Here is a 72,089-nt window from a genome sequence, read left to right on the forward strand (position 1 = left end):
TGATATAGACTTCTAACTAGTATCTGAGCTTCCAGCTACTTTCAGGTTAAACAAAGACATGTCATTATCTCATATGATAATAAAAACAGCTAACATTTTCGAGTTTTTACTATTAACTGGGAAATGTTTAGAGCTTTACATGGATTAGTTAGTTCTTTAAATTACCACACCCAGCACCTGAAGAGGTACTTATATTATTTCCCTTTTGTAGATAGGAAAATTCAGCACAGAGTACTTAGGGGACTTGTCCAGGGCCACACAGCCATAATGGCCCAGGTAGGACCTGAACACAGGCTCTCTGTCCAGGCACTTCACCGTATATTCTCCCCTATGCAGTTGCACCCCAAAGGAGGCACGCAATCCCCAGAGTGTGTCACTGATGAAAATTTTAGAACTTCTATTTACTTTCATTTTAAACTAAAATTATGAAATCCATTAAGGTTGATTAATGTAAAATATATGGATTAACATTGGCAGCCTCACTTGGCCTGTCAGATGGTCCTCACTGCACGCAGTACCTGAGGCACCTATAAGGGAAGAGGGAATTTGACAAGTTGAGAGGTTGACAGTGACATTTTCACACAAGTTTGCTGCCATTGACTCATTACATGTAGTTCACGTGCTATGAGGGGGTCATCAGGGCAGGCACATGCTTACAAAGTTGACTTCTAAAAAGTACTATATTACAGTACTTTTTTTTTTTTTTAAACTTTTTTTTCAATGTTTATTTATTTTTGGGATAGAGAGAGACAGAGCATGAACGGGGGAGGGGCAGAGAGAGAGGGAGACACAGAATGGGAAACAGGCTCCAGGCTCTGAGCCATCAGCCCAGAGCCCGACGCGGGGCTCGAACTCAGGGACCGCGAGATCGTGACCTGAGCTGAAGTCGGACGCTTAGCCGACTGCGCCACCCAGGCGCCCCTATATTACAGTACTTTTAATGAAATGAGAAGTGGATGTGAAATACTGATCCTGAATGGAGGTTTACTCAAGGCAAAGTGTTGTCAAACCTATAGATGAATGTATTAAAAATGTCTGACCTTTTCTATCTGGTAAGTGACTATTAGTTGTAAGCTGTTAGAAAATAATCCTGAGAAATTAAGAATATCCTAATATGCACCTTCAAAGTAAAATGGACAATCTAATAATGAGGGAAAGAATAACTGATTTTCAAAAGGAAGTCACGTTGTGGAGACAGCACGTTAAAAACAGATCTTTGGGGATATTTACAGTGCTGCAATTTTCTCTTTTCTTTTTCTCTCCCTCCTTCCCTCCTATCAGCCGAAAATGATAGGTGTTAAATATAGAACCTGCATTCTTTGAAAATATAGAAAAATAATTTTCTCTTCTGCCCCTATTTTTCAAATGAAAAATTTCAACAGGCTTTGAACCCATGTGGTAAAAGTATAAAGTACAACTTCTGGTTAATTTCTAATAACAGGCAATCAACATTAGGGAAGGCTGATCCTTACCAGCCAAATTTCAATAAAAGGTTTGCCTCAGTGATAGCATTTAAAAATGAGTACCAAGAGTATCAGAATCCTCATTTGGACCTACATACCCTATAAGACAAATATTTTGTGTATGACATTGAAATCATAAAATCATTAAAATCAAGTATCAAAATAAGACCTTCAAATCACTGTCATGAAATGCTAAACTGAAGTTTCAAAAGTAATTGGGATTATTCAATCAATCATAAGACATGTTACTTATAAAACATTTTTACTGTAGATAAATAAAATATTTTAAATTACTAAAGTATTTCAAAATCTTTTGCTTTTAAATGTCATAATGTTTCCAACAAATTAATATGAAGCCAAGTATATAAAACTAATCAATACAATAATATCAATATATTAGCGCTGTATAAAATGTTTTGACAAAAAGTGTGGAGATTACTGCTCAATATTAATATAACTATGTTTATGATTGCTGTCTACCATTTAGAATACTTTATTTGCAAAGTGCTTATTCCTACCACTTTTCTGGAGTAAAAATTATTGCTATAATTAAATGTTTAGGGTCATCTGGATGGCTCAATTGGTTGGGCGTCCGACTTCAGCTCAGTTCATGATCTCATGGCTCATAAGATTGAGCCCTGCGTCAGGCTCTGTGCTGGCAGCTCCGAGCCTGGAGCCTGCTTCAGTGTCTGTGTCTGTCTCTGCCCTTCCCCCACAATGCTTTCTCTCTTTCTCTCAAATATAAATAAACATTAAAAAAAATAATTAAATGTTAAGTTCATGTTTTTTACTTCTTTTGCTCACATGTGTGTGTGTGTGTGTGTGTGTGTGCGCGCGTGTATGTGTATGAAAATATGTACCTTGTTTCTAACTGGCCACATTTTTTTCTCCTTCAACTTTTCAATCCTTGTTTATTCTTTAGATTGATCTGACTGAATTTCCTTGCTTTGCCTCTCTGACTCACCTCCACGTCCCCCCTTTCTTGTCTGGTCTCACTGGGTTTCTGGTTTCAGGCTCTCTCCTTTTCTCTTCTTCTCTCGTCTCCCTCCATTATTCCATCCTCTCTGGAACCCAATCAGTACTCTAGGAAGTATGGTGGTGATAGACAATCACAGACAAGTAAGTAGGGAGTTCACTGGCTTCCACTTCCATTGCGGAGGACAAATGAACTGGCCATCAGCATTCCCCAGGATAACTTAAGGGCAGGACTGTGGAAGGTTGGGTGGCTGAGCAGAGGTAAGAGGTGGGTGCCCCACATGTGATGCATCTGGATCTTGCTGCCCTGAGTTCAGTGCTCTCTCTCATCTTCTACTGAGAGCTGGAGGGTAACAGCAGGTGACATTGGAGAAAAACTAAAAATCATTAGTTGTGTGTGGGAGGACCCATAGCTGATTTGGGAAAGGCAGAAAATGGTGGGCATGTGGACCTTCCAGTAAGGGGCCAGAGCTTTGCATGTCTCAGAGGAGTTGTGCCCCCAGTGGATTAAGATGGAACTATAAAGGCACCTAGTTACAACACTATTTGTTATAGGGCAGAAATCAGTGTAAGTCCTGCCGGCCCTGGCTCTTTTCCAAAGGATTTTATTTCCTGAATCACCAAAACCATTTCCCTTTGCAGGCTGCCCCACAGCCCCCATGCTCAGCACGGAATTGCAAACAGTGAGGCTCCAAGGCCACTGACTGCCCTTCTGGCCATACCTGCTGGCGTGGACTTTGTCCCAGTTAGGGGCTTCCTGTACCTTTGCTGCACATCAACCCTAACTGTCCTTCCTTCGTCAGCAGCAGCCTTGAGGTGCTGCTGCCTCAGCGAATGTCCAGCCCCCGGCTGAGGGGGCCTGCAGTCACGTCCCAGGATAGCTGGCTGTGTGCTCGTGGTGCGAGGGCCCGCGGCCATCCAGAGCGGAGGCTGGATCCATGGGGACACTGGGAGAAGACAGGGTGCACCGGAGCCACATTAGGTGGTGTGACCTCTGGGGATGTCCGTCCTGCATCCTCAGGACCGCTCACCATCTGATTCCTTGGCCGGCTGCACCCCCCCACCCCCCAGTCAGTAATCTGAGTCCCCACGGGGCTGGTAGCTGCAGCCACTAAGCCAGGGCTGCTCTGTTTTTTCTCAACGGTGAACACGTCCCAGCTCTTCTTCAATGTCAAAGTGTTTTCCCATGAACGCCAGGGGTAGCATTTCCCAGCCTTATCAGCCCTAGCAACCAGAAGCCCGGTTTCCAGGAAAGCAGCCACTCGATCCAACCTGGTGAAACCCACTCCCCAGCTCAGCAACTGACATGGCATTTATGCCCCAGCACTCAACAGCCCAGTGTTTTTTTAGCTGTGGCCACATGACATCATTTCCAATTGGCCAGCCTTTCTCCTCCTCCTCCCCCATACAGCCTCACCCCACCCCACCCCCTTCTCCTCCCTGCGGCTCAGGGTGGTATTTTGTGGAGTAGTGGGAAAGCTTTGGGCTTTTTTGGGGGGCTCATTCCCTTTGTTTCTCAAAATATCCCTGGCCCTGGCTGCTCTAATCTCTTCCCTGAGTAGAGACAGCGAGGCTCCTGCTCCAGGAACACAGCCTGCTCCCTGAGACAGCATTCTGGCTCAGCCCTGGGGGGCCCGGCCTGGGTGGCCCTCAGGAAGACCTTCTCCTTCAGTGGGGGTGCCTCCCTCCCTGGTGTGAAATGGAACACTGTTTCTCAGAACCCCGCATCCTGTGAAGCCCTTGGGAAAAAATAACCTCGATGCCCACAGGCGATTGTTCAGTACTTCCCACGCCTGACACTTGTCTTTGAGTAAGTCTGGTGGCGCTCTGGCCGGCCCCGCAACAGCGGGACTGTGTCTTGTGATATGAAGAGGTTCTTTTCCTAACCATATATGTCTCCCCAAGAGCACCAATAAATAATGTGGTTGCTCGGCCTGGGTTGTCTTTCCCTAGCTGGCCCAGGAGCCCTCTGGCCCCTGCTCGCGGCTTCTCCTGTTTCAATTTCCATGTCCTCTCCGATTTGTAACTCAAGGAGCTCCCAGGCTTAGGAACAGATGACGAGCTGGCCACTCCTGGCTGTGGCACCTGGGGAAGGGGCGATGGGCAATGACTTGCAGGCACACTCCCGGCTCCCTGGCCCCGGCTGCCGTGACACACTGCAAGGTGAGCAAGGATGTGTGCTGGGGGGTGGGGTTCTTGGGTGCCAAACCCAGAGGATGTGGCAAGGTCAAGCGAGTGAGTAATGAGATGGGGAGATGTGGAAGAGTATTTCTCACAGCAGAATCTTCCAGACAGTCCTCCCAACACACCCTCATATTCCACCTGCGTCTCCTGCCAGAAGGGGGTCCGCTGAGTGAATACTAGAGTTTGAAGACCTTTCAAACCCATCACGTACCAGCTCTTTATTTCACACATGGAGAAACTAAAGCCCAGAGGAGAAAGAACTTGTCCCAAGTCAGGGTAGAGCTGGGGTTTGACCCAGCTTCCTCCCAGAGCTGTTATTCCGCACATGTAAGAGCTCAGGGGCTGCCCCTCTGCCCCCCCCCCCCCCCCCCCCCCCGGCCCCCCCCGTGTGTGTCCGTACCGCGCCCAGGAAGGGGAGTGCACACTGAGACGGGGTGAGGGCGAGCTACAAGATTAAAGGCCGTGGAAATCATGGATTTCGTCCTTCAAGCCTGGTCCCTGTACCCCCAGCTCTAATGACCCATTCCAAAGTGATGGATTTTTCCTTCTGGTTCAAATTAAATCCCCACCCTCTTAGACCTGGGGGAGAGCACAGGCAGAGCTCCAGGTTCGGGCAACTGGGGAGAACACTGTGGGCTCTTCATTGCCTCCAGCTGTTCTTTTATCATTGAGTGCCTGGAGTGGAGGGAGCCAAAAGGGCCATGAGGGCGAAACATGCCATTTGGGAAGTGGCTGGCAATGCTGTTGTTGGTGGCCAAGCGGTTACAGTGACAGCCAGGACATCCCTAGGCTCTGATTTATCCTATCCCTGAGCACCGGAGTGCAAATTTCTGAGAAGGCCCCTAAAGGTGACAAAAGCTGAGAGCAGCTTTGGGCTTTGAGGGGCATCTTCCCTCAGAGCTCTGGAATGCAGCGTATTTGTTTATCTCCTGCACAGTTCGTGCCTGCCCACCCTATCCACCTCTGCTTTCTCCTGAGCTCAGCATGCCATTGGCATTTAATAAATGTGAAAAAATAGCAACATGGGAGCCACTGACCTTCACATAAAGGCCTTTGAGACCATTGCCAGAACGGTTCCTCCTTCACGAGGCCAGACAACGATAGCCTGGAAGAGGAAAAGAGAAACACGCCCCCAGCACTGGGGCCACGGACGCCGGGGTCCGGGAGTGGTGTGGAGTTTGCAGCCAGGGCTTAGAGGCCACAATATGTGGAATGGGGCCAAATGCTCTCACAGAGATGCCTGGGCTCTCTGCCCTTTGCAAAGCAAGGACGGTGGCTTCGCTCCACCTCACCCTACCCCTCCAGACGTTTCTATGCTCTGCAGGCCAATGGGAGTCACGCATGCGTGGTGATCCAACATTTCAGATCCAAGCACTGGATCAAAGCTGGGGCACTTCTCTCCCCCTCTCTACTGTGCCTGTCTGTCCTTCACAAAATCCCTTCCACCATCATTAGGCTGAGACTTCCTTGTCTGGTGGTAAAGGCAGGGGGTACTGGGGTTTTCCAGCCAGTCTGAGTCAGGTTTCAATCTCTTCCTTTTTTTAAAAAAATTATACAACCTTTTCTTTACCCACAAGTCCTGGTCAGTGGAGTCTAGGCAAAGTATTCTTTTTCCACCTGCTCTCTCCCTTCCTCTTTTTCTTCTTCCCTAAAGACTGGAAAAGGTGAATATTGTAGAGGGAGGGATCTGTGTCTTCTGAGGGCCTGGAATTAGAAGGCCAGCTTTATGTAATTTATTTAACCTTGCTTTCTAATCGAATTGACAGGCAAGGCCATTGAGATTTGGGGAGAGTAAGTGGGCAGCCAGGGTCAGCAGCTGGCTGGGGGACAAGGTTGCATCCTGGCCAATCATATGGGGGCTCACAATGTCACAGGCGTGACTCGCTAGATCCCTTTTCTTCTCAATGACAGTGTTGTAAGAAGGGTGGCCGTGGTTAGCCCTGTTTTACAGGTGAGGCAACTGAGGCTCAGCAAAGTTAACTACCTTCCTAAAATTGTCACTTCAGTTTCTGAGCCACTGTCACAGCAGCAATGGCTATTTTCCGGGAACCCTGGACATTATGGATGGCTGGACTGTTGGTGTGACCAGCCACCCCTGTTTGCCCAGGACACTCCCAGTCTCAGCAGTGAAAGTGCCATGTCCTGGAAAACCCCTCAGTTTTGGCAGGCCGGACAGGGAGGTCCTCTCACTGACAGCTCTTCCATCGTTTACTCTGTCTTCTTGCCTCCCCACGGTGCATCATCTGTCTCTCTTGATCTTCACAGCAACACACTGTTAACTTCCCTTGTTGTCTTGGGAAAGGCAGAGGGGGCTCTGGAGGTGGAGAGCAGGTGCTAGTTCATGGGTTTTTTTCCAGGATTACAGGGAGAAATGTAGCACAGTGCTGGGAAGGCAATGAATGCCCATGACATGGCCACTCCTGGTACTAGCTTAATGTGGTGCAGACGATGGAAGGATGGAAGGGGCAACCAAGAGTGACAGCAAAACTGGGGGCTCTGGTGCGGTGCAAGGGAGCTCTGAGTGAGCCGCCTCTGTTTGCTGAGTTCCTCCTCAGGAAATGCCGGGCACTTCCTCCATCACCGGGTCCTTGAGGCTGTGACTAGGTCCAAGAGGCAGGCTGTAGGACACGGGTTGCAGTGAGGAAACCCAGGCACAGGGAGGCCAGCAATTGCCTAAGCAAGGATGTGGGGAGCGAGGAGTTGAATCCAAAGCTATGCTCTTAATTGTGGGATGGGGCTGCCTCTTAGCGGGGGAAAAAGGATGGGGAGGAAAGTGCTTGAGAGGGACCTTGAAAAAAGCACATGCAGGAAGAAGCAGAGAAAACTGAATCTCTGTGGGAGCCGGGAGTATGAAGAGGGCTCTCTGTGCCATGAGCATTCCCACCTGCCAGGCATTGCTCTGTGCCTTCCCATATATTAACCCCATTTCAAACCTCCCCAGTTCCTGTGAGGTTGCTATCATCATCATCACCATCATCATTTCTAGTTTACAAATGAGAAGGATGAGGCACAGAGGGGTAAAGTCACTTGCCCAAGGTCACATCTCTAGTAAATGACTTAGCTAGGATTCAAACTTGTCTGATGGTGAAGGACTAGTGGAGTTTTTTCCCCTCCTCCTCCTCCTAATTTTTTTTAAGTTTATTTATTTATTTTGAAAGAGACAGAGACAGCATGAGCAGGGGAGGGGCAGAGACAGAGGGAGAGATAGAAAATCCTAAGCAGGCTCTGCACTGCCAGCGTAGAGCCCGATGCAGGGCTCAAACTCACAAACTGTGAGATTATGACCTGAGCTGAAATCCAGAGTCAGATGCTTAACCGAGTGAGCCACCCAGGCGCTCCTCCTCCTCTTCTTCTTTAAAAATTACACAACATTTTATTATTTACTGGCAAGGTCAGTGGAGTTCAGGCAAAATCTTCTTTTTCAGACAGCTCTCTCTCTTCCTTTTTTAGGTTCTTTTCTAAAGGCTGAGAAAGGGTGAATATTTCAGCCCCTCTTCTGTGCTGCCTTTTTTCTGGCTCAGGCCCACCATGGAGCAGGGCTTGCATGTGGGGGTGGGAAGTTGGTGACTGGTAATCCCGTGTGTGTGAGTGAATGTGTGTGCGTTCAGATCAAAGTTGCTCCAGGAAAACATTTGGATCCTGGAGCTGGAAGGTCAACCCTGCCTCGCCTCGCTCCTTTGTCGTTCATCTCTAAACCTTCATCAAGCCTTCATGGTTAGTCTGTTTGCAGGAGCACAGGGAAAGTGCCAAACCCTGAGATCACCTGTTGGCTTTGTCCCAACTCGCTGCTCAGGAAAGTAGCCTTTGTGCATCCCCTGCACCTGTGTCTGATGGGAAATGAGGGGTGGGAGGAACACATCAGGAAAGAGCCTGTGCTGGTTGTGGGTTCCATGCCCTAGGGGAAGCTCTTGCTCTGCCCCACCCTTCTGGACAAAGGGGAGCCCTGCCTCACCTCTTCTCAATGTTACCCTTGCAACCACCTCTTCACTCTGGCCCATTACTCCCCTGCCTCCACCTGTTCCCCCTCCCTAAGTCTGCACAGGGCTCGTCCTGGAACCAGTGGAACCAGCCCCGCTGTGAACAGCATAACCATGAATGAACCACACATCAACAGGTTGAAATGGATGAACGACAAAAGCCTGATACCAGCCACAGTTGATGGTCTACCTTGTAATGAAATACAGAATCACCTTCTGCATAGCGGGGAGTCCTGTTTCAAGTAGCTTTCACCCTGGAAGCTCTCTTCCTGCCAGTAAGTTAGGTAATTAGATCTATACCAGAGCGATGGAGAGAAGCCATTTCCAGGTAGAATGCATTTTGCAGAGCAACCAGTAAAGAAGAAGAAACTGCCTAAACTGGAGCATTGCATGGGTATCTAGTGATTATGCTTCATAACAATACAGAGAATTAATCTTTACAGCTCATAGTAAGTACCCCATAGAAAGCTTTGAATAAATGAGTAGAAACTCTGTTTTTATATCTGAAGTTGGAGCAAGTAGACTGAGAAACAGAATTCTATGTGATCAGAATATCAATGCTGTTACAAAATTGTGATTATTCTAATCTAGACTGACTTGAAAGGTAGAGCAGTTTGTGATACCTAGAAATAGATTATTCTAGATATCTAGAAATAGATCATGAAACCAAGGTAATGAAAGAAAAGAATCAGCCATTGATATACATCGCTTTGCGGGAATTGGCTAAAAGCAGGTGCTGTGGATTAGTGCACAGGTTATGTACTGCCCAACGTCAGAATGTACTCTTCACGGTGACTACAATACGCAGGGTGTTTTGCAAGGTTATGGCTCTGGATAAGTGTTTTCCCAATCTCTTAGTGAAGGATATTTAGAAAATGAGTAGCAGAACAAAACAGTGCATGTTATTTGGTTTGTCTACACATATATTTATGTTTGTCTTAATAGTTTAACAAATTGTGTATAATTCACTCATGTGGATTCGATCATTAAAATTTTTTTTGGTTATGAAATAATTATGGATAGATTTACAGGAAGTTGCAAAACAATGTATAAGGAGGTCCCATGTACCTCCAGTTTTGCCCAGTGGTAACATCTTGCAGAACTAGACATAATATCAAAATCAGGAAACTGACAATTGTGCAATCCACCAAATGTATTCAGATTTCAGAGGTTTTACATGTAGTCATATACGTGAGTGTGTGTGTGTGCTTGTGTGTGTGATAAGATGTATGTATACTTGTGTGATACACACACACACGCACACATCTTATACACACATCTAATGTCTTATCGCATTAAACAGGTGGTAGATTTTTGTAATCACTACCACAATTAAAGTACAGAACTGGTCCATCCTCAAGGATCTCTCCCATCCCGCTATACCTTCCTCCATCCCTAACACCTAGTAACCACTAATCTGTTCTCCAACTGTATAATTTTGTTATTTCTTTTTTTTTAAGTGTTTATTTATTTTTCAAGAGAGAGACAGAGACAGCGCATGAGCAAGGGAGGGGCAGAGTGAAAGGGAAACACAGAATCTGAAGCAGGCTCTAGACTCCAAGCTGTCAACACAGAGCCCAATGCCAGGCTTGAACTCACAGACCGTGAGATCATGACCTGATCCTAAGTCGGATGCTTAACCAACTGAGCCACCCAGGTGCCCCAGTTATTTCAAGAATGTTATATAAATCAATTTTTTTTAATGTCTATTATTTTAAAACCAATTCTTTTGCAACAGCGTTCTGGCGTAGGGATTTCTACACAAGTGTTTCTAAGGAAAAGTGGTTGAACTTGAGAGACTCAACTGATAGAGAAGTCAAGAATATGGTAGTTGGAGATACAGGACAGGAAACCAAGAGAGCACTTTTATTTATTAAGCACTTACTGTGTGCCAGATGCTGTTCTAAGGTTTTGTGTGGGCTGCCTGCAGAATGGTACCTGGAGGGGCTGCCTTCTCTTTGGGGTCCTTGCCCTCCCCTCACCCAACATACACTCATAGGTCCTTTGTGTACGCACTTCATATTGGGTCACCATCCCCCAGAGAGTAGGAGTGTCTCTTCCTACTCTGAGAGCTAGGCATCAACCATAGGGTCTCTGGCCACTGAGTTGTTCAGGTTTGAGTTTCCCTCCCCTTGGGTTCTGAGCAAGCTCTGACTGCCCAGGGAGCTGCATGCCATTCCTCTGTTTATGGTCCTTGGATTGTCCTTGCTTCTACCTCCCAGCTGCTAGAACCAAATGCTATCTGGCAGCTGGACGCAGGTGGCCTTCACTATTGGCATCATGTCCTGTAGCCACTTGGCTGCCTCAAGGTTCTCACCTCTGAAGACCTAGAGAGAAACACACAACCATTCTTGACACCCTCAGCATTTACAGGAATGAAAGATTAATGGAGAGGAACTCATTGTTCTAAATCCCCAGCTGGATATGAGATTTAGGAAATTCCCTTCTTGAGGTTATTAAGTCTCAGTGGTTTGGTGAGTCTAAGTTTCTAGTGACATAACATAATTGGCCTATTATCCAGGAACTTGGGGCTGAATTAGCACAAACTGACATTGAGGGACTTTAGACCCAGGATGGATTATTGGCATGGGTGGTTCTTATGTTGGGAGATCTTTGAAAACAGAAGTGAACGAGGTGGGCCTGAACGGTTGGGTGCCATCTTGTCTGAAGTAAAGGCATAAAGTAAATATTACCTGAGAGCCTTTGTTGCACTTTGATTTTGCAAAATACCTATTATATGTAAGTGGACCTATGGCCTGAGGCAGAGAAGATACAATCTTGGTGTTACAACTTTGCCTGGACACCAGTGAATATACTACAGCTATTCTGTAGGCCGGATCCTCTGGTATTATACTTCAATGGAGATCTGAGTACTAGATTGGATATTGACAACCATTTTGGAGTCAGGACACTTGTCACTGTTTGATTAGCCCTGTGGATAAGTACCTCATGTTGGCTAGCATTAATATTTTATTTATTAAGGCAAATAATACTTGATTGTGTTGTGAATTACAACAGGAGATAGTCTGCATTTAACCATCCTTTCTGTTAGAATCTGAGGCCATGAAGCTGGAAGTCACAAAGACTGGTATTTGAGTTCACAACTCATATACGGAGAGGAATGGATCATTGTGTTATTGCCACTGGGCACATTAAAAACCATGTGATCACTTTCACACCAAATGGTAGGCACTTTGGTGACTTCGGACATTTACTGGTGACTCATTAAACTATTGGTCTTCAATTCTTTGCCTTGGAAACCCCCTCTTTCTCGGGCCCCTCCTTATTGTAGTTAAAATAGCTTAAAGTCCTTGTGAATCCTTCAAGGGCAAAAATGGATGGATTCCCTCTAGAGTAGATTCCAAATCAAAGCAAACAACATTAAAGCAAAGTCCAAAGCATTTTGATCAGAAATGAAATGTTGAGGAATATTTTGTTTATAAATAAAAGCTCTGTGATGCATTGGCAGTGTGGTTTATCTGTAAAGAGAAGTCTTTGGATTTATAACTCAGACTCACTGTGCACCCCTTTTATTTCATGGCAAGTGTCTTTCTGGCAAGAAGTACATTAAAGACTCCCATCTCTTATTTACAATCCTAAGATCCAGAAAGCTATGAAAACCAAACGCATTTTGTATACCTAATACCACTTGCCAACAAAATCTGACCTGAACTGACTTGAAACTATTAATAGGCTTTATTTATCTCCCTTATCATGAATCTTCATGTTTCATTGCAGAAATATTGTTTGCATATGGGGCAGTGCTCCTCTGTGAGTGTTGTTATACAATATGGGGTATATACACCCCATTATCTTTCTAAGAATCGGAAAAATTCTGAATTCTGTAACACAGCTGCCCCAGCGGTTTTAGATAAGGGATTGTGGACTTGCAGCACAATCATTTTTTTTTTGTCCATGCTACGCAAATATCAGATCCTGTTTTTGATAGGTGATGGGACCCAACCAGATGGCCGAGCTTGTCAGGCTTCTAGTTCCCTGTCACTGACAAAGTCTAAGGCAACATGATCCCATGTTAAACCCCAGGGCTCCAGCGCTTCCTGTGCCTTCCTCTGCCCTGCCCAGAGTTCGAGTACTGGCAGCATTGCCTTTAGGCTGGCAGGACACAGAGGTGGCTGCAGCACTGTGAGCCTGCATTTCCAGGGGGCCTTTTCCAGCCCCTCCCACAGCTTCTCCATCTGGAGGCAGGGAGTAGGTGGCGAGTGCCAGGCTCACTGCTGCCAAGGCTTTCCCTGGAGCGCATGAGACCTTAACGGTAAACCCACAGAGCCACTCATTCATTGATTTGTCAATGCATTCATTAACTCAGTTAACATTGTGCACCTTTTGTGAGCTAGGTGTATTTTATTGAGATCCTTGTACAAAGTGAGAGAGAGAGAAAGAGAGAGAGTGAAGCTTGGACTCAATTAAGATTTTCCTAGGCAATGTTTCATAGAATTCAAGAGGTTCTATTAAATCTTTATTAAATCTGTTAATGGGTTTTAGAGGAAAAAGATTTCCATGACCAAGTAAGTCTAGAAAGTGATGAACTAAGCAGAGTTAAACAGGTTTCTGTAAAGTAATGTGTGTGCTAAACATCCCAAAGGGGGCATTAGCATTGACCAAGGAATGCTATGTATTTCCCAGCTCACGTTATTTTTGCATTCCATGGAGGTGTAGGAGAAATTCTGTAGGTGACAGAGCCGAATGACTCCATGAAGCAATGTGAAAAGTTTCCACCATGCTCTGTCTCTGCCATTGTGCCTCTTCCAACTACTCTGAAACAATAAAAAAGTGCAGGTGGCCACCTGGGCTAGCGTTGCAAAGGAATGCTCTTCTGGGATCGTATGATCTTGAAAAGTAATAGTCCTTTGAGAGCAACTTCCAACTGAATCTCTTTGAACTTTTTAAAATTCCCTGGACAGCTTGCCTTCCATGGTATTGAACAACACAGCACAAAAAACCATTATTGCTCCCTGACCTGTTAGCATTTTAGGAACCAAGATTTCTCATGATCCAAGGCTAAATGGAGGAGGACAGAAGGAGTCCTGTGTTCATGAATGGTCTTAACAGTTAACATCTATCTTAGGAAAATCGACAAACAAGCACCAGTGTAATATTTTAGGAGATTCTCCAGAGTTAAAATGTGAGTTTTACTGATGGAGTTAAAACAAAAATTTCTGATAATGCATGGGACAACGTTTTGTCAGAGATAAGGTGTATGTAGTCTTGAGTAGGATGGGAGTAGATTAGATTCTTTAGTGTTTTCTTTCTTTCTTTCTTTCTTTCTTTCTTTCTTTCTTTCTTTCTTTCTTTCCTTCTTTCTAAATATTTATTTATTTTGAGAAAGAGTGAATGGAAGAGGGGCAGAGAGAGAACCCTAAGCATACTCCATGCTCTCAGCATGGAGCCTGATGCAGGGCTCAAACTCATGAACTATGAGATCATGACCTGAGCCAAAATCAAGAGTCAGATGCTTAACCCACCGAGCCACCCAGGCATCCCAGCATTTATTTCTGAATTGAACTTGGGTTCTTTTACCATGTTTGTGATTGTAGCTGTTGTTATACTTATTTCTGCCACTGACTTGCTCTCTGATGGGAATTATGTCACTTTATTTCTCTTTGATTTTATGGTGCCTTAGTTTCTCCAGAGGCAAATGAGGATTTGTGAGTATTTATGGAGAAATCCCTGTGAAATTGGGAATACTCATAGAGTGGAAAATTGTAGCTAGTATGAAATGACTTTTTTTTTTTGTTTTCAGGGATCACTGTGTAGTAGAGCACTCAATAAAAAATGTGGCAGGAATGTAAGAATGCTGGTCCACTAGGGCCAGCCTCTTCTGTCTCCTCACCTAGTGAATCTCTCAGTGGTCAATGGAGATTTGTAGCACTTGTTGAGTACATAAATAATTGCTTAATGACCCTCAGAAGGAAGGAAGGAAGGAAGGAAGGAAGGAAGGAAGGAAGGAAGGAAAGAGGAGAGGAAAGAGGAGAGGAAAGAGGAGAGGAAGGAAGGAACAATGGAGCAAACCATCTTCTGAGCTAGCAGGTAACAGAGTGTCACCGTTATTCTTTTCTCGTCATGGAATTCAGGAGACGCGTGAACTTTTTCCTTCACAATTCTTTCCAAATATTATGAAATATATTTCAATATTAGGAAATATTATTTGATCATGACTTTCATTGGTTCACTACATTTTATAAGAATATACATTTCCCATTTTTATTCTTTGTGTCCCCGAAAACCTGTGTCCTTTAGTAGTGAGGTCAGCCCCCATTTGGCCTGTGGGTTAACTGACTTGATCTGCATACTACTAATATTTAAATCACTTGATCCTTTCGAAATAGTCTATGCAAACCCAAGTGACCTCAGCGCAACAGACATTTTTCTTCTCTAATTGTAGGAGAGCCAAGTTCACTCTGTTCCTGGACCCTCCGCCTCACATTGCCCCGCATTTCCTTCTCCTTGAGGGGCCATGGCATGGAAGTCAAGGATTTGTGGTCCACAAAAAAGAACACCACACCTAGACCCAGGAGACAAGAGGTCGAATGCCACCCTAGCTACTCACTCATCCTTCATGGGGTCTTGGGCAAATCTCTCTGCTTTTCTAGCCTTACATTACCCCACAGGACTGTCCTGGAACGCAATAAGCTCAGTGTGGCATGCTTTGCTTTTCCCTGGTAGAATGCCACAGAAAGCCCAGGGCAGGGGCAAGTGGTGCTAAGTCTACACTGTGGCCACACACACCCCCATGTCTAGGAGTTCCCAACCCTCTGGAGCTGAGGATGCATCTCTGAGCAGCCTGAGCTGACTAGAGCCCACATCTTTTGCCACAACCCCCGCTTTAACAGAGGGGGAAAAAAGTATTGCCACCTACGTGTCTTTTGATTCTGGGAGCCGCGAGATCTAGGGTTCTGGACTGGAGTCTGAAGTATGTTAGTCCCAGTTCTCTGCATTTCATTTTCTCTATCTGTAACCTCAGGAAAGTGGACCTAGTCATCTTTAACACTGAGTTCTTCCACATCTCCTAAGCACTGTTTTTAATACTTATTGTGTAATAACAGTACACAGGTACAATTTGCAATGCCCATTTTCCAGAATAAGAAACTGAGTCTCCGACTGGTTCACAGAGGCAATAAGCAGCAGATCCCATTTTTAGCCAGGAAGTCAGACTTGAGGCTGCTGAGTACCGACTTCACTGCCTCCTTTAATTAAGTGATTTTGGGGGCAAATTTACCCCCCCTCCCCCCATCAGGGACTCCTCACCCCTGGGCTTTTGGGATATAAAAATAATGAACCCACTTCTCAGGGAACTTCCTGAGAAGTTTTCTGAGAATTGTTGTTTTCTGCATTTACTTAATTAATCAGGTGCCCCAGGCCTCATGATGGGATGTGCCTGGTCCTTTTCTGGTCTTCGCCAGTTAGCTCTAAAAGTCCTCGAACACATATTGGTATAAAAAGGCAACCTTTTATCTTCGGTTTGTTGTGCTTTTCCTTTAATTTCTGAGCATAACAATGAGTGTACTTAAAGACAAAGATACTGGTTTTATAAACCACCAGCTTATGAGCCATTCTGCTGTGGTCCTGTTGCATCTGATAAAGACTTCATCATTTGAACAACCAAATCTGGGCATTTCAAGAGACAGACGTACCAGACAGCTATTCAGAGCTGAGTTGTTTTGCAAGGAGAGGCTGGATCCTTTGAAGCCAGAGTGCCCAATTCTGCTTTCTGAGGTGTGTGCACGGTTCCTCTAAATGCCAGCTTTGTGTGCATATCTGAGGGCTGGGAAGAAGATGTGACGCTGGTGATGAGGGCGTGCCTTGTGCACCCAAAGCTGAGCTATTTTCCTGTCCCTGCCCACACCAGGTCCTTTCCTCCTCTGCGGGATCCCCCCTGTGCTCACCTAGAGATAAGGCAGCACAGACGTTTGCCCGGAGGCTAAAAGACCACCTTGTCTGTACTCCTGGCAGCCTGCAGGCTCGTGACTGGACCTGCTTGGCCACCAGTCCCACCCCGGGTGCCCAGCTTCTCCTATTTCAAAAGAAACCCCTGCTTGAATAAAGCCCAGGAGGAAATGAGTTCAGAGGGAGGGAGGTGTCTCATTTCCAGAAAAGGCTTCAGATTCAGACTCTGACCTCACCTGTCCGTCCACCTGCAAAGGGCCCATTGAAATCAAGGCATCCTAGACCTTGGCCCAGCCTCTGAGTCACTAGGAAACTCTTTCCTTGTCTTCACTCCTGGCCCTGGGTACTTTTTGTAGAGAGAGCTTTCTCTTGCTGTTTCCAAGCTAAAGCATCTTTTTCTTATACTCTCTGCCTTTCTGTAGCAGGAAAAGACTCCAGATCGCAATGACATGATTTATATTGGTTCCCAGTCAGGCATCAGGAACTTCTGAGTGGAAGGTGGAAATCCAAAGGGAGGTTGAGTGCCTAGCCCCTAAGTGTCCCTGATTGAGAACCACTGCCCCCAGAGCCGCGTTCAGCCATTGTGAAAGTGTCTCTCTCACAGAGGTTGGGTACTATAAAATGAGACCTCAAATCTCTGACTTACTCCCTTCAGGCTGTGTTGTATCAGGGTTGCAATGCCCCCACATCTGTATCCAGCTGAGCTGGGAGTCCTTATTCTGACAGCCTCAGGTGAATGCTTTCCCGGGGAGAAGTCGGTGCATGGCCTGCAGAGCAGAGCCCGTCAGGGTGCAGATCTGGATCACAGCCCTCACTTTTAGGCTCTTGGTTTCCTTAGATGCACAGGGAGTTCATATACATGATAAGATAAAGACTAGGGGTGCCTGCGTGGTTCAGTCAGTTAAGCGTCTGATGCTTGATTTTGGCTCAGGTCATGATCTCACAGTTTGTGGGTTTGAGCCGCATATCTGGCTCCGTATTGAAGGCAAAGAGCCTGCTTGGGATTCTCTCTCTCCCTTTCTCTCTCTGCCCGTCCCCTGCTTGTGCTCACTCACTCTTTCTCCTCTCTCTCAAAACAAATAAATATTTTTTTAAAAAGATAAAGATGAAAACTGGTAATAGCGAATATTTGCTGAGTATCAGGCATTTGACCCATTGCTTCATGTTCATTTTCTTCTTTAACGTGCACAACTCCATGAAGCAAGCACCTCTTCTGTGCCCATTTTATGGATGAGGAAGTGAGGTGTATACATAAGTTATGTGTCAGCCTCACACAACTGGGAATTTGTCAAATTTAGATCCAAAACATGATCTTTTTTGACTCCTTGTGATAACCTCACTCTATTATTTTTGGAATCAACCAAAGGTCTATCTATCTATCTATCTATCATCTATCATCGATGTATCTATGTATCAAGCATCTATCATTTATTTGGAGAAGGATCTACTTTTCACTTCCTTGAATCCTTGAGATCACCTGATGATAGAGGGGTTATTTCTAGAGCTGGCAGGGTAGAGGGGTGGTGGGCAGCCTGATCCCAGATCCTCTCCTTGCCAGAAATCCTTGCACGACTTAATCTGGGGTGAGACTATCCTGTTGCCGATCTACCAGTTAAGGCCCTGAGATCGACCAATACAGCCACATCTGCCCAGTTGGGGAGGAGTAACATTTTTTTGCTCAGGGGACTCCTCCCATCCCCTCAGTCTTTACACCAGCTCTAGCCCCCCACCCCCTACCCCTGCAACTTGAGTGTCTCCCTTCCTCCAACACCTCTTGGCTCTCACCTGACCTCACATGGGGCCACATCTGGATGATCTTCCAGGGTCATCCATCAACACGGAGAGATTAGAGTTCTCTGATGGTGCTTTCTTGTCATCAGTCTGTGTGTGTGTGTGTGTGTGTGTGTGCGTGCATGAAATAGCTTTACCAAGATAATTTACGTACCACAAAATTCACCTATTTAAAGCCCACAAATCAATGGTTTTTAGTATATTCAGAGGTGTTCAACCATTGCTACAGTCCATTTTAGAACATGTTCAACATTTAAGAAGAAACCCCTTTAAGTATTCCCTTTACCTGTCCCATTCCTGTCCTGGGGCAGCAATGAGCTGCCAATCTACTTTCTCCCTCTTTTTCTTTCTTTCTGTTTTAATTTTCTAAGCAGACAGGGAGAGGAGTGAAGTGAAGGCCTCTTCTCTTGCCATAGAAGCTATGATCATTTGCATGAGAATGTGGACTTGCCCCTGGTATAACAATCCCTCTCCAAGAGGGGGCTCAGCAAGGTGGGAGGTCAGAGGTCACGTGGCCATTCACCACCCAAGACTAAAGCTCCTGCTGTCTTCCTCTGCCCATTGGACTGGAGGATTCCAGGAGACACCTCTTCCCCAGGGGTGTTGCCAAAAAGCCAATGGGAGTGCAGACACTGGGGCCTCCAGGCAGCATTAGAAGTGAAGGTGGATGGTGCCAAGGCTGGAAGGAAACTAAGAAGTCCTTAGGGCCCATTTATGGCCCATTTCTGGATCTGGGAACTGAGGCTCAGAGAGCTTAAGATGGGACTGGCATCCAGGTGTCTGGAAATCCTGGGCTTGGCTTTCTTGCAGCAGAATAGGCAAACAGCTGGCCAAACCCGGTCAGGAGAGGTTTTTTTTAGTTTATTTTATTTTTTTTATTTGCAGGGCCAGCGGGGCAGAGGGAGAGAGAGAATCTTAAGAAGGTTCCATGCTCAATGCAAAGCCCAAGGCTGGGCTCAATCCCATAACCCTGGGATCATGACCTGAGCTGAAATCAAGAGTTGAATGCTCAACCTACTGAGCCACCCAGACACGCCTGGGCTGCGAGAGTTTAAAAGGAATCTTCCGGGGGTGTGAACCGAACATGGGGAGAAAGGCACCAGTGCCTTGTGATTGGAAAGCAAAGCACTGTCTGGGAGGGTCTCCCCACAAAACTCTATTGGCTACTTACTGACTGAAAGCAGGGAATGATTTTATGAGGGAAAAACCCAGCCACCCAGCTGGCCAGCAGACCAAGAGTGCAATACCGCAGGTGGGACATGTGGGCCCAGGGTGCCCCAGAGGTGCTCCAGGACAGCTGGTGTCACTTCCGAGGCTGGCTGGGGAGGAAAGATTGGGCTGACCCTGCTGGGGCTCAACTAAAGAATGAAAGGTCATGCTCTTGAGATTGTAGGGGACAGGAGAGGCAAAAAAAGAAAAAAAAAAAGGCTGTGTGGTTTCTGTATTGATGGAGTCTATATACAAGGCATGATCTTGGATTGGGTTGTGAACCAGAAAGGGAAAGGTAACATGGTGGGAACCAGTGGTGGAAACTGAATGGGGTTTCTGGTTTGGAAGCCAGTACCATTATCAAAGTCCATTTCCTGCTGTAAATGACTGTACTGTGGTTATGCAGGAGAGTGTCTTTGCTTTTGGGAAATACACACAGGAGTATGTAGGAGGGATGGGGCATCAGGTTTACAGCTTGCTTCCAAATAGTTCAGAAAGGGAACCAATGGAGATGGGGCGGGGGGAGGAGAGAGGGAGGAAGGGAGAAAGAGAAAGAGAGAGAGGGGGCAAATGGGGTAATCTGGGTGAAGGGGATATGGTAGTTCTTTGTACTACTCTTACAACTTTTCTGTAATGTGGAATTATTTCAAAATAAGAAAAAAAAAAAAAAAGGAAACCAGAGAGTCCCCTCCCAAAACCCCAGTCCAAACCAAACCAAGAAAGCACAATAAAAATCCTCAGGAGACCATTTAGTGCCCTCATCCTTGTCATTAGAAAGATTTCTAGGGAGGGATTTTAAAAATATTTATAAAAATATTTTTTATTTATATTACTTAAAAGTTCTTATTATTTCAAAATGTTTCTTAATTTAATGATTTTTTTAACGTTTATTTATTTTTGAGACAGAGAGAGACAGAGCATGAATGGGGGAGGGTCAGAGAGAGGGAGACACAGAATCTGAAACAGGCTCCAGGCTCTGAGCTGTCAGCACAGAGCCCGACGCAGGGCTCGAACTCACGGACTGCGAGATCATGACCTGAGCCGAAGTCGGCCACTTAACCAACTGAGCCACCCAGGTGCCCCAAAATGTATCTTAATTTAAAGTCTCCAGAGGAGAAATTTCTCTTGGATGTTTTCAGGTTCAAAGGTGTACTGGGAGGAGGGGTGCCTGGGTGACTCAGTGGGTTAAGCATTTGACTTCCACTCAGGTCATGATCTCATGGTTGAAAGTTCCAGTCCCACTTTGGGATTACACTGCTGTTATCCCAAAGCCTGCTTCGCTTTGGATCCTCTGTTCCCCTCTCTTTCTGTCCCTTCCCTGCTTGTGCAGGGGTATATTCCCTTGAATATACCATTATTCAGGGGATAATGGTATCCCCTGAATGGTATTCAGGGCATAACTTGTTTTTAATAGTAAAAGTGCTCTGGGAACTGGGAGTGACGAATTGTGTGTTCACTCCTCGTGAGCATAGGGAACCCTCATGCTTCCTCCACTTGAGCTATTGGAAGGCCCAGAAAGGACCAGCTGGCCCATGGGAGTTGGGTTAATGAGTAGTGATTTCCAGACTGAGGCAACACATCTCCCTGGGTGGTTAGGATGCTATTATTTAGCCCAACGACATAACTGAAGCAGTTGTTTTGAGACATGCCTAGACTGAACCAGGAGCATGTAAATTTAATAATAATCCCTTGCTTCTCAGACACAGGTGTGTGTGTGTGTGTGTGTGCACTCACCTTTACCTATACTGGTGTACACATGTGTGCACACACATTCTCATCTGTTGCACAGAACCTGGAGACCCCCACACTATGGTTGTGCCCAGGACCTGTCCCACTTCTCTCTGTTCCTACCCCTTTGTGCTCCCTTCTGTAGTGCAGAAGCTGAAGTTTGCAAATTACATTGTCCAGATTCTCTTGTCATTTCGGGTCCTGTCAGTGTCTGCATGGCAAGTGCTGTCCTGTGATTGGAAGGAGACAAGACTTTTTGTCTTGTTGCCTCTGGAAGTGGCAGTGGCAGCAAAATTGGGGCTTTTTGGTTCCTGCCCAGGCAGTGCACTTTCAACAACTGTGGCAGCCTCAGGAGGAGAGCTTGGGGTCTGAGCTCCCACTACATCAGCTGAGTGTGGGGTCCTGGCCTGCTGCAGTGGTGGGTGGTGAGAGGCAGGCACTCCAGCAGCTACTGGGGGCAGCCCTGTGGGCTCTGGTGATCCTACTTTTAATCTTTGACTTCAGCCCTAGACTTGGTAGCAGATTCCTAATGTTATTTATCTCTGGATAACCTTACCTTTTCTCCTCATTTTCTCAGCTCTTCCAATATTTTGTTGATCACTCCCTATATTAAATTCCTTCTGTTGGAAACACCTGGAGTGGTTTCTGATCCTGCAGGTTTTGAGGACTAGATGGAAAATTTTTGTCTTGACACCTTGATGATTACCAAATGGTTAGTAGCTATGGAGCAAGACAGTTTGGGTGAGGAATGTCTTGTTTTTGTGCTTATTTCTGATGCTAATAATTTAATGGGGTAGAGCAGGTCTGCTGTATTTATCTCTGATTTTTTTATTGTCCTTGTGACATTTGATGCAATTAAATACTTTTTATTTACACTGTCACCCAAGTACCTGTTTCCAGCCAGGCTCACAGCAGTGTTTCTTACCTTCCACAATGTTAATAGAACCTCCATCACACTTCAAAGCCTCCTCTTGGCTTATAATTTGGATTTCAATTCTTTATCTCTCCTTGACTTTATTCCTCCATTGATTTACTCATCCTTTTGTAATTAACTATCTCATTCAACCAACAAAAATTTCAACTCTAAATAGATGTTACTGTGAGCATCTAGTATGTATGATTCAACATAGTAGACTAGTATGAACCCCCAGTATGAATCTGGAAACACAGGGAGCTATATGAACACACTTACTGTCCTCATGAGCCTACTGGTTGGTGTAGCTGATGGGCCAGGCAATTTCTAGGTGGTGTGAGGAGGCCTTCAATATGGGGCACACTAAGCTTTCACCCACTTTTTCATTAAAAGGCATATCCTTGTTGGGGCATCTGGGTGGCTCAGCTGGTTGAGCTTCCCACTTTGGCTCAGGTCATAATCTCACAGTTCATGGGTTTCAGCCCCCTGTTGGGCTTGCTGCTGTCCGTGCAGAGCCTTCTTTGGATCCTCTGTCCCCCTCTCTCTACTCCTCCCCACTCTCACTCACTCTGTCTCTCGAAAATAAATAAACATTTTTTAAAAAGGCATATCCTTGGTATTCCCCCACGAAATGCACATGAGTCTCCATGATCCACTGTACCTCACACACAAGAAAGCACTGGTCTGGTCTGATGTAGAACATAATTCAACAAATGATTAATGTAGTTAAAATAAAAATAAATAAAATCTGGAGGCAATAGTTTTCCAAATAGGGTATGAGAGTCTGAGACTAACAGGCAACCCAAGAGTAGAAGAGTTGTCAGTGGCCTTCCAGCTGCCCTGATGGTCTGCAGACCAAGACAGTCCACCCTCCTGCCCTGAACTGAGGGGCAGGAGTTGACATGTCCCATTTTCCTCTAGTGCCCAGAATTCCTGGAACTACTGAAATCATATCTATCTCTTTTTCAAACACTCTTTATGGCTCAGCCCAGTTAGATAACTCAACTGTGCATTGACGTAAGTCCACCTAATGTATTTGGTGATATTATTTTCTCTTTCTTACTGTTTCTTGTATTGTGTTTTTTTTTTTTTTTTACCTTACTGAAAACTACCTTTACTTTTGAGCCGACTGCTCTTCTTCCCCCCCATACTCCTTTTCCCCAAAGAAGGAGACAAGAGTGAAAGTGGCACAGGAGACTGGATGTGCCCACTTTGTTGAATATGGGCTAGAGGTTGTCCCTCTACTGTGTCCAGCCCTTTGTCTAAGGAGAGGCATTGGTGAGAAAGCAGGCTTCCCTGGTCAGTGTGATAACCTGGGAGGAGGTGGGTGCTCTGAACTCTGTCTTGGAAGCTCTAGAGGCTCAAGGGAGGCAGCTGATTTCTAAATGGAGATGGAGTGTAAGAAAAGAGGGCATGCGAGTGCATTCCAGCTGAGTAAAGTGTGAAGTATAAGGACCCCAGGTCAGAGAGCCCAGGACATTTGCCAAAGTCCTACAATAAATCTTGGTCCCTGGGGAGGGGAAGGTGGGAGTTGGGGTTGGAACAAGTGGTGAGGGTCTTATATGATATGCTAAGGAATTTGGATACCATCAACAGATTTTTCAGGAGGGGTCTTCCCCAGTGAAATTTGTATTGTAGAGCAAACACATCACACCAGCCAACTATCCCAGGTAGAAAATGGGGAGTAACCTTGTCAGGCAGGACACAAACTCAGAATCCTCCATCTGAGAGATGACAGATGACAGTGGCTCAGGACAGAGGTAGTGGAACTGTGTGTGGGCTTTTCTTTCAGAGATTTTCTGAATTTTGGTCAGTTTTGATGTTTTTAGTCTTGGAAAGATCTTTTAATTTTCCTTGGACACTCAGATAAGCTTGCAAAACACTTTCAGTGCCAAGGACTCAGAGGCATGTGGGTCATTTCATCCCCCCCCCCCCCCAAAGAAATGGGTTTAGAGTCTTTTGGTGAACTGGTGTTTGGCAGCAAACAATACCCAGAAAAATTATTTTGCGAGGAGTAGGTTGTTGGTGCTTTGACCCTTGACATCTATTCTAAAAAATTAAGATTAGAAAACAGCCTTGGGTTCAACCTCCACGGGAAACGAAGCAGAAAGAGTACTTGGTGAATAACTATCAGGACCCCAGCAAAATCTTTGTGAGGAGGAGAGCATGGAAATAAGAGGCAACAAGGCTTGATTCTTGTCCCATGTGATTTACCATAAGGTGGGACAATGAAACATCACACGTTATGTTATGTAATTAAGTGGTAGAGATTTTGTGGCCAGGATGGAGCTAAGTGACTGGAAGCTGCTGCGTGAAGGAGGGCTTGCAGGAGCCCTCAGGGGCTGCAGAGAGAGACAGGAGAAGGTGTGCAGACAATGAGAAAGTGACGCACAGGGGCTGGGCAGGAAGACACCTGCCCCAGGGGCTCTGGGCTGGGCCAGTGTCAGCTCCAAATAGAGCTGCTGCGCACAAAGCTTTCACAAAGATCACGCGCTCAAAAGAAGCTGGCATCTTACTGTTTTGAGTGATGATTCCACGTCCTTCTCAAAGTGTTAAATAGTCCTGGGCCAAGAATTTGGATAGGAAATGCAACCCTGATGTTGGCGTGGCTTTACAAGAAAGGGCGGGCTTGTGCTGGGGCTGCTTGGCTCCCCATGGAGGCAGATTCTCTCTTCTCATCCTCAGATACGTCCATAGTCCCTGGAAAGGGAATCTGTGGACCCTTTTTCTGGGAGTTGTGCTGGTTCCAGATAGGTTGAGGGGTTTTAAGGAGGAATGGATCTAAGGGGTGCCTGGGTGGCTCAGTCGGTTAAGTGTCTGACTTCGGCTCAGGTCATGATCTAACGGTTTGTAAGTTTGAGCCCCACATCAGGCTCTGTGCTGACAGCTCAGAGCCTGGAGCCTGCTTTAGATTCTGTGTCTCCCCCTCTCTCTGTCCCTCCCCTGCTCATGTTCTATCTCTCCGTGTCTCTCAATAATAAATAAACATTAAAAAAAATTAAGGAGGAATGGATCCATTTCTCCCTTTTCCAGCTCTCTCCACCCAGGGGGCAGAATGGCCCGGGAGCTGATGGGGTTCCGAGGGGAGGGCTTCTTCATGGAATTGGAGAACACGAGACATATTCATTGCCCTTGTTGGGCCACTTGTCTCTTCTCAAGGATAAAACTATAAATTCCTCGCAAGGTACAAAAACAGTTTTTAAAAACCCATTCTGGGCAATCAGAAGGTCTAACCCCGACCATCGGTTACGGCAGGGAAGCCGTTGCATTTGACGGTAGAAACCCGGAAATGGCTCTGTGTGGTGCAGGCCTGTCAGCGCTGAGATGGAAGCACGTCCTTGGCTTTCATCTCCAGGGTTTTCCAGAACTCTCTCTGCAAATGCTTCAACTAACAGACACAACCTCCTGAGGATCTCAGAGTTGTCAGAATTTGAGAAGATCTTTGACATTTTAATAATACTGGCTTTGATTTGTCCCCTCTGAAAACAAATCCAAATGAGCCCAAATCTCTGGATGCGACCTGCCCCTTTAATGTGTGTATTAGTCAGGTTGGGCTGGGTTATGGTGCAGTGAACAAGCATCCCCCAATCTCAGTGGCTTAAAATCTGAAAGGTTTATTTCTCTTTCTCATTACATGTCCATTGTGAGCAGGCTGGGGCCCTGCTCCATACCTGGGCCTTCAGAGTAAGCACCTTCCCTGGGTCTACTGGTCCCCAGGCCAGATGTAAAAACAATGCACCTGGGTGGCTCAGTCACTTAAGAGTCAGACTTTGACTCAGGTCATGAGCAAGTGGTTTGTGAGTTCGAGCCCCGTGTCAGCCTCTGTGCTGACAGCTCAGAGCCTGGGGCCTGCTTCGGAGTCTGTGTCTCCCTGTCTCTCTGCCCCTCCCCCGCTCATGCTGTGTCTCCCTCTCTCTCAAAAATAAATAAACATTAAAAAAAAATGCCTGGTGAATCATCGCTGCTTTCTAGAGCTTCTTTCTGCATACAGACCACCTCTGCAGGCATTGCTTTGGCCTCAGTCAGACACGAGGCCACTTCTAACTTCAAGAGGGAAGGAAAGGCAATCCATGGTGTGCCTGGAAGGAGAACAGGAGATTTGCCGACTCCCCAGCTGTGTGACCTCTGAAGGGTAGGGATGAAATGGTGTTGCAGTCTGGTTTAATGGCCTGCAAGCCAGATTTTCTCTTATTAGTTCTCACCATTAGGCAAATCATATACTTCTAAGAGGTACCATTCCCTTATTTCCTTATCCTTTTAAGAGGGAGTTGGGTGGGAAAGGTGGCGAATGGAAAGGAATAATTATACCTGTTCCATTTGCCTCATAGGAGTGCTGTGTGGATCAAAATAAGTCAACGCCAGTGATAGTGAAATATGAAGAGAGAGGGACACAAATATTTTAATGATGGGCTATGCACTGCTCCAGGGAATTGGAACTCAGAAGTGGTTGTCGCGAGCAGCTGCATTTATTAGGGGAAGGTCGCAAGTGACCAAAAACAAAACAAACAAAAAAAAAAAACACCAAAATAGTTGTAGCTTAAATACGGTAGATCTTTGTTTGTCAGATAAAAACTGAGAGTGTGCAGCCAGGATGGGGATGACGGTCTCACAATCCTCAGGGCTTTGGATCCCTCCACGTTGCTTCTTTACCATCCCCCATGTGTCTCCCTAGTTTAGCCCAGGTTCCCCAGAAACCAGAGCTTGAGGCAAAAGCAAAGGCACTCACACTTTATTGGAGAGTACAGCCCCAGGAAGCAAGATGGAGGGGGAAGGAGAGTGAGGCAGAGGTGGACAGGGTGAACTACAAAGGACTGCATCACTAAGTTCATCACAGCTTTTGGCAAATGCAGCCAACTGTTGGGTCTTGTGGGATGTTTCCAGAAAGGTCGATCGGGGCTTGGATCAGGAAATGTGGGAGGAGGAAGGGAGAAGAATTTGTCTGACTGGTCCTCTCTCCCTTTGGTCAAAGTTGACTTTCGCAGGGTCCCTGGACTTCGAGGTGCTACTGTCCGGCATCTCCTTCAAGGGAAAGCCAGATCTCCAAACAGCGGCAGAACCAGGCATGTAGAGCCCAGTGAGTGACTAGGAGTCAGTGGGGCTCTCTACCTGCCCATCTCATCCAGGGCACAATAGGGCCTGGCCTGGAGGACAGTGTCCCCGCTCAGGTAAGCAGGTCCTCTGGTGTCTTGCTCCTCAGCAGCAACAGGGAAGCCTTGGGGCAGGAGGTGAAAGGGATGTGACGGGAGGCATGAAGTAATGTGCTGCTGGGCTGTACCTGCAGGCAACATGAGGAATCGGGAACATCCACAACAATGGGCCCGGCCCCGCCAAGCAGGTGAAATGTCACGGCACCCTCACCTCTGCCACAAGATGGCATGGAATTCAACTGGCCTCCCTTTAGAAAATCCAAACCTTCTCCGACTTACAAGAATGTGGTTGAGGTCAGGTGATCCTCTCAGAGGATTATTAGTGGCGTCGAGCAGAGAAAGTTTGTTTGAGCAGATCCGGAAGATACATAAACTGGCTGTGATGTATTCCACAGGCCATCGTGATGCATGAGTTCCAGCCATCGTGTCCCTATACCTAACAAGGAAGATGAAAGGAAACTTCGCACATGACACCCTTGCTGACCTCCCTTCAGCCAGAACTCAGTCCTAGCAGCACACATAGATACAAAGTGTCATCTTTATTCTTGGTGGTCTTGTGACCATTTAAAAACTGGCTAAAAGAGGGGCCCCCTGGGTGGCTCAGTCGGTTATGAGTCCGACTTTGGCTTAGGTCGTGACCTCATGGTTCATGGGTTTGAGCCCTGTGTTGGGCTCTGTGCTGACAGCTCAGAGCCTGGAGCCTGCTTCTGATTCTGTGTCTCCCTCTCTCTCTCTGCCCCTCCCCCACTCGCACTCAGTCTCTCTCTGTCTCTGGAAAATAAATATACAGTGAAAAAGTTTTCTAAAAATTAGCTAAAAGAACAGACTACTAGGGCCAATTGGCAGTTTGTGCCACAGCGGCCAAGGTTGAGAGGCCCTGAGTTAGCACAGCAGTGTCCCCGAAGTGGGTCCTCATTTTAAACAGACATGAGCTGGGATGTGAGAGAGGTAGGGATAGGTGAATGCAGGTGGGGAGCATTCCAGGGGAACACAGAGATGTGGAGGAAGGAAAAAGGGGGGAGCAGGGCAATGGGAGAGATGAGAGGGTGAACGGAGAAAGAGAAAGAGGGGCAGGAGGATCCCCACCCCTCAGACTAGGCTCTTTTAGTTTCTATGGATACCACAGGCTCTTTAATAGCAGCAGACGAAGATGAGCAAGAAGGTGGGTTCCTGTTGACAGCAGGACGTCCATCCAGCCAGGGCTGCACACACCTCATGCTGACCTTGGCCTGCACCTCATCATCCCCTGCCCCTTGTCCTAGAAACCTGGCCAGCTAGCCTGCTTCGGATTCTGTGTCTCATTCTCTTTCTGTCCTTCCCCGACTTACACTCTGTCTCTCTCTGTCTCTCAAAAATAAATAAATGTAAAAAAAAAAAAAAATTTAAAACAAAAACCTGGCCAGCTAGATACTCCATGCTTAGTCTGCCTCCTTCTCCTCCCACATTCTTAGATAGGAAATCAGATGAGTTCCTTCTAGGTTCGCGTGCTCCAGATTTACTCCGTCAGTCTGGCATCAACCTCGGGACCTTCTGTGGCTCCCCTGCACTCTGAAATGGCCCTTCTTGTGTCTGAGAGGCTTCCAGGGAGACACAAAAAGGATCCAGTTTGCAGGACATTAAAGGTCAAACCAAGAGCCTCCCCTCCCCCTCTGCCAGGGGGCACTTGGTCTCCTAGGAGAACAGACCCTTCAGAGACATTTGATCAGGATGGGCTGGTTTGGCCTCCCCTACGTGCATTCGCATTGTGCATCGTGCATCGGGACTGAGCCAGACTATGGAGGGAGGCTCCCTCCCCACCTGGCTGGTCCTGAACTGAAACTAGTTGGTGCCTCCCCAAACCTGTGTGAACTGAAACCACCCAGTTTCCTCAGACAGCCCAGCCTTGTGCGTCATCTTGCTGCATTTTCTCCTGCCCTGAAGGAGGAGCCTGGCTCCACTGTGTGTCTCAGCACTGTGAGACAGTTGGTTCTGGCCTTGGCCTCGATGCTGTCACCAGGGAAGCCTCCACGCAACCTTGGGACATGTCCTGGGCGTGTCCTGGGTGTGTTGGGCACCAGGAAAAGATTCTGCACTCTCTTCGTTTCCCTTGCCCGAGTCCGGGTGGGAATAGTGAAGGAGCTGTGAACCAGGGGTGGCTCTGGCCTTCCTTCCCACCTTCTTCCCACACAGTTCTAGAAGCTGCCTGCTGAGCCCTCTGGAGGGCAGCACGGGTGATGCAAAGAGAAGGGGTTCAAATCTCAGCTGCCCCAGGTACTGTGCAAGGTTGGCATGAGGCTCTCAGAGCCTCAGTTTCCCTGTCTGTAAAATGAGGGTATTACTTAGACCTGATCAGGTTGTAGTGAAAGGCCCTGGCATATCCTGAGTCACTGTTCTTCCCAGCCCCCTCTGCCCCAGTTCCTGGGACCAGAGCAGCTCGCTTTGCCTCCTGTATGAGGACCAGCACTTGCGTGCTAATTTGACACCAGCAATGCCCAGTACGTGCTTCCTCTGAGCTACATTCCAATGAAGGATGTTTGTGCATCCTGGCCGGACCGTGGGGCATCTGCAGTCTCAGTGGAGAGACCATGGGGGTTTGCGGTTTCTTTTTTGTGTATCGGTGTTTGCCGCAGTCCCAGGAGCCAGGTGGGTGGGTGCTGTACTGGACATGAGAAAGTGTGAAAGCATCAGGCCTGGTGCACAATGGTCTCCATTGTCAGCCACCACACTCACCTTCAGGGCAAGCCTCGCCTCGCCCTTCAGTTCCCAAGGGGATCCCTGCACTGATGCTGTGGGAGGCAGCCCCCCATCCCCAGGGCTGGCCTGGTTTTCCAGGTGCCACTCTATAGCCTCAGAACGGCTGTCTCCAAGCAGGCCCTTCTCCACTGCCCTCTCTGAATAGCACCTTGGCTAAAACTTCCCCCATAACCTCATTTCCACCTCCTTCCCCTCCCACCCCATCACCGTCCCTTGGTATTCCCTCAAATCTTTTCCCTTTAAATTTTATGTTGAAGAAGGGCACCTGGGTGGCACAGTTGGTTAATTGTCTGACTCTTGATCTCAGTTCAGGTCATGATCTCATGGTTGGTGAGTTTGAGCCCTGCATTGGGCTCTGCGCTGATGGTGTGGAGCCTGCTTGGGATTCTGTCTCTCCCTCTCTCTGCCCCTCCCCTGCTTGTGTTCTGTCTCTCAAAACAAAACAATAAACTTAAAAATAAATTAAAGAAAAAAAGTTTATATTGAAGAATAATATCTTTTGACTTTTTTCCCCCCCAACAAAGAACACGGTCATAGCTAAGGATTAAGAGGACATCTTGAGCATGCAGGCGGTGATGACCACTCTGTCACAAGCTTCCGGTAACCCTGAGGAACCCCAGCAGCCTCTTGGTGTGGGTTCTGTATTGATTCCAGGAGCTGTCAGGGTGACATGCTCTCCAGGAGAGGTGGCAGTGAAGGGGCCCAGCATCCATGTGGATTAAACAGTGACTCCGGGTGGGAAAGAAAGGTTGGAGGTGGTGAGTTTCTGCAATTCCCCCTGCAGGCATAGGCGGAACTGAGCCACGAGTCTACAGGGGCTGGTCTGAGCACAGACGCAGACGTGGTTACAGACGTGGTTACAGAAGGGAGGGATTTCGGTGAAAAGAGGTAGTGAGGTCATCGCTCTCCCAGGTGTGTTTTGGGAGAAGAATGTCAGGTGGGAGTTGGAGGATTAGGCTGCACTGAGTCAGTCTGCTTCGGAGAAGAGGTGGCCAGCCGGGAGTAAGGGGGTGATGAGAAGTGAGGTGGCCAGAAGGGCTCTGAGACGTTGGCACTGGCTTTGCGCCGGCAGCTCTGTCTGCGCATGCGCAGCTGCCCACCTGAGCCCGTCCCCTCCCTCCACTCGCTCCGCCTTCCCACCCCCAGGCTGCGGAGTTTTCGGCTGGATGAAGTGAAGCAGGCGTCGCTCCAGACTGAAGGGAGGGGAAGGCAGCCGGGGCCTTGTCACTACTTGGTTAGTCCTTCATTCATGCCCAGATTCAGCTCTCCTCAGCCCCCGTGGTTCCCTGATCCGTGGTGGCGCTTCTTTCTAGGTCCTTCCCTAACCTTTTCCCCTTTCCTCCCTGGAGCCTGGGCTCTTGGCGCCCCCTCTCCCCAGCCCCACACTTCAACCACACACTAACGCCTTTTGTCCAGTTTATATTCTTCTTTTTCTTTTTTTTTCTTCGCTACCCCTCGGCAGGTCCTGGGTCGGGAGGAGCAGGGCTGTTCTGCAGAGCGAGGAGAGGGGCATCCAATCCCCCCTTTCCCTTTTGTCGTCCCGGAGATCAGGGAATTCCCACATGTAACTGAGCGCAGCCCAGCTGTCCAAACTGCAGGACGGGGCTGCTGGCAGCAGGGCGCTGCGGGATCAGGGTGGGGGACAGGCAGCCCGGAGCATGCTGTGGCAGGCCCCAGCTTCTAGCCAAGCCCCAGGGCCCGCGCTCTGCCGCTTAGGCAGGGAAGTGGTGCCTCCCTTCCAGTCTCTTGTCTCTATTCCAGTAGTTGAATCTTGAGGCCTGAGAGTGCTGTAAAATTTGACATGGTCAATTCTGCTTTTAAAATGGAAACCCAGGCTCAGTTGGTTAATCATCCCACTTCGGCTTAGGTCATGATCCCCTGGTTCTTGAGTTCCAGCGGGTGTTGGACTCTGTGCTGACAGCTTCAGAGTCTGGAGCCTGCTTCAGATTCTGTGTCTCCCCTCTCTCTGCCCTCCCCCCCCTTCAAAAATAAATAAAGATATTTAAAAAATTAAAAAAAAAATAGAACCCCAAACAAAACCCACTGTCCATTGAACTCCCAATCAGAGAGCAGAGCACTCTGTGGGGTCAGGGGCCTGGCCCAAGTCCTGGCCCTGCCACCAGCTGGCTGAGTGACCATGGGCAGGTCACCTTATCTCTCATGGCCTCGATTTCCACAGTTGTAAATTGGCAGGGGTGGATAATATTTCTCTAAGGCTTTTCTGGTTTTCACTATTACGGCGCTGAGTCCCATTATTGTGAGCAAATAATATGGTCATAAAGTGAGTTACAAAAATAAACATAAAAATAAAAAGTGCTACTCTAATTTTTTAGAATGTGAGTGTTATTTTCAAAGGTGACTTGGAAAATGCAGCTGTCCCAGAGAGGAGGAATATTTTCCTGTGCCATAAAAGGGGTCAGAACTGGTGTGGCTTAAGCTCAGTATTTATGTTTCAGATAGAATTGGAAACTCGCTTCTCCCCTTTAAGCACTGGAGGGAATTAGTCACACCTCCCTGTGGAAGTGGAGAAGAGATTCTCTGGGCTGCTCAAAAGGCTCTTTCAAAAAGTTCTGGGGACAAGCAATGCTGTGTGTGTGTGTGTGTGTGTGTGTGTGTGTGTGTGTGTGAGAGAGAGAGAGAGACAGAGACAGAGAGAGAAAGGGAGAGACAGAGACAGGGAGACAGAGACAGACAGATGGAGAGGCAGAGAAAGGCAGAGAGAAAGATTGGAGAGGAAAAAGGTACACAGAGGGAAGGAAATGATTAAGATAACAATCAATGACCCGAAAGGTTTGCTGTCCAACAGAAAAAACTAAAATGATAACAAATAGAACAATATACAGAGTATAATACGGCTATAAACAAAGGCTTCTGGGGAAAGTGATGGAAAGGGTGGTTGATTCAGGCTGGAAGGATGCCTGCAAGACTTTCTGGAGGAGGTGACATTTGGCACAGAGTTTTCCCTTAGGGAGTGAACTGAATGTCTGGGGGGTGAAGAAACTGGGGAGGGCATCTAAGCAGGGGAAACAGCAACTGTGAAGGTAGGCCCTCTGGCAGCTCTCTCTCTCTCTCTAAGCCTTGGGGCTCTTGGCCCAGACCTTCTTCTTAGACATTTCTCCCCTGGGTGGGGCAAGATGCATAGCAGGTCAGCGTCCTGGTGCTCAGCTAGGGTTCCTCCTCTTCTCCTGAGGTGCCATAGGGGAAGTTGCTGGCAGTCTGCAGGCAGCCATGGGAGGACTTCCACTTTGCTTAGTGAAATCTTTCCTTAGAACCACAGTTGGTTCTTGCAAAATTTTCCGGTCACATAAAAGCCAAGAAGTCAGTGTTTGAAATGCTTTACCCAGCAGGAAAGGAATACCCAAGGAAGAATGTTGTGTCATTGATGAGACTCGTTCCATCTCTATGTTCCTTTACAGTCAAAATGGGGAGGGAGAGGTGAGGATCAGAACACAGACCATCTGTGAGCAAAGTCCTTGAGTGGACAAAAAGTTCTCACCAGTGCGGAACACTCTACCATCCCTCCATGCCTCATTAGTTCATCGGACTTCCAGTAGCTTCTTTGGCCAGCTGCAATGTTGAGTTTTGAAGGAGAGGGTGAGGATCCCAAGGATGAATAAAGCGAATGGTCTTCCTTGTGAAGTTGAGAATGAAGGATCACACAGTGAGCCAGGTGGCTACAAGATACAGTGAGGAGTGGCTGTGTCCTGGGGGCTCAAGGAGGCATTCTTTGTGCGTGGTGTGGAGGGAGAGTGGTTTACCCACAGAGACAGACAAGAAGGATGTCCGAGAAACAGCTGAGTAGCAGAAGCTCCGAGTCCAGTGGGTTGCTGCCACTAAGTGTCAACCCACTTCCCAGTGCCTCCACTCAGTGGTAATAATTGTTTACGAAGTGCTGTGTCACCTTTTGGGGAGAGGGGGAACTCTGCAAGAGAAATCTCTCATCATCTTACCAAGCACCACGTCAGCTGGTTTCCCTGGGGCCTCAGCACACAGCAGAAACCTAATCAGTGCTTATTGTCATGGAAGCAAAGAGACGTCATCCTGTGACCCATGTCCCGGAGATGTGCTTTGTCAAGTAGGAAAGTGCACCTTCTGTTACCTTGACCATATTCAGAATGGAATCCTCTAAATCTATTGCTACTGTGTTGGTGAGGTTTTAGTTTTCTAATTAAAGACAGTGTGTTAAATATATCTTAGCGATAATGTATGTGAACTTTAAATGTATGGAATTGAACACACCTTTTATTTTATTATTACTATTTTTTAATGTTTATTTTTGAGACAGGGAGAGAGAGCAAGGGAGGGGCAGAAGGAGAGGGAGACAGAGGATCCGAAGCGGGCTTGATGCTGACAGCTGAGAGCCAGATGCAGGGCTCAAACCCACAAACCACAAGATCATGACCTGAGCCGAAGTCGGACGCTCAACCGACAGCCACTCAGGCGCCCCCTGAACACATCTTTTAAAATCAGGCAGTTACCATGATTTTAGTGGCTGTTTATTGAGTAGGGATATGGGGTTTTGCACTTTTTTTTCTAACTGTTGTCAGTTATTTTGATTTTTCTTCTCAACCTCCCTGTGTCACCTTTAGAGCATGTCCATGGGGCAACACATGGACTTGATACAAGCATCTACAAGAGCAGGCTTGAGGGAGGAGGAGGAGGAGGCTGTAGGACTGTGTACAGCAGTGAGAAAGAAAGTAGGGAGCCCAGGGTCCCAAAGGAGAAGAGGTGGGAGGCGACGAACTTGGCGGGGCTGGGGGCTGAGCAGGGAGGAAGCCAGGGTTCACAGAGGGGTGCAGCACGGACGCCGTGAGGAGGGTTTGAGGTGTGGACGAGGTGCCTGTGGCGTTTCAGGCTAGTTCACCATCTCCCCTGGAGTGAGCCCCAAAGTGAAGACTGTGGGCCCTTTCAGACCCGATTGTCCTCAAGTGATGGCATCTGGAGGGACCTTCTGTTACTAGTGATAAACCAGGTGGAGCCTACCTGCTTGGGAGAAAATCCCACCGTTCCACTTGATGACCGTGTAACATGGGCAATTGACTTAACTTCTCAGCACTTTCGTTTTCTTGCTTGTAAACGGCTCAGAAAGACCACCTGTCTCCCAGGGATGCTGTGAGGTCCACGGGAGATTAGGCCTGTATGAAGTTTAGAGTAGTGGCTGATGCAGAGCTACAGGGCTCAAAGGACTACCGATGTTCTTCTTCTCCCTCATCTTTCTTCCTGTGGACATCCTGAAACACCTTCTGTGCCCTCAGCCTGATTTCTGGGTATGAAAGACCTGGGTAAGATCACTTCTTGTGTTTGTGTTAGCTAGGATGCCTTTAGCAGCAAAGTAATAAAAAGTGACTTCTTTCATGAAGATGTTTATTTTTATGTAACAGGAAGTTCAGCAGTAGATGGTTCATCCAGATATTTCCACATCTCCCAATCTTTTGCCTGATTTTGAGCAACTTAGGTGGTCATTAGTCAGTCCATCAAGGTTGAGCAAAGGACAGAGAGATGGTCAAAACCAAACAGGTCCATTTATGAGGTGTGGCCTCAAAGGAGAGGAGCTGTATTTAAAAACAAAAACAAAAACAAAAACAAAAAATAAAAACAAAAACAAAAACATGCCAAGATGTATGTTTCCACCTGAGCATTGTCCTTTGAGGTGGTCACTTTGGAAAGCATGGCACTTCTTCCCATGTGCTGTGCTGCTCAAATGTTTTTAACTCTTTTACTGGAACCTTCCCCAGAGGCAAATTATGAATCACATAGAAAGGTTAATATTAATTTTATAGTGATATCCCTTGTTGGACCCTAAATAGGCCTCCTTTTTGATGTATTCATTCATGAGGTTCTCAGTTGGACAAATCTTTTATGACTGTCCACTGTATTCAAGCAAGAAAAAAATTACCATTTTTATTAATCAATGATTACAGCCTGGGGACTTTAATGGGTGATCTCACTTACCACACAATGACTGAGCAGTTGGCAGTATCCTCTCCAGTTTAAAGATGAGTGAATGGAGGTTCATACTAGTCAAGTGGCATTTTTAAAATCACACAGAACAGAGCCACACTTTGAATCCTGTGTGCTGTGACTCCACCTTCCCCACACTTGCTCCATAGGCTTGGTAGTTGTTCTCAAGGGTTTACAATTAGTAGGGTATATAGGAAATGCACAAATATCACATGGTGGCACAGATTGTAACAAGTGTCCTAAGAATGTATAAATATTTTAATAAAGGGATGCAGAGTCAGGAAAGATTCAGTTTAGCCCAGAGTATCAGAGGACTTCATGGAGGTAGGCTGGAAAGTAGGGTGGGGCAGTGGGAAGGGGCAAGGGTAAGAAAGATAAGAAGGAGCCTTGTCTGGAACACATGACAGGTGTGGATGAGGGCATCGGGAAAGGGCTGGGAACTCAGGTTGGAACTAGTTTCTAGAGGTCAAGGACTTTCTATTTTATTTCATAATCCTTGAAAAGCCCTTGAAGACTTCAGCAAGGAAACATATTCAAAAACATTTTAGGGAGATTAACTTGACGGTGATGGCCAAGGTAGGCGGGAAAGAGATCTTGAAAGCAGAGACACCATGTAGGAAGCTATTCAAATAGTCAAGACACAGTATAATGTTTCTAAGACATTCAGATTTCACGAGCCAGCCATGTTTACCCCCAAATTTAAGGGACTGAGATAGGCATCCCAACATTTTATTTTTCTAAATAACGGCACAAACAGCCACAACAACCATCTAAGCCACTACCGTTTCATAAGTGCAAAGACATGTCAACCTCTATAAGCAGAAAGGACATTATCTCTGTGTAAAGGACCGTGTTTTCCAAAAAGGACATCTGAAACCTTATATAATATATGATCCCTCTTCCCAACATGTGCTCACGTGCATGCACACACACACACACACACACACACACGTTACTTTTCTCATTTCATAACAGACCAGTAAAAAATTGGTTCTGGATATGCCACTAGTTTGTAACCCACACACAATTGTTACTTTTAGCATTTCATAATTTCATAACAGACAGGTAAAAACTTGGTTGGGACATGCCACTAGTTTGTAACCCAGCTTCCGGGAACCACTGTGGTAGAATTTTGTGGGGTACATTTCAAACAACCCCTTTGTCTGGGGATGGTCCTCATCAATAGACACTGCTGAAGGAGCACACCTAGAGACCTGTGTTAACACCCATAATTCTACCTGGACTAATTCAGATGCTGTAATCAAAGCTGGATTTGTGGCAAGTCTAGAGGTTAAATCTCCTGGCTGGCTGGTTTAGTGGTCCATCAAACCTCTCTTTAGAGTTTGAACCAAATGACAGAGCCTGAATTTAGTCTCCAGAGTACATGAGGGGTTGGGACAATCATTTGGGGACATAAACAATCTAGGTAAAGACAAGCTGGACAATGGCACAAGTCTACAGAAAGGAATCCACAGAAGCACCAAATGGCCCGAGAGGGAAAAAGGAACTGGAAGCAGCAACAACCTTATCCCCGAAGCCTTCCAAGTCTAACTCCGTGTCCAGCTGCACTTCCATTTTTGTGTCTGTGAGATCCTCTTGTGCCTTTTAATAATCCCCTCGGGTTGACTGGTCATATCTTTCTGGCAACCAAAGAACCTTGGCTAGGATTGAAGTCAAGACAAAAAACAAAGCTCATGATGTAAAAGAAAAGGACACACAGAGAGAAACAGGAAAGGAGAAGTGAGTAAAAATCGGTAAAGGATGGAATGTGGGGCCAAGAGGGAATGTCAAAGATCACTCCAAGGTCTTGAACCAGGGAAACCAGGGGTGTCAGAAACACAGGTGAGGAGTGCATTGAGTTTTGGCATGTTGGGTTGGAGGTGCTGGTGTGGGGTGGTTGGTTGGTGTAGAGGTCTTGGACCAGGAGAGAGACTTAGGAGTCAGCCACAGCAAGGAGACATTTGGAACTTTGCGATCAGATTGGCCACAGAGGAAAGCATGTAGATGAGAAGGGAGGGGGAGTGAAGAAAAATGAGGGTGGGGCTTGGGTCTGGGTTGGATAACTCAAGAAGAGCATAAGGGATTGTGGGATTCTCCCGAGGACAGTCATGAAATGGTGAAGGTAAATGGAGGCAAGAGAAGCAGAAGAGGGTCTTGGAGAACAGAAAGGATTGAGACACCACTGGTTTCCTTGCCCCTGGAAATGAGACACCACTGGTTTCCTTGCCCCTGGAAAATGCTCTGTAGATGTATGTGAGCTTACCTGAGGAAGAGTGTGTGTGCTTCATAGAGACTTCTGAAAGCATACATTCTGGTGTGCTAAAATAACTCTCAGAGTTCTCACTACATCTTAGTAATTCTGGTTTAGGATTTGGAGATGGAAGAGGTGCATGGGTATGAGGGAAGGCAGGGATGAAGGAGAGAGTTGATAGACGAAATTAGAACACGAAGGAAGGAGAAAGGGGATGAGTTAAGATCATTGCCAAAAATGGAAGTTTTTGGATAATCTGTGGGTTTCAGTGATTTGTAATTGTTTTTCAAAGGGTCTGATGACCTTCTACCGAATGCCATGTGGGTTTATTTCGAAAGGAGATTCTTGGGCCCAGGCCCAGACTTCCTGAATCAAAGCTCTAGAGTGGAGGCCCAGAATCAGCATTTCATTTACTTTTTATTATTTTACTTTATTTTATTTTATGCCTTTTACCTTTTTTATTAAGTTTCTAATTTTAATTCCAAATAGTTAACATACAGTGTTTCAGGTGTACAATATAGTGATTCAATGATTCTATACGTTACTCAGTGCTCATCATGACAAATGTACTCCTTAATCCCCTTCACCTATTTTATCTATCCCCCACCCACCCACCTTCTGATAACCATCAGTTTGTTCTCTGTCATTAAAAGTCTGTTTCTTGGTTTGCCTCTCTCTCTCTCATATGAAATTATATGATAGTTGTCTTTCTCTGACTGACTTATTTCATTTAGCATTATAGTCTCTAGTTCCAACCATGTCATTGCAAATGGCAAGATTTTGTTCATTGTGGCTGAATAATATTCCACTGTATATACATACACCTCTTCTTTATGCATTCATCTGTTGATGAACACTTAGGCTGCTTCCATATCTTGGCTATTGTGAATAATGCTGCTATTAACAGAGGGGTGCTTGTATCCCTTTGAATTAGTGTTCTTGTATTGTTTGGGTAAAAACGCAGTAGTGCGACTGGATCATAGGGTAGTTCTATTTTTAACTTTTTGAGGAAACTCCATACTGTCTTCCACAGTGGCTGCACAAGTTTGTATTCCTACCAACAGTGGTTCTTTTTTTTTTTTTTTTCACATCCTCACCAACACTTGTTTCTTGTGTTGTTGATTTTAGCCATCCTGACAGGTGTGAGGTGATATCTCATTGTGGTTTTTGATTTGCATTTCCCTGATGAAGAGTGATGTTGAGCATCTTTTCATGGGTCTGTTGGCCATCTGCATGTCGTTTTTGGAGAAATGTCTGTTCATGTCTTCTGCCCATTTTTAAATTGGATTATTTGTTTTTTTGCGTGTCAATTTGTAGAAGTTCTTTATATGTTTTGGATATTAACCCTTCATTGGATATATCATTTGCTAATATCTTTTCCCATTCAGTGGTTGTCTTTTAGTTTTGTTGATTGTTTCCTGTGCTGTGCAGAAGATTTTTATTTTTACATGGTCCCAACAGTTTGTTTTTGCTTTTGTTTCCCTTTCTTCAGGAGACATATCCAGAAAGATGTTGCTTTGGCTGATGTCCAAGAAATTACTGCCTATGCTCTTTCCTAGGATTTTTATGTTTTAATGTCTCAAATTTAGGTCTTTATTTCAAACTTATTTTGATGGGGCAATGAACAAATAAATGGTGGTGATTCATGCTGTGAAATATTATACAGCTGTTAAAAGGGGTGAATTAATGCTATACTAATTGACGTGAAGTGTTAAATAAGCAGGAAGAAGAGATGTGTGTATATAACATGGTCACATATTTATATAAAAATAATGACAAAAATAATCCTGTCTTTGTTCCAGTGTTTTTATGTGTAGTTCCATCAACAAGTGGAAAGTCTGGAGGGACACATACCAGAATGTTAACACTGATTTTCTGGGGAAGGAAAGGCAAAATAAATAAATAAGAATTTTTTTTTTTTATAAAAAAATGGGCATCTAGGATAATAACCATTTTTGCTGACTTTTTGTAAATTAATGCTTGTGGGTGCATATAAATGCTCAGAAAGGCAAACAGAGGGACAGACACCAACATTATCATGGTGAATTTTCTCAGAGTAGGGGGATTTCTGGTGATTTTAATTGTCTTTCTTTTTGCTTTTCAGCACGCTTAAATTTTTGCAGTGATCAACGTTATTTTCTTCACTGTGGGGGAGAAAAGTTGTGTGTGGGGGTCAGAAGTGGCATTTTAAACACACTTTCTATGTCACTCTTGTGCCCACTGACATTTGAGAACTTGTCTCCATTATTCTTAGAGGGTTGGCTGTGTTGTTTCACGTTAACTCCTCCTCTGAAAGACATAGGTGCCTTCTATTATCCACCTATTATGAAGGAAATCGACAATTCCAAAGCCTGCTGCAAAATTCTAGAGCCTTCTATGGTACTACTTATTCTATCTTATAAAGATGGAATGCAGGCAACATCTCTCTATAAACACAGGCCAAGATGTCACCTGGCAGGGTTTCTGGCTCTCCTCAAAAGAGACCCACCAGTGAGTCCCACCTCTGTAGTGTCTGTTGTCATTGTGGCAGGTAGGAGATATGTTCCTCTTTTTCCACATAGCCTGGAACGCCTCTCTAGAAGACATCTCCCAGCGTCATAGGAGCCATGTAACTCATAATTGTAGAATGTAGTGTAGCATCAGGTCTGTTGGCCTTAGGAAGAAGGCAAGTGACATTGACCCTGTGGTCTATCAAAATGTGCAGTATCTGGGCTGTGAATGTGAGGCATGATTATGTCAGTTCTTTTGATGGTACAAGTTTTTTGATTCCACTCACAGACCTAATAGTTGTCATTGCAAGAATGCCCCCAAGTACCAATGTAGAGTTGAGTTTTGAACAAAAAGACACCCACACTCACTCAGACAGTATGAAACAGACAAAACTTACTCTCTTATCTCTATTAATGGCATACACATTGCATCATTTAGGATTGTTTTGGCTGCAAGTGACAGAAAATCCAATAATAGCTTAGACCATTAGAAGGGGCCCAGGGACAGTTTTGTGACTCACTGATCTCATTGAGGGTCTGGCTTTTTCTGTCTTGCTCCTTTCCCATCTTCAGTGTGTCAGCAACATCCCACCTTCCAATCAGAGATGGCTGCCTCAGCTGGAGGTTGTATTGCCTCACACACCTGGGAATCCTGGGCAGGAAGCAAGGAGGGCCTTAGCAAAAGGCCTCCTCTTCCTGCAGCTCTCTCATCAGGGAGAGAGATCTTTCCTGGAGGTAGACTCTGGACACATGTATATTCCTGGACCAATGATGGCAAAGAGGAGGAAGCCATTGACGAGGAGTCACTACCATATTAAGGGCTCTGTTAGCAATGAAGAAGGACTGCTCACTGAAAGGCCATCAAAAAACGTGTCCCACGTTGGTTAATACATATTAACAAATACCAGTTTCAAAGGATTTTGTTTTCTCCAACCAGACCATTGTGTCTCGTGTGGGCAGCCAGAGAGCAGCAAGAAGGTGACATCAGAACCCTTCCTTGGAGCATTTCTCCAAGTGTGAGTAGGTGAAGGCAAGACTGACTGACCCTGTGACATAACTACAAGAGCCTCTTCTCCATACCAACCGTGGTGCTTCAATCCTACCATCTTCATGTTATCTGTGGTATGTCAATCCTGCCATCACTGTGTTAGAAAAGCACCGCTGTTGTTGAAAAAAAAATTAAAAAAAAAAAAAAGAAAAGCACCGCTGGGCCTCAGTTTCCTGCTGTGAAGCCATTCGTGGAACATCAGCAGCAGAACTGTTCTAATGGACCTTCCCCACTAAAGGGTTAGCCCCACTTGCTCCACAACCTCACAGAAGAGACTCCAAAGTGCAGAGGGCAGACAACTTGATATTTAGGCTGGGGGAGAAGCTTTAGGGATGGAGGACGAGTCTGAGAAGCTCCACATACAAAAAGGATTAACATGGCATAGGAGGCTGCCTGCAAGGGTAGGCAGGGGCTGCAGGGAGGTAGACTGAAGGCTGTAGGAGGTAGGCTGGGGGCCCGCAGGGAGGTAGGTGGGGGCTGCAGGGAAGGTAAGCTGGAAAAATCAGGGGATTGAGACTGACTGCAAGGTCAAGGTCAAGGTGAAACCTTGAGAACCAGATCAAAAGGCCCTTGGATTTGTCCTATTACATCACATCAAGGAGAGAGGCAGAAAGTAACACTAGCAGTGTTGTGATAGAACACTTCCACAGATTTTTACCCAGCACTTGACATTAGCCAGACTCTGTTAGATGCTGACGTTTCAAGAGAAGCTGTAAAAGACAGAACTCAATCAAGTATAAAGATACTTTTAGCGACTTTAACATTCTTGCTCCCTCTCTTTATGTCTCTGGGTATCCCCCCTTCTCATTAGCTAAGGACTCATCCTGTGTCACATGTTTTATACACATCGTGTCATTCAAATATCTCCACCACTCTCTGAGATAGAGACTCTTTTTGCTTTTCAGATGAGAGAATTGAGGCCCAGTGACAAGATTACCTAGGTTCCCACAGGCAGATTAAAAAATCAAAGCTGGTACATTTTTCTTCTCCTTTATGCCTACTTTCTTTTCTTTTCTCTCTCTCTCTTTTTTTATTGGTCTTTTTTAACATTTCGCAATATTTTATTTTTTTTTATTTCTAATCAAGTAATAGAAACAAATATTTAAAAACTCTAATCATTCTAAGCTTGATCATGAAAAACAGTGTTTTCTTGTACACCTTCTCTCAATCGCTTTCCTGCTTTCCAGAGGCAACCCAGAGGCAACCACTTTCAAAATGTTGGCTAGTTCAATTCTAAATAACAGGCTAATGGTACCATTTTTTGATGTGTTAATTTTAGACATTATTGTTTTCTAGTCATTAAGTTTTACCTCTCTGCTAAACACTGTCTACCTCTTCTAGATGTACCTCTTTTTACCCAGTCGGTTCCCAGGGAGGCTGACCTTTGTGGATGAAGTGCACAGGTTCCCTAATCCTCTGGCTTTGGGTTGCCTCTGGTTAATGGAGGCATCAACAAGAGATTGGATTGGAGGGTTGTAAAGGAGATGAGATATTTATTCTTCTGGATAGGACCCCCCCTCCCCATCTGGCAGACAGCCCTATCTATACAGCTGCTCTCTGGGATTCTGATAATTGCCCCTCCCCTTGCCCTTGAACATTCAGGCCTAGAAATGGCAATGACCCCCTGTTATTGTTAGCTCAGGGTACTTCCCTATCTTTGTTTTCCTAAGCCCTGTCCACACTTTGAAAATAGTTTCTGTGTTACAGTTTCACACCACTTACCCCTCCCCACCCCCACACAATATACTGTTTACTTCATTATTTAAAAAGAAAAAAAAAAAGTGTCTTTATTTTTGAGAGAGAGACAGAGAGAACTTGTGCAGGGGAGGAGCAGAGACAGAGGAAGACACAGACTCTGAAACAGGCTCCAGGCCCTGAGCTGTCAGCATAGAGCCTGACGCAGGGCTTGAACCCACAAACAGTGAGATCATGACCCTAGCCGAAGTTGTACACTCAACTGACTGGGCCACCCAGGTGCCCCATTTACTTCGTTATTAAACTACATAAATATTGCTGACTACATAGCCTAGTAGTAAGTTATAAATTATGATTACATTTTCTTTTTATTTATTTATTTATTTATTTAAAAAATTTTTTTTTCAACGTTTTTTATTTATTTTTGGGACAGAGAGAGACAGAGCATGAATGGGGGAGGGGCAGAGAGAGAGGGAGACACGGAATCGGAAACAGGCTCCAGGCTCCGAGCCATCAGCCCAGAGCCTGACGCGGGGCTCGAACTCACGGACCGCGAGATCGTGACCTGGCTGAAGTCGGACGCTTAACCGACTGTGCCACCCAGGCGCCCCTGATTACATTTTCTTTACTGAACAAATTTTTGTTTTTCCTGCATTTAATTGCCTATTTCTAAAAAATGCCTTAGTTTTCTGTATATCTGCTTTTAATTATTTCTATCTGCTTCATCAGATCTGATAAATGCCCTTAGGTGTTGTTTCTCAAAGGCTCAAACATTATTAGCTTTTTATATCTTTTTCTTGGGGGGGAAGGTGGGTAAAGGAAGCCAGCCTTCACAATAAACAGAACTTGATCTATGCACTCTGAAATTAAGATCATAACTAACCCACTAACAAAGTGATGCAAACAGTTCAGGATTGTTTCATTGATCTTAAAGGTTTTACTGTCCTTGGCAAATATCGTGACGACTTGTAGAGAATAAATGTTTTACTAAACAAATAACTGAGACCTCTTTCAGGTGTGTCTTATCATCACCCCTTCAATAGTGCATTTTAAGTTTGCTGACGTTTAGTTATACGGTCTGACTTCTGACCTGCTGAGGACCACAGGGTTCATCTCTGCTGCCCAATCATCTCAAGGCCTAGCTAAGCACAAAGCAATTTTCAGATGTACTTGTCTGTAAATAAAAGTCAGGAGATTTTCTCTGGTCAAGAATTGATGTGCAACATGCCTCCGCCTCTGGCGGGTGAACATATTCTTATAATGTATTTCTTTTAAACATGAGATCTCTATTTAAAATTCAGAAACTATGATTTTATTTTTCACAAGTTTTTCATAGAGACCCTTCCCTGGAGCCCTCTGTTAGCCAGCCACCATGCTGGGACTCTCCTTTAACATCATCTGATACTTCCCTTTGGCCCTCCTGTGCTGGATTTCCTGTTTCCTGGAGTTTATATTTTCCTATTTTTTAATTTACTCCCTTGTTTTGCTGGAACACATCCTTTAGCAGCTTCGTAAGAAAGAAGACACAGAAGGTAAATTCTTTTGTGTCCTTATGTGTCTAAAAATGTATTTACCCTATGCTTTACTTGATTTGTGGTTAGACAAGGATAGATGGTGTCATAGGAAGATCCTGGACTCACTTGCTCCCATGGACACAACAAACCTGCAGCTACATACGGGAAAATTCTCTCCAAAAAAGGCCTGCAAACTAGCTGAAGAGCTCTTCCACAACAAAAGATAAAACGACCACATGGAGGGAGGTGGAAGAGGAGAGATGCGGTCTTGCAAAAACCCTACTTTTGGTGCCACAGCCCACAATCAGAATGGACCTTACAGATAAGGAGCTTCTCCTTCATTAGTTAGGAGTTTGTGCTCCACCTCAGACACCTCAACCTTTGGGACCCGCGCTGGAGAGACAAGGCCCCAAAACACCTGGCTTTGAAAACCAATGAAACCTATGTCCAGGAGACCTACAGGGAACAGGGGTTCCATTCTTAAAGGGCTCATGCACAAACTCACTTGCCCTGGGACACAGTACAAAAAAACAGTTTGAAAACTGTCTAGACCATACATGAGGGAGATTCATTTGCTAATCTTTTTTTTCTTAATTTTTAAATGTTTATTTATTTTTGAGAGAAGGGGGGGAGGGGCAGAGAGACAGGGAAACACAGACTCCAAAGCAGGCTCCAGGCACTGAGCTGTCTGCCCACAGCCTGATGTGGGGCTTGAACCCACAAACTGCGAGATCATGACCTGAGCTAAAGTCTGCACTCAACTGACTGAGCCACCCAAGCACCCCATTTGCTAATCTTATAGCATTTAGAGGGGCAGTAACCTGCTTGGACTCAGGTTGAGGACAGAGGTGCTGACAAGCGCCATTTTTGCATTATCCCCTCTACTTTGCTAGTGCCAGCACCAATGGGGGTCATTTCTGTACTTTCCTTCTAATCTGTTAGCACTGGTGGATGTGTGTAGCCCCTGTACTGCTTCTTTTGCCCTGCTGGAGCCACTGGGTGAGTGCCCCCTCCTGTGCTGCTCCCCTAGCACTGCCCAAGCCATCAGGCAAGCATCTTGCTTCTATACCACTCCTGCAGCACTATCAAAGCTTGTGGGCATGTGCAGACCACACAGGGGATGCCCTTTGAGCTCCTGGGTATGGTGGCCAGTGGGATTGTGTTTCTGGGCCCTATGGGTGCAACAATCAGAGAGATAGTTCTTGGCAGGCCACCACACCCAGAGCACCATAGAGACAGCAGAATGAGATGCACCCCTAGTCTTCACGTGAAAAAGGCCTATTTTCTTGCCCTGGAGCTTCATCCTGAGGGGCAAGCTTCAGATTCATCACACATCTAGAGGCTATGGAAATGATGTCAGGGAATGTATATTCTGCCTGCAAGATGCTCACTTCAGATGGAAGGTCACACACAGATTGAAAGTGAAGGGATGGAAAAAGATGTTTAAGGCAAATGGAAACCAAAAAAAGCTGGGGTAGCCATACTTGTATCAGACAAAACAGACTCTAAAACAAAGACTAATAAAAAATAAAGAAGGGGTCAATCCAACAAGAACATGCAACATTTGTAAATATTTAAGTGCTAAACATAGAAACACCTAAAGGGAGAAATTGATAACAATACAATAATAGTAGGGGACTTTAATAATACACTCACATTGATAGATAGATAGATCATCCAGACAAAAAAATCTATGAGGAAACATTGGTGTTAAATGACATGTTAGACCAGATGGACTTCATGGATCTATACAGAGCATTCTACCTAGAAGCAGCAGAATACACATTCTTTTCAAATGTGCATGACATAGATCATATATTAAGCCACAAAAGGAGAGATCATATATTAAGGTCACAAAATAAGTCTCAATAAATTTAAGAAGATTGCAATCACATCACATATGTTTTCTAACCACAAAGATATGAAACTAGAAATCAATTATAGGAAGAAAATTGGAAAAAAAACCCCACAAATATGTAGAGATTAAACAACATGCTGTTGAATAACCAATGGATCAATGAAGAAATCAAAGGAGAAAAGTGGGAATGCAAGCTGGTGCAGCCACTCTGCAAAACAGTATGGAGGTTCCTCAAAAAACTAAAAATAGAACTACCCTACAACCCAGCAATTGCACTACTAGGCATTTATGCACGGGATACACGTGTGCCGTTTCAAAGGGACACATGCACCCCAATATTTATAGCAGCACTATTAATAGCCAAAGTATGGAAAAAGCCCAAATGTCCATCGATGGATGAATGGATAAAGAAGATGTGTGTGTGTGTGTGTGTGTGTGTGTGTGTGTGTGTGTATACTGGGGAATCAAAAAGAATGAAATCTTGCCATTTGCAACTACGTGGATGGACCTGGAGGGTATTATGCTAAGTGAAATTAGTCAGTCAGAGAAAGACAAAAATCATATGACTTCACTCACATGAGGACTTTAAGAGACAAAAGAGATGAACATAAGGGAAGGGAAACAAAAATATAAAAACAGGGAGGGGGACAAAACAGAAGAGACTCATAAATATGGAGAACAAACTGAGGGTTACAGGAGGAGTTGTGGGAGGGGGGATGGGCTAAATGAGTAAGGAGCATTAAGGAATCTATTCCTGAAATCATTGTTGCACTATATGCTAACTAATTGGGATGTAAATTTTAAAAAATAGAAAATAAAATTTAAAAAAATAATAAAAAAAGGGAAAAATAAAGATACCCTAACACAAATGGAAATGCAATATACCAAGAGCTGTGGGATGGAGCAAAAGCACTTCTAAGGGGTAAGTTTATAGTAAGATAGGCTTACCTCAATAAATAAGAGAAATCTCAAATAAAAAAAAAATATATAACTTTACACCAAAAAGCATGAGAAAAAGAACAGATTAAGCCCACAGTTGGTATAAGGAAGGAAATAATAAAGATCAGGATGGAAATAAGTGAAATAGAGGCCAAAACGACAATAGAAAAGATCAGTGAAACTAAGAGCAGACTCTTTGAAAAGATAAACAAAATTGAGAAAACTTTGGCTATATTCACAAAGAAGAGAGGCTCAAATAGATAAAATCAGAATGAAATAAGAGAAGTTATAACTGATATCAAAGAAATAAAAATAATCAAAAGAGACTACTATGAACAATTGTATACCAACAAACTGGACAACTAGGAGAAATGAATACATTCCTAAAAACATACCATCTTCCAAGACTGAATCATGAAGAAATAGAAAATCTAAATAGGCTGATTACTAGTAGGAGATTGAATCATTAATCAAAAATCTCCCAGCAAACAAAAGTCCAGGACCAGATGGCTTTACTGGTAAATTCTATTGAACATTCAAAGAGGATTTAAAACATACTCAACTCTCCCCAAAAAATGAAGAGGAGGGAACATTTTCAAACTCATTTTATGAGACTAGCATTACCCTGATGTCAAAACCAGAGAAGGACACCATAAGAAAAGAAAATTACAAGCCATTATCCCTAATGAATATATATACAAAAATCCTCAACAAAATATTAGCAAACCAAATTCAACAATATAGTAACAGGATCATACATCCTGATCAAGTGGGATTTATTCCAGGGATGCAAGGATGGTTCAATATCCATAAACCAGTCAAGGTGGTATACCATATTAACAAAATAAAGGATAAAAATCATATGATCATCTCAATGGATGCAGAAAAGGAAAAAAAAACTTGACAAAATTTAACATCAGTTTATGATAACCCTCAACAAAGTAGGTATAAACAGAATACCTCAGGATAGTAAAGTTGTTTTATGACAAGCCCACAGCTAACATCAAACTCAATGGTGAAAATCTTTTCTTCTAAGATCAGGAACAAAACAGGGGTGCCCACTCTCCCACTCTCACCAGTTTTATTCTAAATAGTACTGGAAGTCCTACCCAGAGCCATTAAGCAGGAAAAAGAATTTAAAGGCATCCAAATTGAAAAGTAAAAAGCAAAACCGTCACTATTTGCAGACAACATGATTTTATATATACAAAATCCTAAAGGCTCTGCCAAAAGGTGTTAGAGTTAGTAAACAAATTTGGTAAAGTTGCAGGGTATAAAATCAATATACAAAAATCTGTTGCATTTTTATATACTAACAATGACCTATCAAAAGGAGAAATTGAGAAAATGATCACATTTACAATACATTAAAAGAATAAAATATGTAGAAATAAATTTAACCAAGGAGGTAAAGACCTGAAAACCATAAGACACTGAAGAAAGAAACTGAAGATGACACCCAAAAAATGGAAAGGTATCCCATGGTCATGGATTGGAAGAGTTAATGGTTAAAATGTCCATACTACCCAAAGCAATGCACAGATTCGATACAATCCCTATCATAATTCCAAACACATTTTTTTTCACAGAAATAGAAAAAAAAATATTTAAAATTTGAATGGACCCACAAAAGATCCCAAATAGAGAAAGCAATCTTGAGAAAGAAGAACAAATCCGGAAGCATCACATTCCCAGATTTCAAACTATATTACAAAGCTATAGTAATCAAAAGAGTATGTATTGGCATTAAAAGTAGACACAGATCAGTGGAAGAGAGTACAGAGCCCAGAAATAAACTGACGCATGTATGGTCAATTCATGACAAGGGAGGCAAAGATACACAATGGGTAAAGGATGCTCTCTTCAATAAACAGTGTAGGGAAAACTGGACAGCCACAGGCAAAAAGAATGAAACAAGACCCCTTTCTTACACCATACACACAAATTAACTTAAAATGGATGAAAAATTTGGCCAGTCCTCCATTTTCACTTATTCCTACCTTACACTGTGTCTGACATCCCCAAGTCTGGAGAATCCCAGGTTAATTTTCTCCAGGGCACAGTCTCCCATCCCTGACTGAGGTGTGGGTGGGAGCACAGTACTGTGTATGGGGTGGGGGTAGTTGCTAGCAGAAAGGAGCAGGAAAGGGCACATGGAGGCCTGAGCAGCTCATGTTCAGGGTTTCGATCTGCTCCCGCATCAAGGCCTGAGACTCACACCTGTCGTTCTGGGTGCCTGGTTCCTCAAAGGCTGACAGCTGCAGGTTCTGGAGGAGGACTGGCCACCTCTCATGCTCTTGTACCCCTTTGCCCACCAGTGCACACCCTCACTTGCAGCTAATTGCTAAATCTTTACCATTTTCCTCTTTGCTTTCCATCTTTCAAAAACTGATTAAATCTTTCATTTGCTGAAGTCTCCTCTTCTTATCTCCTAATTCCTTTCCTGTCATCTTAGGGAAACCTCTGGATGTCAGAGATTTGGTTAGAAGTCCCTTTGGCTATGTTTGAGCTATTAGGTAGTCTGGCCTGTGGGGAGATCACCTCAGTTTCTGCTTTGAAGGTTTCTCCTCTTATAGTAATAACAAAATGTTGCCCATCTTTCTGTTGACCACTGCTGGTAAAAAGGACTCTCTCTTTCACCAAACTTTAGTCAGACTTCTCTGAACCCTCTTCTGAACTCAGCCTTGACCTTGGCCGCAATCCTGTCCTCAGCTTGCCTAGCCAGTTCTTAGCAAGAATCATGTTAGGTCAGGTTAGCAGTAATCCCCTATCCTTGATGCTCCTCTTGGTGATTTTCCATCCATGGACCCCTCACTTTGCTCCTTGGCTATAACAAATCCTCACTCATCCTTCTTATACTCAGGGTTGAGCTCCATCTTTCTGCTCTACTGCAACAGTCTTGGATAAAGTCTTCCTTACCATTTCAGCAAGTGCCAAAATAACTTTTTTCTCTAACACCAGTGATTGAGAAGCAGTGTTTAATCAGGGACTAAAATGGGAACTGGAACGTTGGTTTTTGCCTCATAAGCACTTGGCTTGGCCTATGTAGCATAGGAGGTGATTTTCTGGGGCATGTTTCTTTCAAACTGTGAGCTGCAACCCATTAGTATAGTGAAATCAGTTGCTAAGTCACAACCAACATTTCAAAAGTGAAATCAAGCAGAATTGGCAAACACCACTGGGCACTGCCTGTAGTTGGGGGAGGTGTTGACTCATGAAACCTTTGTTTCAGTTCATGTGTCTGGGTATTGGGTCAAGGTGTCAATATATTCTGACTGGAAACTGGGAAAATCTGAAAGCCATTGGTTCTAGGAAGTAGCTTTGAACCTTTTGCTTTTTTTTCTAAGAACAGCTCTGCCAGTCAGACTGACACTATCATCTCAACCTTAGTGGGGATGGATTTAGCAAGGTAAGTTCTCAGCCACCAGTGCTAATATACTGATTTCTCAGTCTCTTTTTTACTGTAATCTTTTCAGCATTATCCTTTGGTTAAGGCATTTTCCTAACTTTGTCTTGCTTAAGAAGGCCAGGATACATGAGAAGAACTTCATTTCTGAAGGTGATGAGTAGACAGTGAGAGAAGCACACCATGTCAGTACCAAACAGATTAAAAGCAATAGCTAAACTGACGCCCACATTTCTGTTTGGAGTAAAATGAAGCCTTTGTGAATAATCTGTATTTTAAATTATTAGCTCTTGGGAACCTAAGAAAGGAGCATCTGATTCAACTTTTTATTACCTCTTGGCAGGTGGTAGACATTGAGTAATAAAGGATTCGTGGCAAGATTTAATGCTTGGAATCACAATATAAGTAAAACTAATTCTACAGAAGGACGATAGACCATTGGAGGTGCTGTGGCTGGCAATTCTGCCCATTGCTTCTATGCCTTGAGCGGTTGTGATTTTAACTGGTCCACACCCAGACCCTTCACAATTTTGTTTTGGGTAGGGAGAGAACTCAACCACTGGATACTCTAGAGGGTACACATGAGAGGTGGGTCACCCAAGGTTCAGGTGAGCCCTATGTGGAAAGTTAGTGAACCTCAAGGATCTTTTGGGAACCCTGAGACAGGACTTTTTGATCAGTCAAGAAATGGGGATCCATGTTAGCTTGGTTGTCTACCAAGAGCTGAAAGTAGTTGATTTTGCTACTAAATAGAAGAGTTGAATTTGGTGGGGATTTGTATTAACTTGATCCTTTTGTTTAATGCTGAGTAGTCATTTGGTGAACTCATATAGATAAAACATCAGATTTTGAAGCAGACTTGATTCATCCGTGTCAAAAAAAAAAAAAAAAAAAGGCATATCAAGCCCAGAACTATAACTTAAAACACTTTACTTAAAGAAACAAAACACCTGAAAAGAAAAAAGAAAAAGAAAAGAAAATAACTGGACAAAGAAATAAAAAAAATCTAGTATATGGAACAGACACATTTAAGTAAGAATTAGCCCAGGGGACTTATTTTTAATATAAGAATGCTCCTCCTTGCTTTCTAACCAGCCATCAAGTCTCTCAGTCCTTTCCTTCTTTCCCTTCCTTCAACTGAGTTAAATTTGGATGCTAAGGAAACCATGTGATAACTTTATTTTTGAATTCTTCTGTTTGGTTAAAATGGTGGGAAAGTAAGTGACTCTTAAAAAGCTAGCTGCCAGGGGAAACATTTATGGATTAGAAGAAGCCAGTCTTGCTCTGTGGTTGCCCATTGTGTAAATGTCTACATTCTTTTTTTAATTGTTATTTAATTATTTATTATTCAGTATTTGTTTTACAGCCAAAGCTCCCTGGAAGAGGAAATTCCTTTCCTGCAGAGCTCTCCAGGAGAAGCAGAGAAAGATCTTAGTGCTCAGAGATTAGCTGGGATTGCTCTGGAGGCATGTGATGATGGTCATAATAGCACCAAGGAATGACATACTGTTGATTTGCTCTCAGGCACAGTACCAAGCATTTGACCTGAATTATTCAATCCACACACCAGTCACATGAGACAGGTGTTTTTAGTTGTCTCCATTGTACAGATGAAGAAACTGAGGTGGAGTGGGGTTAAACCACTTGTCAGGATCAGTACCAGCATTGGATCCCTGCAGCCTGACCTGGGGTCCTCGGCTCTGACCAACTTGGTGATGTTGTCTCCTCCTGGAAGTTCTTACTGATCACTTATAGACAGATCAGGGATTTCTTTATGGCAAGGTATATACAAAGGAAAGTGCCGATAGTCTTTTTATTTTTAAAACCTTCAAAGAAAGCAGAAAAGTTAGAAGCAGAAACAGAAGAAAAAAAGATTTAGATCAAGTAGTAATTATTCAATAACTCAAGTTTAGAAAGATACTAGATTTGGGGCACCTGGGTGGCTCAGTCGGTTAAGTGTCCGACTTCAGCTCAGGTCATGATCTCAGTTTGTGAGTTTGAGCCCCGCAACGGGCTCTGTGCTGACAGCTCAGAACCTGGAGCCTGCTTTGGATTCTGTCTCATTCTCCTCTGCCCCTCCCCCACTTTGTGCTCTGTCTCTCTCAGTCTCTCAAAAATAAATAAAAATGTAAAAAAAAATAAAAAAAAAGGTACTAGATTGTATGTGATTTTTTGTATTTCTTTTTTTTTTTTTCAACGTTTTTGATTTATTTTTGGGACAGAGAGAGACAGAGCATGAACGGGAGAGGGGCAGAGAGAGAGGGAAACACAGAATCGGAAACAGGCTCCAGGCTCTGAGCCATCAGCCCAGAGCCTGACGCGGGGCTCGAACTCACGGACCGCGAGATCGTGACCTGGCTGAAGTCGGACGCTTAACCGGCTGCGCCACCCAGGCGCCCCTGTATTTCTTTAAATGATCCTTTAAGCGATTTGCAGTGTCTCTCCTCTAATAAATAGACTTCGAGCAATTACATCATTTACACTAATATTTATAATTCTTGTAGTGGCTTCATGGTTTCTTTGTCCTCTTTTCTGTCAGACTATCTTGCAAGGTCCACCTGCATAGCCTCACATTTGCCCACATTTCTTCTAATGACAAAGACGTGACTAGGGATAGAAGTCACAGAAAGCCATTGGACAAAGGCCAACATCACTGCCTTGGAAATTGCTTTCAGTCTGGGCCCTCTCTCTGGCTGTTCTCTTCCTAATTATTTTTACTCTATCTTTAACATGTGATGCCTTCATTCATTCAATGCTCCTGTGTTTGATGGTCCCAGGTACTAAGGTGACTGCTCTTCAGATCACTTCTGTTGTGTTTGGGGGCAAAGGAGAGGGGAAATGACCTTTTTCATGGCAAGAATATTTCAGGTAGAGCTGGCAGGAAATCCATTAGTCAAATTGTGGTTAGTGTCATGGACCTTAAACTTCACCAAAATGAAGGGGCACTTTTTATATCAGCTCTTCTGTTTTTGTAGCCAGGATAGGACCACCACTATGCCCCATTGTTTTTTTGCCACATGTTATACATAACAAGAGAGGGCACAGAGTTGGTTGTTTTTTTTTTTTTTTTTTTTTTTTCATGATGAAAGGGAAGAGTAAAAGAAGATAATCAAAGGGACAGGAATAGACCCTTCAAGCAGAATTTTCCTTCTGTAACATAAAGGAAGTTTTTTAGACCTAAACTTTTTAAATAAGAGACTGATGCTCTCTTCTATCATTATCAGAAACAATATTATTAGTTATGTATTAGAAAATAATTGCACAACTTTACGATGTATCAAAATCATGGGGCTGACATTTTTCTCCCTGAATTTTATTTTATTTTGTTTTTATTTTTTTAATGTTTATTTATTTTTGAAAGAGAGAGAGAAAGAGAGAGAGAGAACATGACCAGGAGAGGGGCAGAGAGAGAGAGAGAGAGGGAGACAGAATCTGATGCAGGCTCCAGACTCTGAGCTGTCAGCACAGAGCCTGATGCGGGGCTTGAACTCATGAACTGCGAGATCATGACCTGAGCTGAAGTCGGATGCTTAACCGACCAAGCCACCCAGGTGCCCTGAATTTTATTTTTTAAGGTCAGAATTTGCTTCCAGCACCTAAAATCCTCCACTGCTGATATGGATAATGAAATTGTGTAATTGGAAGAAAATTTCGTATGTTTTGAGTAACTTGTCAGCTCCTTTTTGAGTAGTTGAAATGTTTGGTTTAGTTGAGTGTTTCTGATCCCCTGTAACATTAGTCTCCGGCAAATCTGCAGTCACTTCTGAAGGAGGAAAATGCAAGGCTTGTGTGAAATTAGTTTGTGGGTAATGGGTAGCATACGAGACATGACTTAAAAGATGGTAGGGACCCGGGAGGCTGGGAGGCAGGGGTGGGGTGAAATTACTGACAAGAGACACGATAGTCCTTTATAAAAAAAGCATCTGAAGAATTTGGCTTATTCATCATTTTATCTAGCATCTGCTGTCTGGAGCAGTGATTCCAAATTCCCGACCCATTAGGAGCTGAAGCACCCTGTTGCTGTTAGCTTGAAAATATAATTCCTTTCTCTCTCTCTTCTTAAAAATCATACATCCATTAAAAAAAAAAAAACTAAAGCAAATTTGAATTTGTGTCCTTTTAAAATACATTTTTTTTAAACTATAGGATTTAAAAAAAAATGGTCTTCTTGAAATAATTATAGTCCTCTCCAGGGAGTCATGAAACCATAACTTGTCTAGAGCAGCATACGTTTAGACTTTCATAATTACCTGGTGAGTCAGCACTGGCTGACGTCCCAGGAGTCTGTTCATACTGTGGGGAATAATTTTCCATTCCTGGGGGAGCCCCCAGGAGACACCTTCTTTGATTCCTCAAGTCAGAGAGGTGATCTGCCTGGCTGTCTTCCTCACAGCTCTGCCCATGTCCAACCACATCTCATGGTGTACTGTGGACCATAGAATTTCTATGTGACTTACCCCTCTTATTAGATTTTAAACTCTTTGCCAGAGGGTCTGTATTTGCTTCTGATGTTTATTGAAGTAAATTCTTAAGTTCAGTTTTGGGGGTTAGGTTCTTGCTTGTCTTAACTAGAACCAGAGTGCCCCAGAATTGGAACAAAGTTTTCAGGATTGGATGTCTTAAAAAAAGGCATATGCTTTGAGATAACCTGAAGGGACTTAAAGATATGAGTAGGTGTGAAATATTCTTTGACGTAGGCATTCATCAAACTCTTCATGGGGGACAGAATTAATTTCCTAAACTCTGAAAGAGAGTAATTTACCTAAGACAATGCATGTATTCAACAGGTCAACAAAGTGACTACTTGTTTCTTTCAAAGAAACCTGTTTCTGGACAGTGTGGTGAATACTATTTGGAAAGAAGTAAAGATTTGGAACTGCAAGTCCTGGATAAATAGCTATTTTGAGTGTGTTCTGTAAACAAGCCCTTTAGGAAGATGTCCAGATTGCTGATCTGTCACTACCTCCTCCTGGTCGTATGGAAATCCATAGTCCAGATACCTAGTTTTGAGGGCATGGAGGCATACCTCCCCTGATTTGTTAGTTTTTTCTTGACTACAGCTGGGGATGAAGTTCAGAACAAAAGGTAGATGTCTAGACTCATTGCAATGCATTCACTTCTTCCTAAAGTGACAGAATCTTGCTTATGGCTTTCTTTGCTCATTGCTTCAGGCCAGCATTTCCTTAAAGGAGGAATGACACTGAAAAGAGTTCAGTGCAAATTGAAGTGGGCCTTGTCCTCCGTTCCTTCCCTCAACACTCCTTTTTCTCCTTCCTACTCATCCCTTAGGCATTGAATAATCAATAGGCTTTTAAGGTCATAATTATTATCAGCAAGGATCATGGATAGATGCTAAACCTTTGGATGGAGGGTTATTGGGGGACAAGGTATTCACACATACCAACAGATGAGTCCAGACTCATCTACTAATTGCATAGAGGAAAGGTGCCTTTTACAACAGAGAGATCTGATGGTCATCACTTTACTCAAGTGACCAAACTTGATGGAGCCCTTACGGTGAGACAACCTCTGAAGAGGATGCCCCATGAACTACACAACACTACCTATGAAGTTCTCTTTCCAAAAATGTTTGATTCGAATCTAATCAAGCTTCTAGGCCTATCCTTGAACCGAGAGGAAATAGACTAGGTATAAGGTAAACAGCAGTATGATGAGACAATCAGCCAAATCAGAATAAGGGAAATGTTACAAAACTGTCCTGGGCTTTTGAAAAAAAAAATCAATATTATGAATAAAAAGTGGGGGAATTGATCTATATTAAAAGATTAAAAGAGTCAAAAGAGACATAACAATCAGATGTGGTGTGTTTATACCCTGATCAGATCCTGGTTCAAAATGATACCAATACAAAGAAGAATTTGATGATAAAGAACAGAAAAGGAACAGCTATTCTGAGAGGCATTGTGGGAACAATTGGAGAGATTTGAATGTAGACTGGGTATTACATGATAGGAGGGAATTGCTGTGAATTTTATTAGATGGGATTCTTACACTGTGGATTTTTGGATGGACACCTTTTTTCTTAGGAGATGTACACAGAAGTATTTAGGGATGAAAGGTCACATTTAAAGGGTTCCAGCCTGCAGATGTGGAAGAATATTGAGTCTAGGTGGCTAGGGTGAGTGTTTTTTGAACCATTCTTCTAACTTGTATGATTGTTTAAAAAAAATTTTTTTTTAAGATGGAGAAAAGTAAAAAATGAAAAGATGGGAAGTGGAGATGTTTTTTCTAATCTGTGAAAATTAAATCCAGAACTGAAGAGAGAACTGGATGAATTACTTTTAGAATGAGGGGTTGGGGAAGAGCAGCAAAGAATTTCTCTCACTGGCTACTTGCTGCTTGCCGAGTGAGTTGTTGTTTTTCCTATCTGGTGCTTGCTAGCCCTTTCTGTTCCCTTCTCCTCACTCAGAGCAGTCTTCCTAAACTAGCCTTAGAGTCTAACTTCCTCCATCCTTCTCTTCTTAGTCAGGTTCACTGGGTCCCTTTTAACTGTTAACATCACACCTGCCCAGAATTCTTTTCAGTTTTGGCTCACCCCAAACCATTTTCTTCATCTGACTTGTGGGAGCCACAGTCCTTCACTCTTGGTTCTCTTTCTTCTCAGGCACCTCTTTTTACTCATTCTGAAAGTACTCTCAGGGGGAATTTGCATTTTTATTAAACCCACCTAAGGGGATTTTCTGTCTCCAAGAAAAGAGACACTGAGTGGGTCATGAACAATTGTGGGTGTATATGTGTTTGGTGATGATTGTGACAGTGATTGAGGGACTCCATTTATCACCTTGTGTAGTTTGTTTCAAAGGGTCTTTGTATCTAAAGTAAATGTTTGTTGAGGAAACAAATCTCTGGTAAGTGTTAAGTATTGACTGCTCTATCTTGCAGTTTAGGGTTCATGCGCCATTTTATCCCTGCATACAATCCTGGATGCCCAATAATGATTGTAGCAGGACCGTGATTTAAGCTTAGGGCCAAGTTTGTCTGGATCCTGGGATTGAGGTAATCTACTCTGATCCAGTAGATCCATCTTATGCCTTTTAGGATGGCAGAATTATTGTTCAGTTCCAAGAATGAAGTAACAAATGCAAAACTAGAAACTCCAACAGGTAAGAGACAAAGTTCTGCCAACATACCTGATTGTCTACCCACACCAGGGAAGATGACCTCCAGGCAGTTGGGAAAATACTAAGGGACCTTGTGAAACAGGTGAAGGGGCTGCCCCTGTCTTCTGTGATGAGGGAGCACAAAAGAGTAAGGGGAAAGTCAGTCAGTCCAGAGATTTTTGGTCCCCTTTTTTCTCCCCATTCTTTGTTGTAATAGTGTGGTTTTCATCTCATGTGTGAGTGCCTCCTGCCCTTCCACTCTTGTTCCAGTGACCTTTGGAATGCTCAATGTGTGCATTCCATGCTCTGTTCTGGGAGTTAGAAATGCCTGGTTGGAACTTCAGCGTTAAGATGACAGATTGAACCCACACATTTATAATATATTCCTGAAATATACTAAATGAAAATAAAGCATTGACCTATGAGAATCAGGGAGAGAGACTCTTAACTGAGTGTGTGGGAGAATAATGAAGACATTTTCTAGATGTGTAAGCTTAAAACATTGACCTCTTCTGCTACTGAAGGAGCTACTAGAGGATTAGTGTCTCCAAAACAAGGAAGTAAAACAAGAAGACATACATTGCTGGAAAAGAGGGAACAAATGCATAAAAAAGATGGAAGGGATTTTCATGATAATGGTGAAAGGGGTAGAGGGAAGACAGCTGCACCCTGGGCATAGAATGCCATCAGTCTCAATTTGTCATCAGAAGCCTCCAGAAGATTTCAAGAGAAGATTAATATAATACCCTAGTGGAGTATGCGGAGTTTTAGTTAACTGGTTGAGAGTATCTGGAGTTTTAGTTAACTGGTTGAGTTTGGCATTGAATTAGTGGCAGGTACCTACAAAATGAGCAAGAGAAAGGGGACAATTATTACGGAAAATCATTTAGGCACACAATATGGCTCAGTTGAGGATGGAATTTTCCTTTTTTCCTTAAGTTTATTTATTTTGAGAGAGACAGAGTGAGAGAAAGAGAGAGAGGAAACACAAGCAGGGGAGAGGCAGAGAGAGAGACAGAGAAAGAGAGAATCCTGAACAGGCTGCATGCTGTCACTGTGGAGCCTGATGTGGGGCTCGAACTCATGAACTGATAATGACCTGATCCGAAATCAAGATTCAGATGCTTAACCTGCTGAGCCACCCAGGAGCCCACGAATGGAATTTTCATCTGGCCCTAACCTCCTCTGGCATCCCACCCACCCCCACCCCTACCACTGATATTTTGATAATCTGCTTGGCCTCCATAGGCATTGCATTATACCCATTAAATGTTACTTTTCCTCCTTCAACTTTTCAAAACACTCTATGTAAGTTTTCCTTTCTTTCTCCCCCCACTCCCATTATAGTTATTGATTCTGGCAGTATAGAGGAGTCCAATCACTGCACTGAGAAAGAACCAGCGCTCGAATCCAGGTTCTACCAAGTTCTGTGACCTTGGACAAACCACTTCTCTGTACATCAGTCCCTTTGTTAGTGAAATGGATTATAGAATTGTTACAAGGGTTGCACATGATCATTCACGTGAAACTGAATGCCCACCACATTTTAAAAGTAATAACACATATCAAAGTAGTTATAGACTTGATGGAATATCTACAGGCAGATATAGATACTTCTGACTTCTTTTTGTATGCATAAGACAAAGTCAGATTCTTTTTTTTTCTTTTTTTTTTTTTTTTTTAGTTAAACAATTTTAATCAAGTTAATTTTCTAAAGACATAAAATAAGATTCTAATCATCTACCTTGGCATATTGCTGCATCTATCTTGGCATACTGGCAGTGCAATGTTTGGGTATAGTCTAATTGTTTTCTTTTTTAATGTTTATTTATTATTGCTTCAGAATCTGAAGCAGGCTCCAGGCTCTGAGCTGTCAGCGCAGAGCCTGACATAGGGCTTGAACTCAGAAATGCGAGATCATGACCTGAGCCAAAGTTGGACGCTTTACTGACTGAGCCACCCAGGTGCCCCTAATTATTTTAACAAAGTTCATTTATTGAGGAAAAGAGAATGTTGAAGGATAAGATTTTAAAACTAGAAGTGCTTGGGCCCTTTAATTATTTTCCACAAACATTTATTGAGAGCCTGCTATATTTCAGATACTCGGATGCGCTCCCATAAGATAAACTTTTGTTTTTCCTAAGAGAAACTCAGAGTTCAATGAAAAATGATTCCTTATAAAGAGATGCATAGACTAACTATGACAGGAGGAATTAAAAAAAGAGGAAGACTTTTTAACAGTGTGTTTCTGTAAGTTCTAGAATGTGCTCTTGCAAATTGTCAGAACTTGCTTCCTAAAGTTCTTCCTCAGAATAAGATCTATAGTTCTCTGTTCATGAACGGTTAGTAGAAAACGATATGTGGTGCTATACTTCCTTCCCAGAATTCTAGAATTGGAATTTAAAAAATTATAACAAGGAAAGTGCCAGGCAAACAGCAGGTGCTCAACAAATTCTTAGAATAAGTAAACAGGAAGAGGAGTTGGAATTCACTTCATTTCCAAGTAAGGAGGGCGAACCCCTGGGAAACCTGGTGACTAGTTGAAAATCATGCTGGTAGTGGACAGAAAGCACTGGTATGTAATAGGAAGGAGAAAAAAAAATCCCCTCAGATTTACCCTGGAAAGAGAGAGAAAAAAATCTTCCATTCCCTTCCCTACAGTGATGGCTGGTAACCCTGAGTCTTATCTAAGCATTTAACCTGAGACATATGACTCCTTTCATTTATTAACAAATATTTATGGAGTGCCAACTCTGTGCCAGGCACTGTTCCTGGTGTTTGTGCTCTCATGTAGCTTTATTGTAGCAGGTGTGGTGGTAGAGGGAGCTAGGACAATCAATAAACACTAGAGGCAAGAGTAAGGATGTTATAGCACCCATATAGCATGGTAGGAGGTGATGGGAGCCATGGAAAAAACAAAAAGTAGAGCAGTCATGGCGGGTGCTCAGCCCAGACCCTTCTTTAGAGCCAAAGTGCACCCATCCTCCAGCTGCTGGAATTATTATTAACTGCTGATGGTCAGAGCTGCACCCCTCACCAGGAATTACTCTCAGCCTCTGAAAATTTCCTCACCCAAGGATATGTTCACCCAGGAGCTCAGGAGAATTGTCTGGGCCTTTGTATTTCCTGCAGCTCAGGAGAATTGCCTGGCTGACCTGGAGATGCAAAGGCCCATCCCTTTACTCTGAGGACCATCCCAGCTAGGAAGCTCTCTAGAAGGCTGGTTGAGCCTCAATGGCAGCCATGTTGGATGCCAGCTTCTCTCTCTTTCTGACCCTGCCTTTCTACTTCCTTACAGCTGTGTGTTCCATGAGCACTCTCCAAGAATCCCCTGCATGCCAGTCTCAGAGACTTGCTCCAGGAAGCACAATCTAAGATAGTAGGGTAAGAAGATCAGGAGTGGGAGAACAATGGATTGTAATCTTAAATAGCATGGCCAGACCTCATCAGGAAGGTGCCATTTGAGCAAAACTTTAAGTCATGAGGGCATTTTCCACCCAATGAAAACAACAAAATAAGAATTCTGTGTTTTCCTCCTGACAGTCCTAGGGATAAATAGGCTTGGGGCCCCCAGGGAAAGAAGGTATAGGACAATGGTACCTGAGAGTGGTGAGGACCCCAGCACCTGGTAAGAGGCCTGGAACCAGAAACAGGAAGTTGGTAATGATCTCTAGGAAAAAGAGGTTTGATATTTGTGCACAGAGCACAAATCCTCCTGGGATCCTAAATAGTGGGAGGGGGCTGGTTTCTGTGCAGTTGCATGAGATGGTGGCTTGAGTGTATTTATTTGATTGCTAAGGAAAGAGAAACATCAAAGGCTGAAAGCCTGGGACTATTTGGGCTACAAAAGAAGCATGCGTATTTAGGAATGTTATATATTTAGAGCGATTATACATTTCTAGCAATCATCAACAGTAAAATAAAAATATTTTTAAGTAATGGTAACAACAATGATTAAGACTTTTAAGTGAAACTTTATTATTTTTTTTTAATTTTTTTAACGTTTATTTATTTTTGAGACAGAGAGAGACAGAGCATGAATGGGGGAGGGGCAGAGAGAGAGGTAGACACAGAATCCAAGCAGGCTCCAGGCTCTGAGCCATCAGCCCAGAGCCCGATGCGGGGATCGAACTCAGGGACCGTGAGATCATGACCTGAGTTGAAGTCGGACGCTTAACCGACTGAGCTACCCAGGCACCCCTTTTAAGTGGAACTTTAAATGGTACCTTAGGAAATACTGTGAAACCTTTCAACCTTTCATTTCAACATTCACACTCATTGTGATGAAAGCTCTCTATTAATGACAATTTTAGTGCATGTGAGTCGGACTGTACTCTATATATCTCAAACAAAACGCCTTTCATTACAGCTGCCAGTTGGGCAGTGCCCTCCTCGGGGGAGGAGGAAGCTCCAGCCTGAGTCCTGCCAAAGACATCATCAGCACAGGCCTAGGGTGGAGATCTGATCACTCTGTGCCGACAATGAAATGGAGAGGAGTTTGAGGAAGAGAAATACTGAGTTTAAGGAACAAAATGAACTGACCCTGTTCAGATTCTAACTCAACCATGGTTTTACTTGGCTGGCATTCTATGCCCAGAGAAGAAAGCAAGAGGTTTTGTCCCTTCCCGAAATGGTCTTTTCCTATGTGAACTCCATTTTTAAAAGTAAACTTAAGGGACTCCTGGGTGGCTCCGTTGGTTAAGTGTCCGACTTTGGCTGAGGTCATGATCTCACAGTTTGTGGGTTCGAGCCCTGCGTCAGGTCCTGTGCACAGCTCAGAGCCTGGAGCCTGCTTCAGATTCTGCGTCTCCCTCTCTCTCTGTCCCTCCCCTGCTCAAGCTCTGTGTCTCAAAAATGAATATACATTAAAAAAAAAAAAAAGCAAACTTAAAAAATCTCTATCATAAAGACCATATATATGGGTAGGTGGAAAGGGTTTTGCAGGGCAAAATGCTAATGTTTCCACCCCAGTGGAGTTTTTTTTTTTTTTTTTAATTGGGTTAAAATGTGCACAACATAAAATTTACCTTCTTAACCATTTTTAAAGGTGCTGTTCAGTGGCATTAATTACATTCACACTGTTGTGCAACCATCACCACCATTCATCCACAGAAATTTTTATTCATCCCCAACTGAAACCCTATACCCATTAAACACTAACTCCCCACTCCCCCTCCTTCTGGCCCCTAGCAATTACCACTCTACATTCAGTTTCTATGAATTTGACTATTCTGGGTACTTGATGTAAGTGGAATTATACAGTATTTGTCCCTTTGTGTCAGAATTTCCTTCCTTTTTAAGGCTGAATGATATTCTATTGTATGTATACGCCACATTTGGTTTATCCATTCATCTGCTGCTGGACACTTACGTTGCTTCCACATTTGGGCTATTGTGAATAGTGCTGTTATGAACACGGTGTAACACGGGTGTGCGCGTCCCTTGGTAGAGTTTTGCTTTTACTTTCCCAGGCAAACTTAGAATGCGATAGAATTTGTGCACAGTCTTCCTTTCTTTCTTTAGACTAGATAGATTTAAGTTTACGTATATACAAAAATGAAAGAAAGAAACCTGGCCTTTTCTATGACTAAATACCATAGAAAGCAATTTTGTTTCTGGCACATGCTATGTGACTTCTCTGAATAAATAGCTCTTGCACCTTCAAGACTTCAATGGATGTGAGAAATGAGTACTCACTGACCGAACAAGTCATGGAAAGTGGACAGCATGGCTATGGTGACCCAGGTTTGGGCTGTTATAGACCCACAACTGGAAATCAAGTAAAGATACATTAGTATTGCAAAAATACACCCAAGTAAAGGGCAGAAAATCCTCAAATTTCAGCTGTGTTTCCCTGAGTACTTCAGGGCTCAGGCTTTTAATTTTTATCTATTTATTTTTATATAGGTTCTTTTATTTTTTATTATTTATTTATTTATTTATTTATTTAATGTTTATTTATTTTTGAGAGAGAGAGAGACAGACAGAGCATGAGCAGGGGAGGGGCAGAGAGACAGAAAAACACAGAATCCAAAGCAGGCTCCAGGCTCTGAGCTGTCAGCACAGAACCTGATTCAGGGCTCAGACTCACTGACTGTGAGATCATGACCTGAGTGAAAATCAGACACTTAACTGACTGAACCACCCAGGCACCCCTATTTTTTTTTTTTTTTATTTTTTAGAGAGAGAGGGAGAGAGTGAATGAGCAGGGTAAAGGGGAAGAGGAGCAGAGGAAGAGAGAGAGAGAATCTTAAGCAGGCTCCATGCTCACTCAGTGTGGAGCCTGATGCAAGGCTCGATCCTATGACCCTGGAATCGAGACCTGAGCTGAAATCAAGAATCTGATGCTCAACTTATTGAGCCACCCAGGTACCCCTTTATTTATTTTTAATTGAAGTGTAGTTGACATACAATATCATATTAGTTTTGGGTGTACGACATAGTGATTCAGCATTTATATACATTACAGAGTAATGACCACCATCAATCTAGCTACCACCTGTTACCAGACAAGGTTGGTACAGTACGCGTAACTGCATTTCCTATGCTGTGTATTGCATCCAGTGTCTTATTTATTTTATAATTGGAAGTTTGTAACTTTGAATTCTCTTGCCCTATTTTACCCATCATTTCTGGCAACCACTAGATTATTCTCTGTATCTATGAGTCTGTTTCTGTTTTGTTTTGTGTGTTTGTTTTGTCTTTTAGATTCTACATATAAGCGAAATCATGTGGTATTTGTGTATTTGTCTTTGTCTGTCTGATTCACTTCACTTGTCAAAATACCCTCTAGGTCTATCCGTGTTGTTGCAAATGGCAAGATTTCATGCCTGAATAATATTTCACTATCTATTGAGGAACATTTAGGTTGCTTCCATATCTAGGCTATTGTAAATAATACTGTGATAAATATAGGGGTGCAGGTATCTTTTCAAATTAGTGTTTTCATTTTTTTTTTCAGATAAATATCCAGAAGTGGAATTGCTAGATCATAGGGTAGTTCAATTTTCAACTTTTTGAGGAAGCTCTATACTGTTTTCCATGGTGGCTGCACCATTTTGCTTTCCTACCAACAGTGCATGAGGGTTTCCTTTCCTCTGCATCTTCACCTACACTTGTAATTTCTTGTCTTTTTAGTGATAGCCTTTCTGACAGGTGTGATGTGGTATCTCTCTGTGGTTTTGATTTACATTTCCCTGATGATGAGTGATGTTGGGCATCTTCTCATGTGTCTGTTGGCCATCTGGATGTCTTCTTTGGAGAAATGTCTATTCAGATCATCTGCCCATTTTTAAATTGCATTGTTTGTTTGTTTTTTGATATTGAATTATGTGACCTTTTTATGTATGTTGGATATTAACCTCTTGCTTATATCATTTGCAAATATCTTTTCCCATTCAGTAGGTTCTTTTTTTGTTCTGTTGGTGGCTTCCCTTGCTATGCAGAAGGTTTTAATTAGACATAGTCCCATTTGTTTATTTTTGCTTTTGTTGTCCTTGCCTGAGGAGGCAGATTAAAAAAAATATATATTGCTAAGACCAATGTCCAAGACCATACTGCTTATGTTTTCTTCTAGGAATTTCATGGTTTCAGGTCTTACATTCAAGCCTGTACTACATTTTGAGTTTATTTTTGTATATGGTATGAGAAAGTGGTACAGTTTCATTCATTCTTTTGCATGTAGTTGTCCAATTTTCCCAACACCATTTATTTATTTATTTATTTTACTTTTTAAAGTTTATTTATTTATTTTTGTGGGGGGGAGAGGCACAGAAAGAGAGAGAGAGAGAGAGAGAGAGAGAGAGAGAGAGAATCCCAAACAGGCTTCTCACTGTCAGTGCAAATCCAACCTGAGGTTCAATTTCACAAACCATGAGATCATGACCTGAGCCAAACTCAGGAGTCCAATGCTCAAACAACCGAGCCACCCAAGCACCCCTCTAACACCATTTATGGAAGTGACTGTCTTTCCTTGGAGCTGAGACTGTTAACTCATGATAAGACAATATGAATTAATTGGGAATAAGTATATGAAAGGTTGACTCTGTGCTCTACCATTTTATTGCTCAATAATATATTCACAGCAAGGCTTCATATGGGCCAGATGATGGGGCAGAGAATATCATTTCACAGCTCAGATTACCCTGTTGACCCAACCAGCAGTGTCAAAGATTAATGGAGAAGATACTTAACAGCTGTGAATGTTTAGGTCCTCTAGAGCTCAGGACCCAATTCTAAGACCTAGACTAACTCTGACTCTGAGCCAGAGTAGGAGCTACATGACTCCTCATCTTTGCTTTTCCTTAACACATCCACTCCTGTTTCTCTTTCTACCTTCTGCCTTTGTTTACTCCTTGTGAATGTGGCTCAATAATGCCACTAACCTTGACTTTTCCAACATTACCTCTGCTGGTCACAGAGTTCATCGTTATCTGTCAGTTGTGTCTATGTCTCTCAGTTGAAAATTTTGAGGGAGACTCTGATTGACAAGCTTTTGACTCATTATTCAATCGAAGGCATCCGGTACCCTGGGTGGTGATAGGAGTAAGGTAGGGGAGGTGGGAAGAATGGTGGTGGAAATATTATGGTATCCAAGGCTTCCCTTTTTAGAGACTGCAGTGGGCAGCCAATGAGACAAGCCTAGAGCACTGACTGAAAACAAATTGGATGAAAGAACAAAAAGGTTGGAAATGTAGAGAGACCTCTTTCTCCTTAGCTCATAACCTTTGCCCTGTTTAGCTTCCATGCCTCCTTGTGCAATATATAGTCCTCTAGACATGACTCATTCATTGGAGAGACTGTAAAACCTCTGCAGAAGTAAAGCATTGTGATTTTGCTGTTCATTTATGGAAAGTCATTGGTTATGTTAATTAATTAGCCAGTTAATTGACTCATCACCCTTCAAATGTTTACTGAATGTTGTCTGTGTGCCAAGCACTCTGTTCTGTCTCTCCCCTCAATGTAGGCAGGGTATTAGAGTCTGGACTTCATTTAGTTTAAGGCTAAGACAAGATTCCCAAATTTGGTGAGAATTTTCCAATCCCCCAGATCATGTCCAGGAGCTTTCCATATATTATCTCATTTAATCCCTATGCAACTTGAAGTGTTAGGTATTATAATTTCTCTGATGTAGGGATTAAACCAAGGCTCAAAAAGGTAAATAGTTGGGCGAAACCACACAAGTAGTAAGTAGAGTGATTAAGAATGACATCCTACATGGTCTTTTGCAAAGTTTGTACTTTTAGCACTACTTTAAACTGCCTCATACAGAAGCATAAATTCTTGCCAGTCTTAATTTGTACACCAATCAGGATTCCACACCCCTTGGCAAAACCATGAATACAAGTAGGTGTGCAGGGAATACGTGATTGAAATACACATTTTGTGTAAGTAGATGTCTAAATCCCAGAAAGAAGTATAACCTAGATGTGTCAATTTTAAAGTGAATTAAAAAAAAATACTGTTCCATTCTAATGATTAAGACATCTTTGAAACGTCTAACTTTATTTATGACTTGCTTGTGGCTAAAAAATAATATAAAATAACAAAGCATGGAAATGTACCTGAAAATAACACCAACAATATTCGATCTAGAAAAAACTAGAGTTTACAATGATTTTAAAAAATCACATTGCTTATATTACACATTTTTAAAAAAATCTTCAAACTGGCCAGAGAGGGAGAGAGGAATCCCAGGCAGGTTCTGCACTGTCAGCACAAACCCCGACACAGGCCTTGATCTCATGAACCAGAAGATCATGACCTGAACCAAAATCAAGTCAGATACTCAACCAACTGAGCCACCCAGGCACCCTGCTCCTTTATTCTAAAAAAAAAAAAAAAAAAAAAAAAAATAATATTAATTTATTTTTAAGAGACAGAGAGACAGAGTGTGAGTGGGGAAGGGGCAGAGAGAGAGGGAGACACAGAATCCAAAGCAGGCTCCAGGCTCTGAGCTGTCAGCACAGAGCCCAATGTGGGGCTCAAACCCACCAGCTGTGAGATCATGACCTGAGCCAAAGTCGGCTTCTTACACAACTGAGCCACCCAGGTGCCCCAACCTGTTCCTTTATTCTTAAAGGAAATTACATTCTCCATGATTTTCCCTTTCTGAACTTTTCTTTAGTTTTAAGTTCCATCCATTTGTTTAAATCCATTTTCATATTCTCTCTTACATATGAAGATACACAGCGTTTAAAAATAATTTAAGTAGGTTTTTTTTAATTTAAGGGTAAATTAGAATACTCAGAAATTTTTATCGCTTTGGTATGTCACTTTAATTAATAACATAAAGGCCCATAATGTTACTTAACTCAAAAATAGTTCTAAAATAACTACCTTGGAGTTTCAGTATGATGACTGGAACGGACTTTGCAACCTGGAGATATCTGAGCTCTAAAACCATTTCCCCAAATGGCCTTCTCTTAATGCAGCAACACAACTCTGGCCATGCCCCATAGCTCTGCTCCTCTTCCCTGGAAAACCCATGCATGTGGCCTGTGGCCCCACTGTACCCACTACCTCACCCCATTCTTGCTGCTCCACTGAACTTGATCTTGTAAGGGTCACCTTGTTGCCAAAACAGAGCTGACTTCTAGTTCTCAAACTTTCAGCAACATCAGATACAGCTGATAACTCCCTGTTTCTTAAAACAATTTTTTAAAGTTTATTTATTTATTTTGCGAGAGAGAGTGTGTGGTGTATGTGTGAGTGGGGGGAGAGGTTGAGTGAGAGGGAGAGAAAAAGAATCCCAAGCAGGTCCCGAGCTGTCAGCGCTGAGTCAATGCAGAGCTTGAACCCATGAACCTGCGAGATCATGACCTGAGCCGAAATCAAGAATTGGATACGTAACCAACTGAGCCGCTCAGGTGCCCCTCTTAAAATAATTTTACTTTCTTTTGTTTTTGGCACACCATACTCCCCTAGCTTTCCTTTCCATTCACTGATCATCTCTTTTCTGGCTCTTTCTCTGGAGCCCAATCTCTAGTTTCCGTCTTGGCATGTCTTCCCTCTCTACATGGTCTTTCTACGTCACTCCATCTTGACCCACTGCTTTAAATACCATCAAAATTCAGGTAACTACTTGACATCTCCATTGGGAGATCTAATAAGCATTTCAACCATATAATGACCAAAGTGCCACTCTTAGTTTTCCACCACCAGCCTGCTCCTTGCTAGTTTTTCCCAGCTCAGGAAATGATCCTACAATTGGTTCAGTTGTTAAGGCCCAAAATCAAAAATCTAAGATTCGTATGGGATTCTTCTCTATTTATTCAACACCCTTGTACCCCCATTCCCAATCTGGTTTATCAACAATTCACACCAATTCTACCTCCGAAACATTTCCTGAGTCCACCTAGCCCTTTTGATCTCCATGGTTGCCACCCTAGTCCACATCTCCCCTTCTTGTCCTTAGGATCCCGTGGTGACTGCTTACTGGTCTCTCTGTTTCTACCCTTGCACCTTTTGCTCAGCATGACCTGGCTTCTGCCTTTCTCTGCAAACTAACCTTCTACCACTCTGCCCTTCGCCTACTACCCTTGGATCTGCCATCTGTTCCTTGACCATGCCAAACTTATTCCAGCCCCAGAGACTTCTCACTGTCTCTAGTGTCTCCTCCCCAACAACCCAAATGGAAGCAGACCCTTTTGTCTCTCTACCCCATAACTCTTTGTAAATTTTCTTAGGATATCACTGTATAAATATATCTTGGGTATTGACTTTTTAACGTATGTTTTGTCCTTCTCCTCCAGAATTGAAGCTCAGAGGAAATAGGAACTTCTGTATCTTTAGCCCTAGAATTGTCCTTGTTCTTAGTCCTCTGAATGGTGATTGATTTTAGTCCCAAGATTACCACATATTCTTTGTCTTTTTCTGTGCAAAATTCCCCCCCCATGTTTGTCATTATATAGTAGCTTTGCCTATGATTTTTGTCACTCACCATAAATAAGTAGGTATTTTTAAACTTGTTATTTAACCATATCCACAAGGATCCTTTTAATAATTGTGTAATGCTGTATTCTACGGTTGTTTACTTTGGTTTAGTTTACTGTAACTTGACATTTAAGTCATTTCTAATTTTTCACTGTTATGTGCAGCATATTCACTGGTGTGCACGCTCACACGTGCATGTACATTGCTGTTTCATCTGTGTTTCTGGAAGTAAGTAGATAGAGGTCCTTGATTACTGTAGCATCCTTTCAGAGCTCTGGGTGCTTGGTCTGGCTTGAGTGGGAAAAAAAGCCAGAGTCTGGAGTGCAATTAGCATTTGAATTAATGACATGAGGATAAACAGGTGATTATCCCACTTAACAGCTGTTGAATGGTGTTAAAGAGACACTGTCTGACAGCTTGAGCTGCAAATGTAGGATTTATTAACAATGATTAAGAAAAAAAAGTAAAGAACTATTTTTTTTAATAAATGAAAATAGTCTTTCAAAAATTAAGCCCTTTCACAGTGCTTTAAACAAAACTAAACTCGACTGATTCCAACTCCTAAATCAAGCTCCTTGTTTAAAAATGAATAGTGCAAATAATCACATTTCATAACTTCCTGCCTTTTGTCTGAATGGCTTAGAGTGATTTATAGATATTCTCACAATACCCCTTCAGTTAGGCAAGGGGCACTTAATAATGATCCGGTATTTGCATTTTGCCTGTGGGGAAACTGAGTCATAGACTGGCCACAGACTTTCATAGGGTCATGTTCAGAAGTAAAGAGACACGATTAGAACTCAAGCTTTAGACTTGAAGCATCGGCTTCTAAAATAACATTGTTTTTTTCTTGGTGAAAAGTGTATTGAGAGTTTCAAAGTTAGCAACAGGTGAGAACATTTTTATTGTACATGATGTTTATCTTGACAGTTTTCCTTTAATTACGTGTTTCAGTTTAGGGCTGTGGGAACCTTTGTAGTCTGAGTTGGCTGGGGCCTTATCAAATGTATCATTTCTATGATTTGCTTTTGTTTTCACGCAAGCTTATGTGTCGTGATTTATTTGCCCTAAATTTTAGGTTTTTGAATTTAGGGTCAAAACAGATGTAAACAGGGGTGGGACGCCTGGGTGGCTCTGTCAGTTAGGCTCCAACTCTTGGTTTCTGCTCAGGTCATGACTTCATGGTTGGCGGGTTCAAGCCCCGTGTTGGGCTCTGCACTAACAGTGCGGAGCCTGCTTGGGTTTCTCTCTCTCTCACTCTCTCTCTGTTCCTCCCCAAATTGTGCACACGCTCTTTTTCTCTCAAAATAAGTAAATAAACAAATAAACTTAAAAAAAAAAAAAACAGATGTAAAGGTGCCATGAGTTATAGCATTACCACTAGTGGTCTAGGTTTTCCAGAAGTTCTGCAAGACTCAGCAGAACCTTCATTGAGCCAGCCTTCCCTTGGTGAAGGCACACAGTCTTCTTAGCAAAGGCATGCTGTGAGGAGTGTGAGTTTGATAAATATAAACCTCATTTTCTCCCCATGGACATGTGCATACAGGCACCAAAACCACAAAGAACCAAACAGAGGGCGACAGTATACCAGCTCTACTGGGCTTTGCTCCACTCAAACTTCCCAATATAACACTCAGAAACAGATGTTATTTACTAAAAAAAAAAAAAAAAAAAAAAAAAAAAAAAACACCTTAAAAATGTTTTTCCTGCCAAGGAAATGAAAATTATTCTTTAGAAAGCTGATTTTGACTATTGGTAAAAAAGTAAAAGTAGATACCCAGTACTGAATTCTTTTCTATTTAGCCATCAGGTCATTTATGCTGCTGTTTGGATCTGGGAAGGTAATAA

The 72,089-nt window shown here is 43.7% G+C and overlaps 1 long non-coding RNA gene across 1 annotated transcript; it reads left to right on the top strand.

Annotated features, from left to right (window-relative positions):
- Window positions 1-4,445: 4,445 nt before the first annotated feature.
- On the top strand, window positions 4,446-53,176 carry LOC121020501 (uncharacterized). The gene is made up of 4 exons (XR_005786164.1): window positions 4,446-4,601; window positions 27,115-27,310; window positions 51,133-51,189; window positions 52,553-53,176. It is a non-coding gene; the product is annotated as an uncharacterized LOC121020501 (long non-coding RNA).
- Window positions 53,177-72,089: the final 18,913 nt, after the last annotated feature.

This window comes from Herpailurus yagouaroundi, unplaced genomic scaffold, assembly GCF_014898765.1.
Source record: "Herpailurus yagouaroundi ecotype Mexico unplaced genomic scaffold, PumYag 250, whole genome shotgun sequence".
In the NCBI taxonomy this organism is placed as follows: domain Eukaryota; kingdom Metazoa; phylum Chordata; class Mammalia; order Carnivora; family Felidae; genus Herpailurus; species Herpailurus yagouaroundi.